The 51858-nt window shown below is 49.3% G+C and overlaps 1 protein-coding gene across 2 annotated transcripts; it reads left to right on the top strand.

Annotated features, from left to right (window-relative positions):
* The first annotated feature begins 434 nt into the window (after positions 1 to 434).
* LOC149332869 (membrane metallo-endopeptidase-like 1) lies at positions 435 to 36033 on the top strand. 2 transcript variants are annotated; one of them, XM_089558437.1, is made up of 4 exons: positions 435 to 1268; positions 28405 to 28519; positions 29508 to 29704; positions 32983 to 36033. In XM_089558437.1, exons 1-4 carry the CDS (start codon positions 906 to 908, stop codon positions 35071 to 35073), a joined length of 2766 nt encoding a protein of 921 aa, XP_089414563.1. In that variant the 5' UTR covers positions 435 to 905; the 3' UTR covers positions 35074 to 36033. The 2 variants fall into 2 exon arrangements, with proteins under 2 accessions (XP_089414563.1, XP_089414565.1); XM_089558439.1 differs by lacking the exon at positions 435 to 1268 and adding an exon at positions 26797 to 26905.
* The last annotated feature ends 15825 nt before the right edge of the window (positions 36034 to 51858 follow it).

Genomic DNA, 51858 nt, shown 5'->3' with positions numbered 1-51858 from the left:
GCTGCCCGCCTTCGTCTAACATTCTTTCAGAACATTGATCTGGACTCAAAACGATTACGGCAACAATTAATAACTATTGAGGATGCTTGTGTACGTGACTAACTACACCAGTAGCTGACATCTCAACTCCACAACAGCATTCTCATCAGTAAACAATGGAGAAAAAAGGCCTAAAACAATATTTTTGACAGCGATTTTAATGCGGGGGCTTGCTTGGGAAAATTGTCTAAGAGAAGGTTTTTGTCGTCGGTGTATACGGTTGCTTTGTGAACGCTTTTTGCCCAGGAAGCAAAAATGGAAGGAACGCCGCGCCAGAGCACGTTGGCGCACGCCGGGACGGCGGCCTGAAGAAAGAGAGAGACACGGACGCAGACGCCGACCGACGTTCAGAGAACCCCGTTTATTCATAGCGCGGCGACTGAGACTGAGTTCCGCTAATACAGCGCCCCCTGAGGTGAGTAATCTGTGATCTTGAAACCGAAACCACAATGCAACGGAAGGCTCCGCGTAGATAACGAGCACTGACAACGTGCAGTCCGCAGGGATCCTTGCGTTTCGAAGCGGAGAAAAAGATGCCGTATGATGGATAACGTTGTGGATATAAGACAGGCTGGAATACACAGAACCACGTCAGGACGCGTCCAATCGCAACCACGAGTCGAGACACGTGTTTCGCATAAAACGGATAGGCACCTACGTTGCCTGGAGAGCTTTCCAACTCCCAGGTCAAGCGCCCAGTGACACAGACGGAGAAGAAGTCGCGGTACCTTGCTCGTGCCACCCGTGGTCATCCCGTGCCCGCGTGTTTCAGAACGAAGAAGCATCGAAGAGGCTAGCACCGCCATTTTGTCTCTCCTGCCACGAGAAGACATTGGGCTGTGGCCTCTGAGGAGACACCTTCTCGGATGACGTCCCCGGGAAATCGTCCGCCTCCTGCTGCGCCTCCGGAAGAGCCCGAGGCTTCGACTGCGGAAGCTGCTCCTTCGGAGGCCCTCGTCTCGGATCGAGGGGTGGCACCCGGAGCGCCAAACACCCGTGCTGAGACCTCTGGCACGACGACCCGCCTCCGGCGTAGTCAGCGACGCAGACGCCCGTCAGGAGCGTCTTCCAACGCGTCTACCCGATCTAGCGACACGTCGCGGGAGTCGGCGCCAACGCCGGGAAAGACTACGGGCTCGCAGCTCAGCGACGCTGTAGGTCGAACTCCCCCGGCTACTCGGCGCAAGAGGGAAGCGAGCGTCGCCGTGCAGCCTCACCACACGCAGCAGGTGAGGAGGAAAACATTGGAATCCTTCACATCACACGAGTGTCGGTCGGAGTGAGGGGTCTCGAGCGTCATACTAATATTGATAATCAATGAGTCAGAGGAAAATGAGCCCTGTCAGCTCTTACGTGTGCAAAGCCTGCATTTTCAATGGTTATCAGATCATCTGCGTTGGAACGAAATCAGTCCGAGCGCCTCGTCCTCCATACATTCCGCGTGGCGGCGCACTTCAGCGTGACACTACTCTGTCTTAGACTTAATAGTAACATAGCTAGAAGACAGAAGAGGGCCGCAGAGAGGGATAGAAAATGGCACGATTCACGACTTTCATCCTATCTGCCAGGAATTGCTAATAGAGCACGCACTGTAGCGACAATGGCGCATATTGGCGGCTCGTGAGTCACGTGACCGATGGAGGGTCATTTTAACACCACCAATGATGTTGCAGTGACGCTCACCTGATGCTGACGTCATCTGCTACACTGTCAGCTGCGCATGCTCAAGCGCACCGATACGATGGCCAAGTGAGGTTGAGGGAGCAGGGAGGAGCGGCATCAAAAAATGTGACATAGCCACCTCTCCTGTGTTCTTTATTTCTTCCATGGCTCAACTTAAGAAAAACGAGTTCTGGAAGCTAATCACTCCTCTAGAAACGCACTAGTTCTCTGCGAGTATGGCTGAGCTGTTTTAATCACTCCACCTACCCCTGGCTGAGCGTCCAAGGGGCATATAGGGTCTGATCGCGGTTGGAACTGATAAATATTTCGAGTATATTTTATTTACGGAAATTTTCTACTGGTGCGTGTAGACGGGCGGACAGAAATGGTGGACAAAGTGCGGGAAAAAAATTCATGGGGCATTTTGACACACTGATTTGCGTAAAGCCGAAAGCGTGTTCCGCATCACTTTGACTGCCTCTGTGGCACTGGTGAGGTCACCACTGGATGACGTCACACATGATTAATGACTAATTTTTAAGTAATGACAAATTACTAATTTTGACTAATTACTGATTGATGACAATAGTAATCAACCGCTAATGACACCTAAGCTTGGAACACTAAGCTTGGAAGCTTAACTTTTACACCTAAGCTTGGAAGCTTAATGAGACCTTAGAGTGGAACACGGCAGCGTGTTCCAGCGCTTCCAGGGTGTCGACGGAACGCCACCACCCGTTCGGCGCGATGCCTTGCCCTTTGAACGCATCGTTTTTTGAGGAAAGAAAATGGCGCAGTAATTATCTATCAGCTCGTGGGCACTCGTACCGCACTGTACAGGAAGGGAGGAAGTAGGAGTGAAAGAAGAAAGGGAAAGGAGGGCCGTAATGAAGGAAATGAAAATGGTATTTGTGGAAAAGAAATTACGCAGTAACTGTCTCACATATCTCGGTGGACACCCGTCATCCGTTTGTAAAGGAAGGGAGGAAGTCGGAGTGAAAGAAGAATGAGAAAGAGAGGCTGTAATGAAGAAAATGAAAATTGTAATTGAGGAAAGGAAATTACGCAGTAACTGTCCCACATATCTCGGTGGACACCCGTCAAAAGCGTGACACCTCTGTTGACGACCTTCTGTCGACAACGATGAGGCATTAAAGGCTTTCGCCTTAATGCTAACGGTGTATGTATTTCGTGCTTTCAAAATTTCCGCTTTCTGCCTGAAAAGCGCCGCCTTCTATCGGCGCGTCCTGCAGCCTTCCAATGAGCAAGCGCTGGCAGCACGTTGTCTGCTTGCTGGCACCGAGACGTGGGCGCCAATCCCAGAATCGGCGACTAACGATCGTCCAAGTGCAGCGGAGACACTCCCGGGTGAGTACGGGCTGGCTACGACTTATGCTGCCTGGAAATCCAGAGACCCTACACTATGTCTGGCACCACGAGAAGGTTCACCTCTTCTTTTCGAAGAGATGAACCTTCTCGTTCCAGGAAGAGCGGAAGCCTGGTTAGCACATGTTTCAGTACCTTTCTTGGATGCCACAGCTGACAGATCAAGAAATAGATTGCTAAATCAGTGATGACAGACGTACGGTCATCGGTCAATGTAATGGGAGAGAGAGTAACGCCGGACAGGTTCACTTTATTCCGCGAAATCACAGCACTCAAAGATAAAGGTGACGTTCGCGCACAGTGCTTAGAGAATTCATGGCTTCTTCCCCAACCGACGAAACGGACATCCTTCAGGACATCCCAGAAGGCTCAGTCAACTGGGCAGGTGAAGCGTATTTGTGAAATCCTGAACACGCGACGGAAGCCAATCAATTTCTAGTCATGATCGCATCATTCCAACCCAGGTAAACTAGCAAATTGGTTTTTGAGGAAAGGAAATGGCGCAGTATCTGTCTCACATATATCGGCGCACACCTGAACCGCGCCGCAAGGGAGGAAGGTAGGATTGAAACGTGAAACCAAAAAAAGATATGATACTGAAAGATAACCAAGGTGCCCTGATCCCACTCAACGAATGTTGCACATTATTAAATCGTACTTTTTCTCTGTCTTTCGTAACCAGGCCAGTTACTCTTCCCGACATGCCTACCTTTGACTCCCAGTTGATGGATGCCATCACTATTGACTGGGAGGGAATTCATAAACTTATTGATAGTGCTAAAATATCATCCTCTGCAGGTGCTGATGGTATCAGCAACAAGATGTTGAAAAGCACTATTACTTTTTCTTCACTCATGTTGTCCGAAATTTTTACTCAGTCATTGCAGGCCGGCATGCTCCCTGACGACTGGAAGGTGGGCAAGGTGGTTCCAGTACACAAGTCTGGTGATGTTCACAGCCCTTTTAACTACAGACCAATAACATTAACTTCTATTCCATGCAAATTACTTGAACATGTCATCTATTCTGCCCTCATGAGTCACCTTGAGTCCAATTCTTTTTTCACACCCCATCAACATGGTTTTCGAAGAAATCATTCATGTGAAACACAGTTAATCGCATTTACTAACGACCTTTTTGCAGCTTTGGATCGTTCTTCGATTGTTGATTGCATATTCATTGACTTTGCTAAAGCCTTCGATACCGTGTCTCACCCTCTTCTACTTCTCAAACTCAGCAAACTAAACATAGATTGTGATGTATTAAAATGGATTGAATGTTTTTTGGCCGCTCGTACTCAGTATGTAACAGTTAATGACCATGATTCTAATCTTTCTTCAGTAACATCGGACGTTCCTCAAGGATCTGTTCTAGGACCTCTGCTTTTCCTAATCTATATTAATGACCTTCCTGATCTCATAACACCATCTATCAGGTTGTTCGCTGACGACTGTGTAATATACAGAGACATTTCCAGCCCATCCGATACCTTGGTTCTTCAGTCTGACATTAATAACATTTCTGCTTGGTGCGACACTTGGCTAATGAGGCTATATGTATCTAAATGTAAAGCAATGAAAGTAACACGAATGCCTTACAAAGCTAACCCGCATCCATATAATCTAAATGACTCCCCCTTAGCTTTTGTTTCTGCATATAAGTATCTAAGCGTATACATTACCAATGACCTCTAATGGAAAACGCATATCGAACACATAACTAACAATGCTAATCGCATGCTTGGTTTCCTTCGCCGTAACTTTTCACTTGCTCCGGTTAGTTTAAAACTACTACTGTACAAAACGGTCGTCCGATCTAAAATAGAATATGCGTCTTCTGTATGGGACCCTAACATTAAGACACTGATTAACACTTTAGAATCAATTCAGAATCGTTCAGCCCGTTTTATTTTGTCTAATTACTCGCGTTTCTCTAGCGTCACACTCATGAAGAGACCTCTAGACCTTCCAGATCTTTCACTGCGGCGTCATCTTTCTAGACTTTTCACTTTCCAAAAAATATATTACACAAATCAATCGCTAAAACAGTCTTTTCGCTGTTCCAAGTTATGTATCATCTCGCATTGATCACCGACTCAAAGTGAGTGTTCCAAGTTGCAGAACTAACCAGTATTTTTATTCTTTCCTGCCCAAGACCAGCTCAGACTGGAACCACCTGCCCGCCAGCATCGTCTCCATCTCTGAACCAGAAGTTTTTAGATCTGCTCTTCTTCATCACCTATGTTAACTACTCTCCTTATTGTATTTTATTTGTATAAGTATACTTACCACTCCTATCTGTAACGCTTCAACGGCCCTGATAGTAACAAAATAAATAAATAAATAAATAAATAAATAAATTAATAAATAGTGGAGGTCTCCGGAATAATTTCGACCACCTGGGGATATTCAACGTGCACTGACATCGCACAGAACACGGGCGCCTCTTGCGTTCCGCCTCCACGAAACGCGGCCGCCGCGGTCGGGTTCGAGCCCGGGTACTCAGGCTCGCTAGACGAGCGCCTTACCACTGAGCCACCGCGGCGGGTACTTAACGGTAACCAGAAATCAGCAACGCAGGAAAGGGCACGGATATTGACTATGGCCTCTGCACTCTGAGTTCTCAGCTAAGATTTAAAACAAACTTCTTCCTTAATAGAAAAGAGCGGCTGCCAGTTCCATTTTTATTCAGAGAGGGGCTTGCTTTCGTGGCACGCACGGGACGTTCTGGAATATTTCGAGCGAAAGATAGTGTTCGTAAATAGCTCTGGTGGGCGAGGTAGAGTGAGAAAATTCTATTAGTACTCAATAGTTAATGAAAGAGGGAAGCCCTGTAGGACGGAGTGGTCTGACGCGCTAAGTGTAATAAACGTGAGACATTACAGTCAACAAACTATAGGAGTGCAAAGACAATATACCACGAAACGGAAATGAGACCAAAGAACATAACCTTACTAGATTAGGAGGTTACGTTGGAAAGATGACTACATTCCATCGTCATTTCGAGGAGCATCTATTAGCGCGCTCTTTTCGTTCTACGTGCAGCACGACCGGACGACAGTCGACCGTCCTCCAAGGTCAACGCGACGACTTTGTCGAAGGCGGCGAAAATGGAGGCCTCTCGTGTGGCGGCTCTTTCGGGAACGTGGCCGTCCGCGGCCCAGGCCACGGGCGCCGGCAAAGCCAAGTCGGCCCAGAACACCTGGCACGGACTTCAGCGCTGGGCGCAGTTCCGACACCCGGTCAGTTCTTGACGGAGCACCGTGCAGTGAGCCGTCAACGTCGTCTTAAATCCCCTGTGGTCCTTTAGCATGTGGTCGAGTGCGGAGAGGAGGTCGTGGTGTCTTAGCGGTGGTGTCATGGTGCTGAAGAGGATTCTTGCACTGAAAGCGACATAAAATTAATGTCTGAATGTTTTGAAAAAGTGTTTGAATGTGGTCAAGACATGCAGGAAGGAAAAGGCAGTGGAGGCGGGCCATGTATGCCAGATGCGTTGCGAAAAGCTTAGCTGCTCTCACGTGTCATTCCTAAGCTTATTTTGTGGGCACACAGGAACGACGTGTACGGATTAGGAGATCCGTAGCCATACCAAGAGAGTAATACGAGCAGGAGAATAGAATGGGGCGGACAGTATTTATCATGTGCTCTCAGATAATGCACGGCAGTTTACCGGTTTTCCTCGAGAGAGAAGTGTGTTACGACTGAATCCTATCGGTACCCACTGGTGGGTTATAAACTTGGAGGCTAGCACAAAGGGTTAACTTCTTCCTTATTCGAAAGAACAAAGCAGCGAGCTACGAACACAAAAATTAACGTAGGGCTCTTAAGACTACTTACCTGATATTAATGTGAAAGCGTTGTTTTTATTTTCATATCCTTTTGATTTGTGTCTCACTACACTTTATATTTTCTCTCCCCAGTGATAGACTAAATTCTTTATTTATTTATTTACAAATACTGCCAATCCGAATTGGGATTGTGGCAGGAGGGCTTAGTAAGGCAAACAGAACGCGGTCAAGCATAATCGGAACATTCAACTGGTCGGCATGATGAGAAAAACAACAAACGGTAAAACGAAAATACAACCCAGCTGTGACGGAAACAATCAAATAACACGTAAAATAAGGCTAATGTCGGTAGTATTATGCCAAGAATAACAAAATGTTGAAACAATGCTAGTTGTTATAATACGCAGACAATAAGTAAACAGTAAATATTATAAGCGTACACTGCAAAGGAATTAACATAGTGTAGGTGTTTAGTTCATGTAACGCTGCATAGTTTGACAAAAAAGCTTACACATAAGAAAAAACTAATTAGCATGGTTTAAATAATAACAGAACTATACAGTGCAATAACTATACAGTTCTAAGGCGATGGATTTCACCTTTGTTCGCATGTAAGCAATAGCGTCTGTGACCTATAAGTTGAATGCTCAATTCGGAGCCAGGAAGTCCTGAGTTCAATTCTCCGCACTTTGGAGGAGGAAATTTTATTTTTCTTGGACGCCACGGTTACGTCATGGGGTATTTCTCGCGACCACATTTGCGGTCAACAACGGCGTGTTTCGTTGTCGATGAGCCACACACTGCTTTCGTATTAAAATGACTGGGGCAACGTCAAGAGACACGGAGAGAGCACAGTGCGTTAGGGAAGAAACACGAAGTAATGATACCTTAGTGGAAATCAAGAGGAAGAAGAGGGCGTGGTGTGGGCGTGTAATGCGTAGGTAAGATAGCCGATGGTCTTTAAGGGTAGAGGACTGGATTCGGAGAGAAGGCAACTGTTTCAGCGATAGCAGTTCGCGGGGTTAAGGGTGCGGAAGCTGGCACAGGAAAGGGTTAATTGGAGAGATATTGGAGAGGACCTTGTCCTGCCGTGGGCGTAGTTAAGCTGATGATGATGATGAGACACAACATCATTGGGGGCAGACCGGCCCACTCGGGAGAGCGTGTGCCCTGAGAAGAGGGAGCTGCATTGTGTTAATGGCGAGGCTGTGTCTTCCAGCCGTGGTGCCGCTTCATAATCATTAGGCACCTTTAGTCACAGACACTAGATACCTTTAGCATACCGTGCACCGTGTTACCGCTACCGTTACCGGAGTACCGGGAGTCCGCCCGCCGGCGGTGAGTACGCGTTCATTGGCTCCGACGCTGCCGGCGCGAGCAAAGCTACCGGGTATGTAGCGCCATCTGTCGCCAACAAGGCAATTTGCGCGTGCGCATTGGCTGCGCGCAGGCTCCCGGTAACCCGGTACCGGTAACGCTAACACGGTACACGGTATGCTAAAGGTGTCTACTATTGCATACCGTGTACCGTGTTACGTTTACCGGTTCTGGAGTAACGGGAGCCCGCGTGCATCCAATGCTCATGTGCGAATCACATTTACCGCACCAGATGGCGCCAGCTACCCGGCAGCTGCGCGCTCCAACAGCATCGGGACCAATCAGCGCGTGCTCAACGGTGGTGGGCGGATTCCCTCTACTCCGGTAACGGCAACACCGTATGCTAAAGGTGTCTAATGGCGTGTACCGTGTTACCGTACGCCACTGGCAGGCACACCTGGGATTCTATTAAAAGAACCATTTTTTTTTGTCACAAGATCGAATATGCCCGCTTTGTGGTGCAGGCGCGACAGTGACCTACACGGTGTCGCAATACTGTTTTGTCCCTACCAATAGTCTGTTAAGTACGAACCTTCTCAGCAAGAATACCCTCTCTGTGAGATGCAGGTGAACTCTGAATGCTTCATCACCCTAAAGCTTGAAGCGAACTCGCTATACTCTGGGCTACTTTAATTGTTTACGGCCACCTTCAGGGCCTCTTCATCCAGCATCTGTCCATGCCACAGCAAGGCTCATCACAGGAGGACAAATATTCTAACTGCGAATTCTCGAACCACTGTCAAGCAGTGTGATTACTAGCAGCTGTTTCAGAATGGATGTGTTCAGCTAATGTATTCGGCTGTTAAGGCCATCATAAGGTGATACCATAGACGGCGATCAGCGGAATTGCATCGCAACTGGTTTAGCGGTGACGGCTGTCAGACCACAATGGTTTTGTATTTGTGCATATTCCTAAACTGGCACCCGAAAATAGAGGCACTATGTTTTGTTTCACTGCAATATATTACGCCTCACAGTATAAAGAAGCACTGAAATGAAAAACTATCACTTATTAATTAAATGTGCCGTAATATATCGCCCGAAATCTTTTCGATACCTTGGAAGGAGATATTACCGTATCACCAATGTTGTAATTCTTCACCTAATTTTCCGAATGCATTTGTTGCAGCCTTCCATCGAAATGAAGGACAACCAGCCACCAGCCACAATGAGACAGCGCACTGGAGCCAAGACACCAGTCCTGGTTTGCGTCTTAGCAACACTTTCGATTGTGGTCGCTGCAGTGTTGACAGCCTTGTTGCAGCCCCACAATAACGGGACCTCGAGTGATATAAAGCCTGTCTGCTCGACGATCTCTTGCTTAAGCCACGCCCACATCTTAGGGATCAACCTTGGCCAGGGAAGAGCGCCTTGCGCCGACTTCGGACGCTTCGTTTGCTCTGGGTGGTCCAACAAGCACCCCGATTTAACGTCAAACGTCCGCGAAGAGGCCATTCTAAATTGGGTCATGAGAATACAAAAGTACAGCATTCAAGCCGGCGTAACGAGCAACCTATTAGAGAGGCCGCTCAATATGATTCGCAACTGTGTTGACAAGAAGAGCAACAGCGAGGGCAATGACCAAGTGCGAGAATTTGTGAACTTTCTGAAAGGTCGCATCTTCTCCTGGCCGACTCGGGACTGGGACGAAGATGAAGTGGTTCCGTCCTGGAAGCCTCTGCGAGCGCTAGTGGAGCTGGCCGTGCTGTGGGGGCTGCCCCTCTGGTTCCGCGTTGACTTCTTGCCGAAGCTCAATGGGCCACGACGAGTTCGGGTCGTTGTCAGTCCATCACCACTGGCGACTGCTTTTCAATTGTTTCGACGTGAGGTAGCGTTTTTTGAGGACGCCTATTGGTACATCTTGCAAATATCCATCGAGGACATATTCAGCAAACTGCCACCTGCTCCTGCATTTGAAGCTTTCCTGTTGAAGAGTGAAAGGATCCAAAATGACGTCTTTGGCAACTTAAGTGACGCCGCCGGTTTCAAGTACTCTTTACCCAAAGTTCTGGCTATTCGAGGGCTGACATCGATCGCAAACTTAAGCCCCGAGGATTGGGAAGTAGCGCTCCAGTGTGTTAACAGTACTCTGCTGGCGAGTGATAGCCTGCTGCTGGTAACAAACGGAATGATTTTGCAGGCAATGGACAACATCTTCACAGCTTACACTGCCAGGGAGATCTGGTTCCACACGTCTTGGTGGCTAGTACAAGTCACAGGCCCCCTGGTTAGTGACTCGGTGTATAACGCAATCAAGATTCATCCACTGGGGAGATCCATACAGACTGTACTTTGCCTATTTCACGTCGAAGCTTCGTACGGCGCCCTTCTAGCCGCTCTACTCAAGACCAGTCTCTCGGCTGCTGAGCGAGGCAACATCAGTCGCGTGCTGAAGAACATCGAAAACGTCACTTTGGCTAAGGTGAATGCATCGGCCAGGTTGAGCCCAGCAGGAAGATCTGCGCTTGCAGATATGATGAATAGCACAAGAACAGTCTTCTGGCCAGATGGACGCCTCGAAAGCATGGAGGACCTTGAGATGTTCTACGACCCAGCTTACAACAGCTCGGGCAGCTTCCGTGAATTGGTGTGGAGACGAGAGCAGGTACAGGGCTCCATCGGCACAAGTCAGTACGCAGAGGCGAGTAGCACGCACAGGATGGACGCAAATCGCCTAGCACAGTACAACGCTGGTCTGGGTGTGATTTCTTTGTCCGTGGCACTTCTTGCACCTCCGTTCTACTACTCCGGGGGTACGAGCGCGATGCTCTACGGCGGTTTGGGTTTTATGTACGCCGAGGAATTACTGTACGCTCTCAACTCTATGGTATGCCTTCTGAAAGACGGCAAAGCCTCATTTCTCCCTGAAGCCGAAAGCCGGCTTGCCCTACAGAGCCTACCATGCCCGCTTTGGTGCCCCGTTGCCAACGGCAGCTCCAGGCTGTTTCCCGTACTCGAAGCAGTTGACATTGCCTACACGGCGTACGTTCGCTTTCGGGACGAGGCCTCCGATCTGCCTCTCAAAGGTCTCGAGATCTACAGCGCGGAGCAGCTGTTCTTTATTACCGCATGCCACACAGGCTGTTACGTGGAGCGCCGAGGCGTCCCCTCCAATCATCCCTGTATGGCAGCATTGAAGAAGTTTGCCCCTTTTCTCAGAGCGCTCTCCTGTCCCCGCGGCTACGATGTGGACACAAAGGACATGTGCGACTACATCTGATCAAGAGCTCTGGTTGGAAAATCCGGAAGTGGCTTCTTTTGCTTCATGCGTCGCATCAGGAGCTGCTGTTCTGTCTTTTGGTTCAAGTGCAAGACATATAGAACGTTTAAGCAAACTGCTGTCCATTCATAATCGAGGAACTTCTAAAACCTTTTTATATGCGAAACCTATGTTCACGGTACATTACACAAAACTACTTTGTGAGCTTCGAGATTCGGCACGCAGCTTCCGATATGTCCCTGCGTATATTCTCGCCGCGTGATAATGCTGCAGCCCCTGCCGTGGCGTATTTCTGTTAGTACTTGCGAAAATGTGTATGAGAAGCCACAGGGTAGGATCTCATTTCTGTCGTGTGAAAATTTCGCTAACCATTTTGTGCTGTGGATGCTTCGCATCTGATTGAATTGGTCAATCGCATTACACCACGAGAACTGTAGTACGGTGTTCGGTGTCCCAATACGTTCCCGCCATTTAAATGTAGCTGGGAAGTCCAGAATGATCTTGTTTTTCACTGTCGCATTGCATAAAGGAAATGTCCGCAATTTTCTCTATCGCGGCATATCTCAAGCAAAAATTCCTGCATTTTACGTGCTTTACTTCTGATTACCGTCGCTATGTGATTGGCCCTAACAACGCGTGTCCGCAATTTCTCGACGATGTCAAAAAAAGATTGTGCGGTGGGTGGAATTGCATATCGGTTCAGTGTCAACGTGCATATTGGTGTGTCTGACGAAGGCAGTGCCCGTTTGCCTCCCAGCTGTCGCGTTGGAAATACTAGAGTTTTTCGGAGCCGAGCGTGTACCTAACTTATCCGTGTCCATACGGACAACCAAAACGGTCCAGGCGTTACAGGCTTGGGATGCGTCGTTGTGCTATGTCTTTTGTCTGCTTCTGCGCGGGTCCGACAGCGCGGCACGCACGTGAGGCGCGTTTAAAGGAACACCTGCCATCATGCACGGCTTGTTACGGCAATGACAAGCGGTACATGTTTCACCCCAGCCTACGTCACCGGGGGAGCGACCATTGGCACAGCACCAAATGAAACCGAGAACAAAATGAAACATCCTAAAATACGACCCCACACCTTGTGTGTGAATTCTTTGGGACTCCAGTGTGGAGCAGTTGAGGAGGGCAGTCTCCCATGCCTCTCGGGTGGGGGTGGGGGAGGGGGGAAGGTGAGGATTCTGAGTACATGCCCACACCATGTGAAAGATATCGCAGATCTCTCCACAGTGCGGACAGCGCCCATCTGTGTTCGGATCGAAGTGTTTTGCTATTGCAGGACAGAGAAGGGTTCCTGTCTGCAGGCGCCGCAGAGTTCGCTCCTCCGCCTTACTCAGCCCCTTGGCGGGTGCCGGGTAGAGACGGTGGCTGTCGCAATAATAAATTAGGATTTCGCGGAACCGCAGAAGCGGTTTATGAGCTTCTGAGCCATGAGAGCTAGGATGAGGAGCCCGGTGTGTGAGCGCTCGGGCGGCCGCATCAGCGGCCTCATTGCCTCGTAGACCCTGGTGGCCAGGAGCCCGGATCACTTTTGTGCGAGTTGGATCGGCGAGAGCGCGTCTTAGAATTTGCGAGGCAAGAGGTGATATTTCACCTGCAAGATAATGTTCACAGGCCCGGCGAGAGTCTGTGATAACCGTTTTCGATTTTGGATCGGCGGCAGCGAGAGCTATTGCGACTTCCTCCGCTCGTGTTGAATTTGGGGTCCGAAAAGATAGCCCATCGACATTCATTCCCCGGTGGACTACGGCAGCCGTAAAGAATCCCGCGGGCAACGGCCCTGTGATGTCCACGTAATAGACGCCCTCTTTATAGCCATATTGCCTCGCAAGCGTGCGAACCGGCGCTTGTCGTCTGCCTTCATGTGAAGCCATGTCCATGTTACGCGGGAGCGGAGCGAACAAGAGCATGTGGCGCCACAGCACCGGAATGTTCTCCGTCCCCTCTAGTATGCATGTGTCTTGGATGTGTAAGCGGTTTAGCAGCCGGCGCCCTGGCACCGTCTGCGATAGCCGCGTATATTGGTTCACGAGGTGGGCCTCCCGCAACTCCTTATAGGAGTTTACCACTCCCAACGCCTTCAGTTTGGCGTTAGAGGTAGCCACCGGGAGGTCCAGTGCTCGCTTTGTTGCCTTCCTGATGATGGCGTCAATGCGCTCGTCTTGTTGTTTGGTGGTGCATAGGTATGGCACGGCGTAGAGGATCCGGCTGGTCACGAAGGCATAGGCGAGCCGTAGCGCGTCCCTGCCCCGCAGACCACCCCGCTTGTTGGAAACACGGCGGATCATGCGCCTTACCTGTTCACCTATGCTCTTGAGTTTCGCTATAGTAGAGTCCGGCCTAAGTTTGTTATTGATGAACCGACCCAGGATCCGGAGCTCCGCCACTTCTCTGATGGGACCGCCCGACAGAGATATGTGTAGAGACGTGTTGTCCTTGTGGTTTGTCCTGACGTGTAGAAGCTCTGATTTGGCGGGAGCACATTGGAGACCACAGTCGGCTGCATATGATTCGACTATGGAGGCGGCCTGCTGAAGGCGGTCCTCCATCTCCCCAAGGCTCCCCTCGGTGGTCCTGATTGTAATGTCGTCTGCGTAGAGTGCGTGTTTTATGCCATCCACCTGAGCCAGTCGGCTGGGCAGGTGCATCATGGCGATGTTGAAAAGGAACGGTGATAACACCGCCCCCTGTGGTGTACCTCGTGTACCCATAGAGTACGGGCCGTATTCCTCATCCTCGATCCGGAGGAGTGCCTGACGCGCAGAGAGGAAGTCTCTGACATAGGCGAAGACCTTCGCCCCGCCGTTAGTGCTGTTCAAGTTAGAGAGTATGGTGCCATGTTTAACATTGTCAAACGCCCCCTTAAGATCGAGGGCGAGAATGGCCTTGTCGTTTTGTTGCATGGCTGTGGGTCGTATTATGTCCCTGTGTAGTTGGAGTAGGACATCCTGTGCAGACATGTGCGGGCGGAACCCGAACATAGTGTCTGCAAAGAGGCGCTTACCCTCCATGTATGGGGAGAGGCGATCCCGAACCATCGTCTCCATGAGCTTTCCCACACACGAGGTTAATGAGATGGGTCTCAAGTTTTCCGTAGTCACGGCTTTACCTGCTTTGGGGTTGGTTTGGTTGGCTCTGTGGTTACGGTGCTCGGCTGCTGACCCGAAAGACGTGGGTTCAATCCCGGATGAGGTGGTTGAATTTCTATGGAGGAGAATTTCTAGAGGCCCGTGTATTGTGCGATTTCAGTGCACGTTAAAGAACCCCAGGTGGTCGAAATTTCAGGAGCCCTTCACAACGGCGTCTCTCATAGCCTGAGTCGCTTTGAGACGTTAAACCCCATAAACCAAACCAAACCGAATGAAGGTTGATGATGGCATAATACAATGAGTTTCATGGGTGATGTCCACACACAGAGACTGGCTGGCACTCTCATCGCGGTGAGTAGACGCCCGTGAAACTCATGTCTTGAACACACACACTGACACATGTCATTAACACATTTTGAAGTAGGGGCTCCATGAAAACACAAATGTAAACAGAGTAAACTGTGTCAATCATAGGTAGTGCACAGGCAGTCACAGACAGGTATCCAGGCCTGTTTCACACAAATATTTGAACACGGCCTTCGTCACACACCACGAATCACAACGTTTCGTCCTGGCTCCTAGAAGAGTTTCTTCAGAGAGACAGAGTCCAGTTGTCTCACGGTCACTTCCAATGTTCTCCTCTCATCAGTATATTTCGGGCATTCGCAAAGAAGGTGTCCAATAGTCTCTGGAGTGTGGCACTGTACAGAATTTGGGTTAGTTTCTATTCCGATCTTGTGTACGAGTTTGAGAAGTAGGCGCACCTTTTGAACCTGTCAAAGTCACGCGCGATCCATGAGAATGCCCCGTAAATAAAACGCATGAGCACACCCAACGCTTAATTCGATCAGGCCGCGCCGTCCACGTGACTTGGCCCGCTAAGACGGGCAGAGCACCGGTAACCATGGCAACTAGTCGCATGACTACCAGAACTGCACTGTTATCGAACTGCTGCTGGTTTTGTGTGCTGTCCAGGTTGTTGATTAATTTCCTTGACCAAATCTGATCTAAGCAAGCCGCTTATCGCCGGCTCTTCCCGTTTCCTAACATGTGCTACACGAATATAATTGTCGCATTCGCGACAAGTTGAGGCTTCCGTGACTGCGTTTGCCCCGCTCTCTTTTTACGCGAGTTCGGGTCTCGGCAGGGTACGGGTATTTTTTTGGCGGTAGTGTGGCATTCCAGTGCAAAGACCGGAGCGCGCGCTGATGGGTCTCGGATTCAGAAACCCGCATACAGGTCAGGCCATATTTGGTAACAAATCTGCCTAAGGCAAACTGTCGGTAACCGGGGGGGTTCGGGATTTCATTATGAGGATTCTAATTCAAAATGCAGCCGAAATGAGAAACGCCTAACCAAACGTCTCCAGTAGCTTAAATGTGAAGCAAGTGGGCGCTTTTGTAGATACCACCGTTGCACAATCTGAGTTTTCGAAAGATGCGCGCAGCTTTAGGAAGCGAAAAGAGCTGCTTCATTAAGAGTGCTGGCATGCGAAGATTCTCCATGCTCTCTCCTGGCTAATTCCTTTTTCCCTAAAACCCAGACTGCTGGAACACAGCTGTCAGCAGTTTCCATAGTCAACATACGACCCACAGCGTAGAACCCACGACACTGCGCAAAGACGGACCGCGCTGCGGTGGCTTCACCCTAGTGACCCTGTAGAGCGCCACTGGCGGCCGCACTTCCAAGCCCACCATTTCCCTACACACTTTTCTCACCTCAATGGCAGGAATTATTAAGGTGAGAGCCATTATTGCCTCATCGTTGTCGACAGAAGGTTATCAGCAGAGGCGTCACGCTTTTCGGTTGATCGAAATGGTTATGACGTCAGAGTGCGCGGATTCGAAGTAATGAGGTCACCCACGGATGCCTGACGCCCCCTTTTGGAACAGACTATAACTAATAAAAACAGTTTGTCGTCCACTCCGAGAGGTGGCGTAAGGTGTGCGCGGGTGACCACATGTAATGTGTAGTAAAATGTATAGTAAAATAAAGCGCTAGTACAGCAAAGCAGACTCGCAGTCAGTGCCAAACAGTGCGCCAAGAAAGGCTTTCGCCTTGCAGCACTTCAGAGAGCCAAAGTGCCCCCTGAATTTTTCTACGCTTCTCTATAGCCTACAGCTCTTAAGCTGAACACGTGTAGGACATAAATGCTCTGGCGGCAACGGTATGTTCAGAACACGTTATTTTTACCAGTCCCGTAATGCCCGTTACCACCATGAGACAAGTTTAGGGACATCATTAACTCTCTTAAAGCAATGAAGGAAGAAACATCAAACGTTAATGTCATGACGTCAGATTCTTGAGCAGTCTCGAAACCGGAAAATGCGGTTCCGCCATTGGGATGATCAAGCGTCCTATACTCTCCCAGCCCACCGGCCGCTACATTGCCCCTTAGCGCCAATGGCGCCATTGCTTCTTTGCCCAGAAATGACACGTGACTTCCTCCGAGCTTTTCGCAATGCATCTGTACCTCTGCAAAATCTCGAGAGCACGTTAAGGCTCGCTGACAAAAGTTTGATCAACCTGTGGGCTCCCTCAAACTCACACAGTCACGGGCTCACTCAACTTCATGAACTCAGGCTCATTTAGGCTCACAGCTCATGTGGACCCACTCTGACTAACGGCTCATCAGGGTCAACCACTTGATACGACTTACTTGGACTCACAATTGATTTGGGCTTGCTCTATCATCCCGACTCACGACTCATCGGTACTCATTCACCCATTTCGACTCACGACTCGTTTGGGCTCACGCGCTCATTTAGACTCACGATTAATTTGGGCTCACTCACCCATTTCAACTCACGACTCATTTGGGTTCACTTACTCATGCCAACTCACGACTCATTTGGGCTCATTCAGTCGTTTCGACTCAAGACGCACTTTAGCTTGACACCGGAGACATCAGCTTGACATCATCAACTTCTCGCTCTCCTGGCCCATCGCTCCTAGCCGCAAACCTCACTCCCATCGCTACGTACGGCGAACACGCTCTTACACTCAATTTGGGCCTCCGACGTGTTTTCCGATGGGTTTTCCTCGTCGCAGACGTAGGCTACCCAATCCTCGGAGCTGATTTCTTGCGCCACTACAATCTGCTGGTCAACATGCACAGCAAGTGTCTCGTGGATCCCATGACGAACCTTTCTGTTCAGGGCCTCCGTCTTCGAGAACCGCTTGCCAGTATACCCAGCCCGCACCAGTCTGCCTACGAGGTCCTCCTAGATGAATACCCTTCTCTGCTCCGACCTTCCAACTTCTTACTACCCGTCAAACACCAGGTCATGCATCACATTGTGACCACTGGCCCGCCCACACACGCTCGAGCCCGTCGCCTTGCTCCAGGCCGTTTACAGATCGCCCGCAACGAGTTCGAACACATACTGGAGCTCGGCATTATCCGACTTTCATCTAGCCCTTGGGCGTCCCCTCTACACATGGTACCGAAGAAATCCCCAGGGGACTGGCGGCCCTGTGGCGATTACCGCGCCCTCAACAACGCTACCGTTCCAGACCGTTATCCTTTATCTCGCATCGCGGATTTCACCGCCGCGTTGCATGGCGCCACAACTTTCTCTAAAATATATCTCGTCAAGGCGTACCATCAAATCCCTGTAGCCCATCCGATGTACCCATAACAGCAATCATTACACTATTCGACCTTTTCGAATACCTCCGCATGCCATTTGGCCTCCGTAACTTTGGCCAGACGTTTCAACGCTTCGTTGGCACATTTACACAGGGTCTACCTTTCTCCATGGCCTACATCGATGACATCCTCGTATTCAGCCGCGACACAGAGCTTCACTTGCAACACCTCTGGCAGCTGTTTCAACGGCTCTCTGATTACGACCTGATCATCAACAGAGCAAAATGTGAATTCGGCAAGTCGGAGCTTGACTTCCTTGGTCAACATGTCAACCGCTCCGGCATCCGGCCTCTCCCATCAAAAGTCCAGGCCATTCAAGACTTTCCGCAGCCTGCCTCAACCCGCAAGCTCCGTGAATTTCTCGGCCTTATCAATTTTTATCGCCGTTTCATCCCTCACTGTGCTGCACTCCTCAAAGCATTGATAGACATGATTCAAGGCAAGAAAACAAACTCCGCACAACTCACATGCTCTTCAGATGCTCTGGATTCTTTCCGAGCCGCCAAAGCGAAACTCTCCGACCTCGCCTTCCTTGCCCATCCGCGCCCTGATGCACCCCTACGCTTCCGACTCCGGCGTTGGAGCCGTGCTACACCAGCTCATGGATGGTGCTTGAAGCCCTCTATCTTTTTTCTCACACAAGTTTTCCGCTGCCGAAAGCCGCTACAGTACTTTCGGCTGTGAACTTCTTGCCATGTACTACATGTCCGTGCGGCATTCCAAGCACCTCCTACAAGCTCGGCAGTTCCACAAGTCCCGACCCTACCGATTGCGTGACGCAGCTCCGCCATTTTTGCCGCGATATCCGAGCGCCACATCTCCGACGCCAGTCTCCGCCATCTTGACACGTTCCATCCGAACTAGCGACTTTCACACACGTCTTTGTTCGCCGAGACTCCGGCCGCACGCCGCCGCTTCAGCGCCCCTACGACGGCCCATTCCGCGTATTCGAAAGAACACCGAAGTTCTTCATCGTGGACAGCCATGGGCGCACTGACACCATTTCAACCGACCCCTTGAAGCCAGCCTTCACTGAAGACGCCCCAACCACTGGCTCTACATGCGTGATTTCCCTGCTCCAACGGGCCGGCTGCCCTCCTCCACCATTTTTCCCCGCTACCCCTCAGCAGCGGAAGGTATCGTTCGGCTCCCAGATTCACCGGACTCCTTCACTAGCGGGGGGGCCTACTGTAGCAGAAGCGGCGGCCTTACGCAGAAGGAGGAGCACCAGCCGCCGAAGACGATGACGCCGAAGTTCCTCCGAATGGAGCTCGACTCTCGTGCCGGCGAGATGCACCTTTCGGCTGCACGCCATCTTACATCCTAGCACTCCAGCCAGTAAATCAATCATTTCCTTCATCGTGCCGGCCTCGTACTTTTCGGGCGCAACAAGCTCACTTAAGTGCCCAAGTGGCAAGCCCCAAGCTGGCCGAGACACGCAACAAGGAGCCCCCGCCACCGCGCAGCGACATGGTGAAACTGTGACAAAGCTTCCGAGACATGCGGCTCATTACAGAACCTGCATAAAATGACAGTGGGCAAAGGACAAAACGCAGTCTTCCTCGCTTCAGCGGAATCCTCCAGTCCTCCGGCCCATCCAACCTCCCCCCCCCCCCCCCCCTCCAGACGTCGCCAGGTTGCTTAGCCCCTTAAGCGTGCTTGATCACGGCAGCAAATCGTTCCTCCCCTCCCTCGATCCCATGCCGATCGATCCGCATGGCTTTGACCCGTCGACAGTTCTTATTATTTTACCGACACTCTCAGCTCCCATGCTTCCTCCGAAAGTCTGGAATCCCCTACAGCCACTGTCCCCGTGGTATAGGGACGTCTTTCTTGACCGTCAGCAACCATCAGCGCGACCCTCCCATTTTCGCGGGCCTGAGCGCAGATGACATGAAAGCTTGGCTCCAGCAATACGACCAAGTAAGCGCATCCCATCGCTCGAGCGCTTCTATCAAGCTCTTCAACGTTTCCTTCTATCTAACTGGTGTGACCGTCACGTGGTTCACGAATCTGTTCATGGCCGTCGCTGTCGCGGCACGGAGATAGCGCATGTCTCGCTCTTGAAGCCTTTTCCTCGCTGCCCGTCATCCATATAACCTGCGACCATTCTTCGCTGCTCTTGCGATCAATTTCTTGATTCGACAGCTGTCCGACCAAACTCACAAGAAAGGCTAGTGTGTTAGCCTGACATCCATGTTTTCTGGCAAATACCTTTGTGGAGAGCGGAGCCTTTACGTGACATCGGTTGCTGGAAAGATTCTTTAGATTGCCTAGTATCAGGTGTCGTCGCCGGGCGATACACCTCCAGAAGAGTCTCCGCCGCACTTGGACGGTCACAAGCCGCCGATTCTGGGGCTGGCGTCAGGGTGTCGGTCGTAGCAGGCACAGAAGGTGGCGCCAGAACTTGCTCATTCCAAGCCTTCGGCACGTACCAAAAGAATGGGGTGGTTTTCACACAGAACACGGGAATGTTCATCAACTTCATTCACAAATGCATCCACTTTCCGTCCATCCGCAGGACTGGAAAACTCCAGGAAATACAATACACCCGAAATAAGTGCCACTCCCAACAGCGATCCCTATGTTGTCACGAAGTGGTGACTGCAGTCCGGGGAGCAGGCAGACAGCGAAAATGACTTCTAAACAAAATCTTTACTCGTGCTGACTTGCGCCCACAATGGACTCAATGGCTTGGCGGCGGTGCAGCAACAAGGGTGCTCGGCGGTCGTCGAACAAAAAGGCCGCCGCACTCGGCCGTGCTCAATCAGAAGCGGATAGCGAACTTTCGAGATACGGCGTGCAAAGTTACCACAACATTCTGGAACGGCGTAGAATCAGCTCCGCCAAGATGCGGTCAACTGAGATAAATCTCGTTGCGTCTCGCATCGCAAAGTGACAAAGATACGTGTCGGCAGCATTGAAGAATGAACATATGTACAGTACGCAGATTCGCTGTAATATGCCCTTTCGGTGCGCAGCCGCAGGCGTGTCGGGCGCATTAAACGACGCACCTATCATAGCAGCGCACAAGTGCATTTTTCTAGGAGTCACGTTCAGTTTGAAAACTCATTTGTCTGACAATGAGCCTAGATAAGCGATGGTTTCATAGGAGATGGGTTGTTCTCGAAAGTGCCCGTGCACGGCGCCTCAACAGCCTTAATGGCTGAGGCCCGCCTGCATAGCAATATTCCGTTTGGCCAGCCGCATGAGGGCGCTGCATTCGGCGGTGCCACGCTACGCAAGCGTAGATAGCTGGGAAACTCGCCGGTTTTTAGTGCCATGGTTCATCTTCATCCTAGACAAATCCCCTCGTAACGACACTGTTGTGAAACACTTTTGTCTTCACTTTGCACTGAGGTACCGGTCGTCGAAATTAGCCCGGAGCCCTTCAGTGCACGAGATTTTATGCAGACAGCTCATTGGTTCCCAACGTCACCTATCAAAGGCTTGTTCTGCGTAGAGGACATAGTTCGCACTAATTCTACGCATGAGGTGAACACCACAGGTGGCGTGATTAGTAAAGGCTGCCATGACCACCCTCAGTCACGTCCCCCACGGGTCGCCGATGTGACACGTAGTCATATAGATCCCTCCTGCATTGTCAATTCCGGCCAGATACTACGAAATAGTGAATCAAATTCTTAACTATCCCTCTTTCTTGCTCGGATTTGCGTTCTATTTTTTTTTTTACTATTAAAGCAAAAGTAGATTCAGCAGGATCCCCCTGAAGTGCGCCGCATTTGTGGCTACTTTGCCACATGTGCTTGCTGTTTTGCTGCACGTGTTACGAGGCGCGTGTTTTCCGCAGCGTATATATTGAACATTTATTCCTAGAGGGAGGTGATATGTGGCTCCCTCTAGGGCTGACACACCAATTCAGGAGAGCTTTTAGGACCTCACTGCGCCACTTGGCAAATTCTAATGTGGTCCAATAACCATGATGTTTTGAGCGTAGAGCCTTGTGACTGGTTAATGGTGTTCGCTGTCTCAGAAAAAACAGTATGAAACGGGCGCGAGCCCGAATTTTTCTTCTTGAGAACTCTGGAGTGGCGTTCTTCAGTGGTCCTGCCCGGTGCCCGGACGCCGGGCCTCGCCTGGCCTACTGGGAAGATGTAAGCACACCACAACACATTTGTCACTTGACGATGGGCCAGAGAGAGAGATTGGGGGGAAAAAAAATTTAGTGTGAGCAAAGGCTGGAGGGAGACCACCCAGAGGGTAGAGCCCGGCCACGTATGGCGCAGGTATCTCAGTAGGCCGGGCGATCAGGTCACACTGGTCGTCTAGGGCTGTGCTAGACAGGACGGCTACCCGCTGCGACGGAGAGGGGTGGGGTATGGGAGGTACTGAGGGGTATTCTGGCATTCTGATGTGGAATGGTGGAGGGTTCGATGTGCCGCGCACAAAGGGTAATTAGCGGGTAGCGTGTGGTGTTAATTACATCCTAGTCGAAATCAAGAGGAAGAAATGGGCTTGGGCAGGGCATGTAATGTGAAGAAAAGATAACCGCTTGTCCTTAAAGGTGCACTGAAGAGGATTCTGAACTTGTCTTTTTGCCGCGGGAACTCGATCTACACGTTCCTAGCATTCTTAGAAAATGCAACTTATTGCCCTGTATGGCCGATTTCCCTAATTAAATCGAATTAACGTCCGGTTCTCGCCCTTATTTTTTAATTCTCCCTCGTACGATGGGCGGAGTCGACCAACGCGTGAAGTTCCTTTCAGCCAGCTCCGTGGAGGCTTTGCTTTCGCTTTATTTTGTTTTTTAGGTTTCCATGAATAAATAGTTTCATTCGCAGATAATATAGCCGCAAAATAAGCCCGCAGAAATGAAAATACGCGCGGGCTATTTGCTACTACGGACTACTACGTATTACTCCGCCGATGGCAGAGCGGCAAGCCACCACGGGACTGGGTGAAAGGCACTCCAAGCGTTGGTCCACTCCGCCCACCGTACGAAGGAGAATTAAAAAAAAAGGGCGGGAGCCGGACGTTAATTCGATTTATTTTGGGAAATCGGCCATACAGGGCACTAAGTCGCAGTTTCTAAGAATGCTAGGAACGTGTAGATCGAGTTCCCGCGGCAAAAAGACAAGTTCAGATTCCTCTTCAGTGCACCTTTAAGGGTAACGGAATGGATTCCAAGAGAAGGCAAGCGTAGCAAGGGCGCCAGAAAGTTAGGTGGACGGATGAGACTAAGAAGTTTGCGGGGATACGGTAGCCGCAGCTGGCAAAGAACAGGGTTAATTGGAGACACATGGGAGAGGCCTTCACCCAGCAGTGAGCGTAGTTGGGCTGATGATGATGAAGCTTAAGATGGGGGAAAGTGTTAGTTTCGATTTGGCGCCAGGAGGCCACCTTCTGTCATCGGAGTTTTTTTGAGAGGTGGTGAATATGTTCTTCGGAAGAGTCCGCAACGTTGGGGTATCGGCCAATAGGTGAGTGGGATGCACTCCACCTCCTGTGCGGTGGCCTACCATTGGCGCCCGGAGCTTGACTTCTCGGAGTGTCATGAACACGCACATCGCCACGAAGAAACGGATGCTCAGGAGTCCAGATAAGGAGGGTTTTCAGGATTTGATGCATGCGATGTAGAATGCTATCCGCGATAAGGGAGATGCGTTCCTGTGGATAGTTGCAACAGACAGTTTTAGAGTCATTCATCGACACATTCTTGGCTTTGGTGACTGTGTCTTCCTCCCAGTCAGCCACTGCCGCCGTCTCCATCATTGCCGTACGGTGGGTGTCGGCGTCCGTGTATAGAGTTTCTTCATTTTTACCGTATATACGATCGAGGGATTTTGCCCTTGCCTCTTCTTCCTCGTGGAAGACAAGGCAAAGTCATCGATTGTATTGCGAATGCCTAAATGTTGCAGTCTGTTGGTTGTAGAGTATGCAGGTATGCTGGCGGTCACTGGGACGGCTGTGGGGGGGTGAATATAAACTTTTTTGACTGGAGAGTCGCATAGTTGTGTACAGAATCTTGGTGTTTCTCAGTTTCTATCTTCAACTGCGGCTTACACACTACAGTGTATCCAGAACAGCATATATCGGCTCTATATTCCCCTCTGAAGTGTTAATTATAGCAAGGTTTATTTATAACCAATTTTTTAAGCCGTTACAGTCTCCGGGGATTTTAGTTAACCTAGACACCAGTTTGCATTATGCCCTGCGAGACGCTTAAGCACCACTGCTATATGCATACGGAAAATTCCATTAAAATTTCCTGTGAATCCCCATAAAAAAAAATAAATGTTTTGACAGTTGATCGTAGTTAAAATCCAAAAACAATGCTCACTGAAAACTCAAGCATGCATTGTATGCAGTTTTTCCTCTTATCTGCTGCCCAGATTACAATCGGAGAGGTTTGTAAGAGGGCAGGAGTGCCACACGGTTCACTTGAGGTCGTCATTTTCCCCGCGCGAAAATATGCCGTATAGGAATGAGGCTGCCCGCCTTCGTCTAAAATTCTTTTAGAACATTGGTCTGGACTCAAAATGATTACGGCAGCAACTGATAACTATTGCTGATGTTTGTGTACGTGACTAACTACACCAGTAGCTAACAACTCAACTCCAGAACAGCATTCTCATCAGTAAACAATGTAGAAAAAAGGCTTAAAACAATATTTTTGAGAGCGATTTGAATACGGGGGCGTGCTTGGCAAACTTGTCTAAAAGAACGTGGATGTCGTCTGCGTATACAGTTGTTTCTGAACGCTTTTTGCTCGGGAAGCAAAAATGGAACGAACGCCACGCCGGATCTTGTTGGCGCATGCCGGGACGGCGTCCTGAAAACAGAGAGAGACACGGACGGAGACGCTGACCGAAGTTGAGAATGCTCGGTTTGTTCAGAGGGTGGCTCTTGAAGAGATCACACCGTAAAACAGCGCGCTTACACGGGACGAAGAAAGAAGACACGCACACACACAGCGCTGATGTGTGTGATCATGTACCAACTGGCCCGGCAACTATCCTTAATGCTCTTGAAGAGACCCCGCACTGTTGTGATTGTACTCCTGGCCACGTGAGCCCGATCAAGCAACAACAGTGAACAGTCAACAAGGCCGACAACCTCGCGACGGCGGCGGTGCAGTGTAGTGCTTGTGACGCCCCCCTCCTAGCCTAAGTGGATTAGGGCAGCGGACTTCCTTGAGCGGAGGTGACCACGGAAGCAGTGGCGAAGGCCGAAGATGGGAAGGGGGCTGACGAGGGCATTGACAGCGGCAAACAGCAGCGGAAGCAGCTGCGACGTGGCGGCGCCAGTCAGGCTAAGTCTACCCTCGGGTCGCCGGACGACGGAGTGGTGCTACGCACAATCAAGCTGTTGCTGTTAATTGAAGACGGCTGTGTCCTCGACAGAGGTCTCGTATTCTGGACATCCGGCGGGGAAGCACATTCGTTCACCTGCAGGTATACTCCGGAAGATTCACTTCCAGCCGTGTTTGATTACTCAGCCTTTACCCCTTCCTATCGACCGAGCTGCGAGAGAGCGGAACCGCCCCGCACCGCCCCTGCCGTGGGTGGTAACACCAGCGTCCACTTCTGTCCATCCGATTGGACAGTGCTCTTCGAACTTTATTTCCGAGTCAGGGATCTGGGGAATCCGAACCCTATTTAACTCGGCTGTGAGTGTGGCCGAGAGAAGCCTGTTAACTCCCGCCGACTCCGGTTGACAGTCACTCTCAGTCACTGAGAGTCACTCTCAGTCCCTCTTTTGTAAATAATGTAAATAACTATAAAATTTTCTTTGCCTTCCTCCTATCCCAGTCTCCCATCCTCCTCGTCCCATCCCCGGTCAGGCCATGCTACCCGGGTCGCAACAACGCCGCTGATAGAGCGCCCCTTTAGGGGAGTAATCTTTGGTCTCGAAACTGAAACCACGATGCAACAGAAGGCTCCGCGTAGATTTTAAGTATGTATAGGATGCTTTAACGAGCACTGCCATCGTGAAGTACACAGGGATCCTTGCGTTTCGAAGCGGAGAAAAAAAAAAGCCGTATCATGCATGACGTTGTGGATACGAGAGGTCGGAATACACAGAACAACATCAGGATGTGTCCGATCACAACGAGGAGACGACACGTGTGTCTCACTTGAAACGGAGAAGCACCTGGGTTGCCTGGAAAGCTTTCCAACACCCTGGCCAAGCGCCCAGCGACACTGACGTAGAAGAAGTCGCGGTACCTTGCTCGTGCCAGCCGGGATCATCCCGTGCCCGCGTGCTTCAGAACGAAGAAGCATCGAATAGACTAGCACCGCCATTTTGTCCCTCCTGCCACCAGAAGAGATTCTGCTGTGCCCTCTGACCAGACGCCTTCTCGGATGACGTCACCGGGAAATCGTCCGCCTCCTGCTGCGCCTCCGGAAGAGCCCGAGGCTTCGGCAGCGGAAGCTGCTCCTTCAGAGGCGCTCGTCTCGGATCGAGGGGTGTCACCCGGAGCGCAAAACGCCCCTGCTGAGACGTCTGGCACGACGACCCGCCTCCGCCGTAGTCAGCGACGCCGACGCCCGTCAGGAGCGTCTTCCAACGCGTATACCCGATCTAGCGACACGTCGCGGGATTCGCGGGCAATGCCGGGAAAAACTCCGGCAGCGCAGCTCAGCGACGCGGTAGGCCGAACTTCCCCGTCGACTCGGCGCAAGAGCAAAGCGAGCGCCGCCATGCAGCCTCACCACACACAGCAGGTGAGGAGGGAAACATTGGAATCCTTCACATCAGACCAGTGTCAGTTGGAGTGAGGGGTCTGGAGCGTCATAATAATGATAATCTATGAGTCACAGGAAAATGAGTCGTATCAGCTGTTATGTCTGCAACGCCTGCATTTTCAATGGTTATCAGATCATCTGCTTTCCAACGAAATCAGTCCGAGCGCCTCGTCCGCCAGACATTCAGTGAGGCGGCGCACTTAGCGTGACAATACTGTGCCTGTCTTAGACTTAATAGTAAAAAAGCTAGAAGACAGAAGAGGGCCGGAGAGAGGGATAGAAACTGGCACGATTCACGACTTTCCTCCTATCTGCCAGGAATTGCAAATACAGCACGCATTGTAGCCACAATGGCGCATATCGGCGGCTCGTGAGTCACGTGACCGATGAAGGGTCATTTTGATACCACCAATGATGTTGCAGCGACGCGCACCTGTTGCTGATGTCGTCTGCTACACTGTCAGCTGCGCATGCGCCAGCGCACCGACGAGGGCCAAGTGAGGTTGAGGGAGCACGGAGGAGCGGCATCAAAAAATGTGACGTAGCCGCCTCTCCTGAGTTCTTCCTTTCCTCCATGGCTCATCTTAAGAAAAACGAGTTCTGGAAGCGAATCACTCCTGTAGAAACGCACTAGTTCTCTGCGGGTATGGCTGAGCTGTTTAAATCACTCCACCTACCCCTGGCTGAGCGTCCAAGGAGCATAGGGTCTGATCGCGGTTGGAACTGATAAATATTTCGGGTATATTTTATTTTCGGAAATCTTCTACTGGTGCGCGTAGACGGACGGACAGAAATGTGGACAAAGTGAGGCAAAAAAATTCAGGGGGCACTTTGACTGACTAAAGTGCGTAGATGCGAAAGCGTGTTCCGCACAACTTTGACTGCCTCTGTGACACTGGTGAGGTCACCACTGTATGACGTCACACATGATTAATGACTAATTAAGTAATGCCAAATTACTAATTTTGACTAATTACTGATTGATGACAATATTAATCAACTGCTAATGGCACTTAAGCTTCGCCTTCAGGAGTGGAACGCGGCGGCGTGTTTCAGCGCTGCCAGGGTGTCCACGGAACGCCACCACCCGTTCGGCGCGATGCCTTGCCCTTGAACGCAGCGTTTTTTGAGGAGAGAAAATGGCACAGTAAATCTCTCTCACCTCGATGGACACTCGTACCGCACCGTACAGGAAGGGAGGAAGTGGGAGTGAAAGAAGAAAGAGAAAGAAGGGCCGTAATGAAGGAAATGAAAATTGTATTTGAGGGAAGGAAATTACGCAGTAACTGTCTCACATATCTCGGTGGACACCCGTCAAAAGCGTGACACCTGTGTTGACAAGCTTCTGCTGATAACCTTCTGTCGACAACGATGGGGCATTAGTCTTTCGCCTTAATACTAACGGTGCATGCATTCGTGCTTTCAAAATTTCCGCTTTCGGTCTGAAAAGCACCGCCTTCTATCGGCGCGTCCTGCAGCCTTCCGACGAGCAGGCACTGGCAGCACGTTCTCAGCCTGCTGGCACCGATACGTGGACGCCAGGCCCAGAATCGGCAGCTAACGATCGTCCAAGTGCAGCGGAGACGCTCCCGGGTGAGTACGGACTGGCTACCACTTATGCTGCCTGGAAATACAGAGACATTTCACTATGTCTCGCCCCAACTCTTCGCTATGTCTTCTTCACTATGTCTTGTTCGCCTCTTAAAGGAAACAGGCCAGGAAGCACGGAAGCCTGGTTAGCACATGTTTCAGTACCTTTCTTGGATGGCACAGCTGACAGATCAAGAAATAGATTACTAAATCAGTGATGCCAGACGTACGGTCATCGGTCTATGTATTGGGAAACAGGGTAGCGCCGGACAGGATCACTTTATTCCGCGAAATCGCAGCACTCAAAGATAAAGGTGACGTTTGCGCAGTGCTTAGAGAATTAAGGGCTTCTTCCCCAACAAACGAAACGGACATCCTTCAAGACATCCCAAAAGGCTCAGTCAACTGGGCAGTCGAAGCGTATTTGTGCACTCCTGAACAGGCGACGGAAGCCAATCAATTTTCAGCCATGATCCCATCATTCCAACGCTAGGTCCTTAAAGGTAACCAGAAATCAGCAGTGCAGGAAAGGGCACGGCAATTTACTCTGGCCTCTGCACTTCTGAGTTCTCAGCTAAGATTTAAAAAAAACTTCTCCTTAATAGAAAGGAGCGGCTGCCAGTTCCATTTTTATTCAGAGACGGGCTTGCCTTCGTGGCACGCACGGGACATTGTGGAACATTTCGAACGAAAGATAGCGTTCGTAAATAGCTCTGGTGGGCGAGGTAGAATGAGAAAATTATATTAGTATTGAATAATTAATCAAAGAGGGAAGCTCTATAGGACGGAGTGGCCTGACGCGCTAAATGTATTAAACGTGAGACATTATGGTCAACAATCTAAAGCAGTTCAAAGACAATATACCACGTAACGGCAATGAAACCAATGAACATACCCTTAGTAGATTAGGAGGTTACGTTGGAAAGATGACTACATTCCATCTTCGTTTAGAGGAGCATCTATTAGGGCGCTCTTTTCGTTCTACGTGCAGCACGACCGGACGACAGTCGACCGTCCTCCAAGGTCAACGCGACGGCTGTGTCGAAGGCGGCGAAAAGGGATGCCTCTCGTGAGGCGGCTCTTTCGGGAACGTGGCTGCCCGCGGCCCAGGCCACCGGCGCCGGCGCAGCTCAGTCGGCCCACGACACCTGGCACGGACTTCAGCGCTGGGCGCAGTTCCGACACCCGGTCAGTCCTTGACGGAGCACCGTTCAGTGAGCCGTCAACGTCGTCTTAAATCCCCTGTGGTCCTGTAGCATGTGGTCGAGTGCGGAGAGGAGGTCGTGGTGGCTTAGCGGCGCTGTCATGGAGCTGAAGAGGATTCCTGCGCTAAAAGCGACATAAAATTAATGTCCGAATGTTTTGAAAAAGTGTTTGTATGTGGTCAAGACATGCAGGAAGGAAAAGGCAGTGGAAGCGCGCTATGTGTGCCGGATGCGTTGCCAAAAACTTAGCTGCTCTCACGTGTTATGCCTAAGCTTATTTTATGGGCACACAGGAACGACGTGTACGGATTAGGCGATCCGTAGCCATACCAAGAGAGTAATACGAGCAGGAGAATCCGAATGGGGCGGAGAGTATTTAGCATGTGCTTTCAGATGATGGACGGCAGTTTACCGGTGTCCCTCAAGAGAACAGTGTATTATTACAGTATCGTATCGGTAGCCACCTGTGGGTTAGATATTTGGAGGTTAGCGCAAAGGGTTAACTTCTTCTGTAGTCGAAAGAAGAAAGCACCGATCTACGGAAACGAAAATTAACGTGGGGCTCTTAAAACTACTTACGTGATATGAATGTGAAAGCATTGTTTTTATTTTGGAAATTCCTTCGGAGGAAGGAATTTTATATTTCTTTGATGCCACACGGTTACGTCATGGGGTATTTATCGTGACCACATTTGCGGTCAACAACGGTGGGTTTCGTTGTCGATGAGCCATACAATGCTTTCCGATTTAAATGACTTGTGCAACGTTAAGAGACAGGAAGAGAGCACAGTGCGTTAGGGAAGAAAGACGAAGTAATGATAGCTCAGTGGAAATCAAGAGGAAGAAGCGGGCGTGGTATGGGCATGTAATGTGTAGGTAAGATATATCCGATGGTCCTTAAGGGTAGTGGACTGGATTCGGAGAGAAGGCAACTTTTTCAATCACGACAGCAGTTTGCAGGGTTAAGTGTGCGGGAGCTGGCACAGGAAAGGGTTAATTGGAGAGGTATTGAAGAGGACCTTCTCCTGCAGTGGGCGTAGTTAAGCTAATGATGATGATGAAACGCAGCATCATTGGGGGCAGACCGGCCCACTCGGGAAACCTTGTGCCCGGAGAGGAGGGAGCTACATTGTGTTAATGGCGAGGCTGTATTTTCCAGCCGCGGTGCCGCTAGATAATCATTAGGCACCTTCAGTCACAGACTCTTTGGCATACAGTGCACCGTCTTACGTTTACCGGTTCCGGAATACCGGAAGCCCGCGCGCATCCAATGCGCATGCGCGAACCATTTTGACGGCGCCAGATGGCGCCAGCTATCCGGCAGCTGCACGTGCGCCTCCAGCATCGGGACCAATCAGCGCGTGCTCAGCGGCTGTGGGCAGGTTCCCGGTACTCCACTAACAGTAAAACCGTATGGTAAAGGTGTCTAACGGCGTGTACCATGCTACCGTACAGCCTAGCGTACACCACTGTCAGCCACATTTGTGTTTCTATTTAAAGCACCATCTCTTTTATCACAAGATCGAATATGCACGCTTTGTGTTGCAGGCGCGACAATGACTTAAAGGGCGTCGCAATTCTGTTTTATGGCTACCAAAAGCCTTTTAAGTACCAACCTCCTCAGCAAGAATATCCTCTCTCTGAGATGCAGGGGAACTCTGAATGGTTCATTAGACACCTTGAAGCTTGAAGCGACCTCGCTACACTCTGTGCTACTTTAATTGTTTACGGCCACCTCTAGGGCCTCTTCATCCAGCATCTGTCCCTGTCACAGCAATGCTCATCACAGGAGGACAGATATTCTAATTGCCAATTGTCGATACAGTGTGAGCCAGCGTGGTTTCTACCAGCTGTATCAGAATGGACGTGTTTGGTTATTGCATTCGGCTGTTAAGGCCATCCAAAGGTGATACAAGAGGTCACGGCCAGCGGAATTCCATCGCAAATGGTTTAGCTGTGACGGCTGCCAGAGCACGATGGCTCTATTAAGGCGGAAGCCTTTAATGCCTCATCGTTGTAAGCAGGAGTTGTCGACAGAAAATGTCACGCTTTTCAATTGGTCGAAATGGCCGTGACGTCACAGGGCGCGAATTTCAAATGGGGCCAATTGTACTTTGGCTAGTAACCATGCAACCAATTAAAGGGATCGTATAGTGATGCTCTAACTTAGAGGGACTGAGTTTAGTTAATTACTTAATTAAATCAATTAGCCTACTAAGATAGAGAAGAATAAAGAGGTCAGAAGAAAGAGGAAAAGAAAAGAATATAAAGAGCCGCGTAGCAGTAACAACCGCGTCCGCAAAAACAGACCCTGCCGAAAGAAAAAAAAACAGATAACCGGCCTTAGCCTCGTTCGCTCCACCACCACCTACTTCTCCACCCAGTTTCTCGTTTCATATACATTGTGTCGAACATCCCAGACAGTTCCGACATTTCAGAGGTGAAGGACAGAACGCGATGGATAGAATTGCAATAGTACAAATATCAAATAGCCTAATTAACCTTTCCAGTCAGACCACATAAATCAATAAAACCGAATACGGAATTGATAGACTTGGGGAATCGAACCAGGGTCTCCGCAGTGCGACACGAGCACTCTAGCCACTCCGCCATGCCAGCTGAACGGTTTGGAATGAACAAAGGCGCGTCTAGCTAACAGCGTCTTCGTTCACTCCCATCTTCCCCCCTTCCCTTACGGCGAGGTTCAGGTGTCCACCCAGATATGCGAGAGAGAGAGAGAGAGAGAGAGATACATTTCCTTTCCTCAAAAATAAATTTACCCTCCAGCAAGGCGTAGAACCGAATGGGCGATGGCGTTCTGTGGACTCCCTGGCAGCGTTGCAAGACGCTGTCGCCTTCCACTCTTAGAGGCGAAGCTCAACATCTTAACCACACATCAGTGACACAAGCAGACAGCCAATGGACGCGTCATTCGCTGGCAGCACTTGAATCATCATTCACAACCACATTCGTGGCAGAATGCTGTACTCAGGCTTTCGCCTTGCACCACTTTAGTCGCCAAAGTGGCTCCTAATTTTTTGTGCATATTCCTTCACTGGCCCCCGAAAATTGAGGTACTATTTTTCTTTTCACTGCGATATATTACACCTCATTGTATAGATAAGCACTGAAAAGAAATAATGCTTATTCAATGTGCCGCAATATATGGCACGAAATCTTTTTCGATACCTTGGACTGGGTTATTACCGTATGTCGAAGGCTGCAATTCTTCGCCTAATTTTCCGAATCCATTTCTTACAGCCTTCTGTCGAAGCGAAGGACAACCTGCCACCGCCCGCAATGAGACAACAGACTGGAGCCAAGACACCAGTCCTTGTTTGCGTCTTAGCAACACTTTCGATTGTGGTCGCTGCAGTGTTGACAGCCTTGTTGCAGCCCTACAATAACGGGACCTCGAGTGATATAAAGCCTGTCTGCTCGACGATCTCTTGCGTAAGCCACGCCCACATCTTAGGGATCAACCTCATCCAGGGAAGAGCGCCTTGCGCTGACTTCGACCGCTTTGTTTGCTCTGGGTGGTCCAACAAGTATACCGACCTTACGTTCAACGTCCGTGGAGAGGCTATTATAAATTCGATGTTGGGAATACGAAAGTACAGCATTCAAGCCGGCGTAACGAGCAACATATTAGAGAGGCCGCTCAATATGATTCGCAACTGTGTTGACAAGAAGAGCAACAGCGAGGGCAATGACCAAGTGCGAGAATTTGTGAACTTTGTGAAAGGTCGCATCTTCTCCTGGCCGACTCGGGACTGGGACGAAGAAGAAGTGGTTCCGTCCTGGAAGCCTCTGCGAGCGCTAGTGGAGCTGGCCGTGCTGTGGGGGCTGCCCCTCTGGTTCCGCGTTGACATCTTGCCCAAGTTCAATGGGCCTCGACGAGTTCGGGTCGTCGTCAGTCCATCACCACTGGCGACTGTTTTTCATTTGATTCAACGTGAGGTTGCGCTCTACCAGGACGCCTATTTGTACATCTTGCAAATATACATCGAGGACATATTCAGCAAACTGCCACCTGCTCCTGCATTCGAAGCTTTCCTGCGGGAGAGTGAAAAGATCCAAAATGACGTCTTCGGCAACTTAAGTGACGCCGCCGGTTTCAAGTACTCTTTACCCAAAGTTCTGGCTATTCGAGGGCTGACATCGATCGCTAACTTAAGCTCCGAGGATTGGGAGGTAGCGCTCCAGTGTGTTAACAGTACTCTGCTGGCGAGTGATAGCCTGCTGCTGGTAACAAACGGAATGATTTTGCAGGCAATGGACAGCATCTTCACAGCGTACACTGCCAGGGAGATCTGGTTCCACACATCTTGGTGGCTAGTACAAGTCACAGGCCCCCTGGTTAGTGACTCGGTGTATAACGCAATCAAGATTCATCCACTGGGGAGATCCATACAGACTGTGCTTTGTCTATTTTACGTCGAAGCTTCGTACGGCGCCCTTCTAGCCGCTCTACGCAAGACCAGTCTCTCGGCTGCTGAGCGAGGCAACATCAGTCGCGTGCTGAAGAACATCGAAAACGTCACTTTGGCTAAGGTGAATGCATCGGCCAGGTTGAGCCCAGCAGGAAGATCTGCGCTTGCAGATATGATGAATAGCACAAGAACAGTCTTCTGGCCAGATGGACGCCTCGAAAGCATGGAGGACCTTGAGATGTTCTACGACCCAGCTTACAACAGCTCGGGCAGCTTCCGTGAATTGGTGTGGAGACGAGAGCAGGTACAGGGCTCCATCGGCACAAGTCAGTACGCAGAGGCGAGTAGCACGCACAGGATGGACGCAAATCGCCTAGCACAGTACAACGCTGGTCTGGGTGTGATTTCTTTGTCCGTGGCGCTTCTTGCACCTCCGTTCTACTACTCCGGGGGTACGAGCGCGATGCTCTACGGCGGTTTGGGTTTTATGTACGCCGAGGAATTACTGTACGCTCTCAACTCTATGGTATGCCTTCTGAAAGACGGCAAAGCCTCATTTCTCCCTGAAGCCGAAAGCCGGCTTGCCCTACAGAGCCTACCATGCCCGCTTTGGTGCCCCGTTGCCAACGGCAGCTCCAGGCTGTTTCCCGAACTCGAAGCAATTGACATTGCCTATTCGGCGTACGTTCGCTTTCGGGATGAAGCCTCTGACCTCCCTCTCAAAAGTCTCGAGATCTACAGCGCTGAGCAGCTGTTCTTCATTACCGCATGCCACACAGGCTGTTACGTGGAACGCCGAGGCGTCCCCTTCAATCATCCCTTTATGGCAGCATTGAAAAAATTTGCCCCTTTTATTGGGGCGTTCTCCTGCCCCAGCGGCTACGATGTGGACACTAAGGACATGTGCGACTACATCTGATCAAGAGCTCTGGTTAGAAGATCCGGAAGTGGCTTCTTTTGTTTCATGCGTCGCATCAGGAGCTGCTGTTCTGTCTTTTGGTTCAAGTGCTAAACAAGACGCATAGAAGATTATGCAAACTACGGTCCATTCATAATCGAGGAACATTGAAAGAACTTTATCTAAAACCTTTTTATATGCGCGAAACCTATGTTCACGGTACATTACACAAAACTACTTTGTGAGCTTTGTTCGTCACGCAGCTTCCGATATGTTCATGGATATATTCTCGCCGCGTGGTAATGCTGCAGCCCGCTGCTCTGACGTATTATTTCTGTTAGTACTTGAGAAAATGTATTTGAGAAGCCGCAGGTTAGGATCTCATTTCTGTCGTGTGAAAATTTCGCTAACCATTTAGTGCCGTGGATGCTTTGCATCTGATTTAACTGGTCAATCGCATTACACCACGAGAACTGCAGTACGTTGTTCAGTGGCCTAATATGTTCCCGTCATTTAAATGTAGCCTAGAAGTCCAGAGGAATCTTGTTTCTCACTGTCGCAATGCATAAAGTAAGTGTCCGCAATTTTCTCTATCGCTGCATATCTCAACCAAAAATTCCTGCATTTTAGGTGCTTTACTTATATTTACCGTCGCTATGTCATTGGCCCTAACAACGTGTGTGCTTAATTTCGCAAGGATGTCAAGAAATGTGAAGATTGTGCGGATGGGTGGGATTGCATATCGGTTCAGTGTCAACGTGCATTGATGCCTCTGACGAAGGCAGTGCCTCTTTGCCTCCCAGCTGTAGCATTGGAAGTACGAAAGTTTTTCGGAGCCGAGCGTGTTAAAGGAGTATAGACACCTAACTTTTGGGTACGTGTTTTCTTCTTTGTGATGATGCGTAAGGCATTATCATGAAAATCTGCCATTGTCTTGAGCTGCGTAGATGACCACTACAAGGGAATGCTAGATGCTGGAAATCCGCTATAGCAAGGAGGGGCTCAAGGCTCAAGGAGTTGTTGTGCTGGAAATGCTGAAAACTTGAGATTGTCAAGAGCGCGAGTGTTAACTTGTAACGCAAGCAACCGCGTTAGATGGAAAGCCACAATGCCGAGGTACCGACAGAAGTCCCACCCATTCACGACCGAACCTTAGGCCGTGCCTCTCTACTGGGGATAGGTGTTGGACTATACTTTCCACCAGCGAAAAAAATATCTGTCGTTTCATCACCGTCATCATCACCTTGACTACGCCCACTGCAGGACAAAAGCCTCTCCCATATCTCTCAAACTGACCAGGCTTGAACAGCTGCGGCCCCCTTATCCCCGAAAATTTTCCGATCTGATCTGCCCATCTAACTTTCTCTCGCACCCTGCTGCGCTGGCCCTCTCTTGGAATCCAATACGCTACACATACCGACCATAAGTTTCTTGCTTTGTATCACATGCCCTGCCCATTTCTTTTTGATTTCGACTAAGATGCCATTCACCCGCGTTTGTAAGATAAACCTACTATTTCGTTTTTCGAAGCTCAATGCGGTCGTAGCATTGCGGTCGTAGCAATGCGGTCGTAGCAGATGCCGTAGCATTGTACAAGGCCGGCCGACAACGCGAGAAGGAAGCGAGGAAGGCCAAGCGTGCGCTGAGACGCCCGAAAAACGGGAAGAACGGCTCGCTAAACGGCGACGAAAAGAAGCGGAGAAGAGACAACAACGAGCCGCGAACGAAGCCGCCGCATCGACGTCTGCTCAACAACAGCCGATGGGACAGCCGACGTCTGCTCAACAACACAGTGAATTTGGGACCGCACCGACGCAGGTTTCCCAAAAATTCACGGACAACCCGCTCGGCGCCGTGTGAGAAGCTTTCGCGTACACACTAGGTTTAAGCAAACTAAACCACCGGCAATTTTTTCCTTCCATAACTTGCCGTGTTGTCCTTAACTTAAACTGGACCCTTTTCGTTGGCCTCCAAGTTTCTGCCCCATAGGTGAGTACCGGTAAGTTACAGCTTTTGTATACTGCATTGCCACTTGTCGAATAAAAGTGAACCTAGTGTTTCCGCTCCCTTACAGCTGCAAGATATTGAGCAGCTCTGTCATTAGAAATGAAAAATTATTGCTTCCGCCTTCAAGGCGCGTAGTAGCCTCATGTACCCTGCGTAATTTTTCTTTCATATGTACAAAGCTATGTACGAAGTGTCTCATTCTTACTCGGCAACCACAATTAGTTTTCTAGATGTGACAGTTTCAATAAGGAATGGCAAACTTAGCACAGATTTATACCGGAAACCCAGTGCCACAATACTTACATTTCGAAAGCACCTTAAACACGAAGACTAGCATCCCATATGTACTATCAGCAAGAAATGAAACGCGAACAAGACAATTGAACCACGCACTGTAAAATGCGCAGCTCTTAGCCAGGGGAAGCTGTATACTACCTCCTGCTATTTCAATTTCGAAGGCATGAAGACTGTTCTTTAGAAGTGTTATTCAACCGTGCTTCTATTTCCAATACAGGATCTAATACGTTGGTGCTTTTGTGTTCCCACCTCAGTTTTCTTGTTCGCGTTTCATTCGTTGCTGATAGTACAAGCCGTCCGCTTTAAACGGATATGTTCTGACGAGCGCGACTTCGAAAGAAACTGTACTAACCTCCGAAACGCCCTGACTAAACGGAAATATCCTGCGCGATTAATAAACGACGCTGTAGAACGCGCAGGCCTTCTTGACCGTGAGGCACTCCTCAAAGCAAAACAGCAACCATCCCATCAATCGCACATCAACCATGGTACTAACCCACTCAGCATCGGTTCCAAACGTCGCAGGCATTTTGAAAAAACACCATGTCATTCTCATGCAAAGTGATCGACTCAAACACATTTTTCAACAAGCTCCCCGGGTCGTCTATCGCCGTGGCAAAAACCTCAGTGACACTCTCACTTCTTCTAAAACAAGCACAAGTGTGGCAATGGACCGTCATCCATGTAATAAATCACGTTACAAAGTCTGCGCACAGATGATATCAGTAACGGCTTCCAGCACTGCATCGAACTTTAAAGTGTAAATTCGGGGAAACTACTGATGTGATACCAGCAACGTAATCTACATGTTTGAATGCTCAGTCTGCAAAATTCAGTACATTGGCCAAACAGAAACACCATTCATATAGCGTGTTAATAATCACAAAGCTCATTGCAAGACAGTGCCTAGCCTTCCTATCTCTAAACATGTGAATAACACTAAGCACCCTTTCGAAAAAATTCAAGTAACTTTACTGGAATCAGGCTTCAAGACCCATCATGAACGCGAAGTTCGTGAATCATTTTTATACACAAATTTAATACTGTTTCTTGCGGTCTCAATGAAAATATTGGGAAGCTGACTTGTCTATCGTCATAACCGCAACACTTTATAGTATGATGCCGTGTTTCATCTACACTGATCATTTTCGTCCTCTTTTTACTGTTAGCGCCGCTTTTTTTTTTTCTTAGTAAATGGCTTATCTCTGAAACAGCACCACATCTTAGTACCACACCCTTTCACAAGAGGCGTTGTTTAATCAAAAGTGGTATTCACCTGTGTTCTCGTGTCTGATGATTTTATTATTCTTTTTTATTTTTTATTGTTGTTCGTCTTTTCTTGTGCATTTGAGCTACAACCAAAACATTTTTGTACTATTTAGATTTTTTTCACATGTGATTGCAGTTATCCTTCACGATGATTTAGTAATTTTTGCCTGTGATTTGTTGACTACATTTATCATACACTGGCGACTCATACTGAGGTGTTTGCCGCTGCGATGCGCCAATCAGAATGTTCCCTCCCCGCGTACATTCCGTTATATACTGTCTTTTGCCTGTACCCCATCACTCTGACGAAGGCCAGACCCTGGTCGAAACGTTAGAATAAAGTTGTTGTTTTTCTACCGTGTGTCAACCAAATTACGTTTATATTGCCACGCGCCTAACGCGCCGCGCGGCCTCCGCGCTGAGTCGAAGACGACGACGAAGCGGCGGTGGGCTCTCGAGGCGCGCTGTTCTGTTCTGTGTCCTGGAACCTGGCTCTGTAATTAAAAGAAGACTCCCAGTCTTGGGTTCTTCCCGACGCCTACCTTCACGGCTTCTCAGGTCGTGACAATATATATATATATATACACACACACACACACACACACCAGGAGTTTCAAAGAGGGTGATCACTAATTTTTAAAGATGGGTTTTTGAGGTAAACGGAAGATTTTTGCGGCATAGTAATAGCAGTGTTGGCGGACGTCATAAAACAGGCGAATATCATGTTAACTACTACCGTGATTAACTAAAAATGCAGTTTGCTTGTTTGCTCACGCGCCTAGCCTGGCTACACAGCTCCGCCCTATGAGACCCAACGAGGCGCAGGGCGCCGCCAAGTATGGTCTTTCTTTACGCTCGGACAGAACTTTCTTTGAAGGGCGAATGCGATCTAAATTGCTGAGATCACATTGATGGTCCTCAAACCAAGAGGAAGCACCTAAATCGCAGCATCTTATTCGCTCCCACAGTCAAAGACATCTCTGTGCAAACAGAAGCCTTCAATGGAGGTGCACTTTTTGATGTACACTGGAATGGTTTCTCTACGCTTATGCCTTGCAGGTCATTCTAGATGACAGCGATGCGGTATTCAGTGGCACACACTCAGCGCGCAAGCACACAAAAGCAAAACGTCCACGCACACGAGCCCACATTCAAGGGCACCCACTGGACGCATATGAGTCGTAGTTGGGCTCCGCAGAAATGACAGAACTGCCTTCGTCATGAGCAACACAAAAAAAACGCAGCGTTTCCGTATAAGCCTCTTTAAGTTAAGACTGCCATAGAAAACCAATAGGGAACATTCATGATGGATTTCAAAGCGCGACAAGACGGAGACGAAAGGAAAAGAACACACACGACAAGCGCTTACTAGCAACTAAAAACGTTTATTGCAAAGCTGGTAATAAATAGGGGTCACAGAAAACATAAAGAACCATAAAATAACCAGACAGAAAAAGAGATTAGCCGTTACTATCTAAAAACGCTCGTTCCTTCTCCGACAGCAAAATTAAAGGCTCACTGACACAGCCCTTTGTCTTAGCAATATGTTTTCTGTGACCCCTATTTATTCCCAGCGTTGCAATAAACGTTTTTTGTTGCTAGTAAGCGCTTGTCGTGTGTGTTTTTTTCCTTTCGTCTCCGTCTTGTCGCGCTTTGAAACCCATCATGAATGTTTACCAACTTGCCCAACTTTTTGCCCTCCTTCAATAGGGAACGCTTTTGATGATAGCAAAAACGTTAATGAAAAAAATACAACACTGCCGTCGGGTGATCTGCCGATATATTGATTGTTATAGCGAAATCCCACACTATATGAGAAAATTACATTCATAAATGGTTTCTCGCTCGAAAATGCTTTTGTCCAGAATTGTTGGTATGTTTCTCCTCGGTAACGTCTTGTGCCGTAGCCGCTCTTGGGTGTTTCCCGTTCTCCAACCAGTTGAGACTGCCTATTCACCGTAGATTCGCTTTCGGTATGAAGCCTCAGATCTTCCTCTCAGAGGTCTCGAGATCTACAGCGCTGACCAGCTATTAATTATTACCACATGCAGCATAGGCTGTTACGTGGACCGCCGGGGCGTCTCCTCCAATCTAGCTATAACTTTGAATGGCACGAAAGACACGATCACAGGAAATATGAGGACAGAAAGAGCGCCTATTTCTTGTGATCGTCTCCTTCGCGCCGCTCAAACTTGTAGCATGAACAAGCTAGCCCTACAGTAAGTAGTACTTCTCTAAGCATCCCTGTGCGGAAGCATTGAAGAAGTTTGCCCCTTTTCTGAGAGCGTTATTTCCTCACTGCTTAGATGTGGACACCACGGGCATGTGCGACAGCATCTAATGGAGGAGAATGCGAGTTGGAGAAAGCGCCTGTGCGGAAAGATTTTTAAGGCGGAAGCCTTTAATGCCTCATCGTTGTAAGGAGGAGGGGTTGTCGACAGAAATGTCACGCTTTTCAATTGGTCGGAACGGCCGTGACGTCACAGTGCGCGAATTTCAAACTTTGTACTTTGGCTAGTAACCATGCAGACAAGGGGTGAGGGAAAGAGATTTATGCCGCCTAGTGCAGGCCTTTGCGCTAAGCAGGATACTCTATGCCACCCCTTATCTCAAATTTTCGAAAGCAGAAAAGGACAAATTGGATAGCATGATACGGCAGGCCTATAAGGCTGCGTTAGGACTCCCGCTAAATGCCTCAACCGAAAGGCTTATGAGGTTAGGAATACATAACACCTACAATTAACTGAAAGAAGCCCATTTAATGGCTCAAACAGTGCGATTAGCCAATTCCAGAACTGGCAGGAGTATTCTTACCAGGCTCGGAATTAACTTTCAACCTACGAATAATGATGCTAAAGTAGACTTACCCCGCGACTATAGGACGGCCCTACTAATCAAACCACTCCCCAAAAACATGCACCCCTTACACCATGAGGGCAGAAGACAAGCACGAGCCAAAGCCTTACATAAGAAATACAGACAGTGCGCTGCAACACTTTATGTAGATGCGGCAGAATACAAAAATACCAATGCCTTTGCAATTGTGGTTGTGAACGAGAATGGTGACCACATCGTCTCGGCGACAATCAAAACGAAATCCTCTGAAACGGCAGAAGAGGCGGCTATAGCCCTCGCCCTAGCACATACCCAAGGGAGCATCATCCTCAGCGATTCCAAAATGGGTATCAATAATTTCGCTAAAGGGCGAATTACAAACACCTCCCTTAGAATCCTTAACGCAACCAAATTCTCACCAAATTATTCCGAATTGATATGGGTCCCAGCCCATTCGGGGAATCCGGGGAACGAGGCAGCCCACAATAAAGCCCGAGGTTTCGTCGACCGGGCAGTGGATGAGTCTGGCTCCCTGAATTTCACGAAGGACTCAATGATCACATATCATGATCTCACCAATCATTTTAAATTAGAGAGGAGAATTTTCCCCCCTCCAGACAAAAGACTTACTAAAGAACAAGAGGTTACGTGGCGTCGTCTACAGACGAGATCGATACGCACCCCATCACTCCTCGCGCGCATTTATCCAGATCTTTACAACCCAAACTGCAAACACTGTGGCCAACGTGCTACCTACGATCACATCCTGTGGGACTGCAAAATAGAGCCACCTCCGGGTGATCTAGTTACAGCTCCTTCTCTCGAGCGGTGGGAGACCGTGCTGGCTAGCTCTGACCCCAGAACGCAAGTGGTTGGCGGTGGAGTGGGCTGACAAAGTCGTCGAGGGCTATGTACTCTCGACCACTTAACGCGACCTCTTGCCAAGCTCTTCCCGGCGAATAAAATGTTTTACAATCAATCAACCATGCAACCAATTAATTAAAGGGATTGTATAGTGATGCTCCAAGTAAGTGGGACTGAATTTAGTTAATTGCTTACTTAACCAATTAGCCTAATTAACCTTTCTAGTCAGACCAGAGAAATAAAGGAAGAAACAGCGCGACGAAACACGGACACACGAAGAAATGACACACACACCAGCGCTGACTCAACTGAAAGTTTATTCTGGTGGAAAGACCCTTAAATAGAAGGGTCTTAAATAGACCCTTCTATTTCTTCGTGTGTCCGTGTTTCGTCGCGCTGTTTCTTCCTTTAAATGCATTACCAACTAGCCCGGAACCTCGCTCTTCCAGAGAAATAAGTAAAACCGAGTACGTGGTGGTGAAAACATTTATTCAGGACGGACAGGAGGTGTTTGGATCAGCCCGTAAGGGACCGATCCTTACAAACACTAGGTGGAGGTCCCTAGTTCGGGACCCCAGTGGCGGTAGCCGCCGCCCGGGCGCGCCCGACTAATGCTTGTTGGGCCTGTAAGTCGTGGCAGCCGAGCAGGGTCGCCTCCCAGTCCTCCCGGTTTGGGTTGGGGATAGGTAGAATGGCCGGGTTGGAGGGGCAGGCCCACACCATGTGATGGGTGTCCGAAGACACCGCACTACAGTGCGGGCAATTGCCGCTAAAGGAGGAGTCGAAATGTTTTAGGGCTGCCGGGCACAGCAATGTATTGGTGAAGAGGCGGAGAAGGAGCCGCTCATCCGCCTTCTTGAGGCCTTTACAGGGGCTAGGGTAAAGGCGATGGCTATCTTGATAGTAGGTTGCGATATTTTTGAACGTATAGACCGGATTAAAATCGGGTTCCTGATCAGGTGGGGAGGAGAAAACAGCCCGGTGAGAGATTGGCCGAGCTCGGGAATCGAACACCGGTCTCCGGAGTGCGAGACGAGCACGCTACCACTCCGCCATGCCAGCTCGGTGGTTTGGAATGAGCAAAGGCGCGTCTAGTGAATACGGTGTCTGCGTTCACTCCCATCTTCCTCCCTTCCCGTTACGACGAGGTTTAGGTGTCCACCCAGATATAAGAGACAGATACATTTCCTTTCCTCAAAAACTAATTTACCGACGAGCAAGGCATAGAGCCGAACGGGCGATGGCGTTCAATGGAGTCCCTGGCAGCGTTGCAAGACGCTGTCGCGTTCCGCTCTTAGAGGCGAAGCTTAACACCTTAACCACGCATCAGTGACACAAGCAGCAACACCACGCTTAAGGCTTTCGCCTCACCGCACGTTAGGTCAACAAAGTGCCCCCTGATTTTTTCTGCTTCTTGCATCAGATTAAGAGCAACTGTTCTGTCGTTTCAAGCAACGGGTCGGCCCGAAATTGAAAACATCGAGTTTATGCTGCTGATAAGAAATCGCGAAACTTTCAAGAGACTTTCCCTATATATCCTCTTGTCTATGCAAAACCTGCGTTCACAGTTAGTTATTCAAAACTGTACATTGCGAGCTCATACTGGACATGTGGCTTTCATTTCGATTGTACAAATGTTCGCACTTTTTGGTATTGATACAGCGTGCTATCCTGTTATGTACCTGCTGTTAGTCACTGTGAAGTTGTCTCTATCGGATCGAGAAATCGGTCGATAGGCGGGGGAAACTCGTTTGTAATTTTGTTTCATTACTGCATGTCACTGAATTTTCCGCACTGCATCACGAGTAGTATTGTACCTTGTTCAGTGCCCCACTCAAGTTCATCCAATAAGTTCAGCAGAAGCTTCTTGCAGACTTTAGCTTTAGTGTATGCACACTCACCACGATTCCCTCTCAACGCCAAATCTCTAAAAGAGAGGAAGTGGAAAATTTTGCGTGTTTTACAGTAGTATACTGTGTGTATGTTCTTCACGTTGGCAAGGCGTGATGAGTACAGTCGTGCAAGTAACAAGAGTGTTAAAGTGTGTACAGATGATGTAGAAACACAACCATGGTGTCAGAGACCGCAAATAAAAGTGGTGCCAATTACTTGCCTGTTTTTGCGTTCTTCAGTGGCAGCGTATGCATATTTGCCAACTGGCTGCAAGCTTCGAAGCACTAGCGTTACTCTAAGCAAATGTGTTACGGTCCGTGTGGTCGCTGCGCAAACGACTGTTCAGCACCCGCTTCCTGCCAACAAAGGGGTCTCATTGTCCTCATAAGAGCAGGTATATGTGTACCAGACAGCCATTGATTGCCTTCCGTGGTAGCAAAGCCGGATTTCTGAATTGTGCCTAAAGTCTGCGCCTGTCCTCATACCTGGCGCGTGCATGTTGCGCAGTTTTAACAGCGGTAGCCTGTGGGTGTCTGGTGTGCTGCCCAAGCTTTACTGCCAAGTTTCCCCGTCGTCTTAACTTCCCGTAACATTAAACGTTAAATAACGCTCACTAACATGCCTATTACCAACAAGTAAAACGCCCACAAAATGAAGCACGAACAAAAAACACTGTAGCACCAAAGCGCCGGCGACACGAAGCGAGAACATCAAGCATCAACACGACGCGGTGAGTTCCAAGAAGTAAGAAACTGGCCAACAACATCCAATGCAGTGGTTGTGCGGCAAAAGAGCTAAACTGACTTTAGAGGGCTCGTATGATATAACAAATAATCAATGGTCACACTCAGCCAACATTAGTTGTGTTAGGCTAGAACCTACTGATGTACAGACCTGCACAGATGGCACTACTTCAGCGCGCACGTCCTAGTTCATGCATTTTGTCGCTAGGGTAGAAACATTACCGGCGGTGTGGCGCTAATGTATACCTGTTGGAAAAAGGCCTCGTACATTATTTTATTTCAAAGAAGTCATTTTTATCATTTGTCAATATGATCATCATCATCAATTTATTCTAGGTGCCATGGTGTCGACGAAATGAAACGGTGCAGAAGGGGAGACGCTTTTCTTTTTCTGCTGTGCATGAGCAGAAACAGTTGTCATTAAGCCTGTTTTCATTCCTGATATTGAGAGAGCAGAGAAATACAAAGTAAATGTGCTTAACTATCACGCGTTAAATCGCAAACGATCATGATGATAGTAGCAGACAAGCAGAGCAATTGAGCGCCCTCAACGGCCTAAATACAAACGAAAGTTTGAGCACGCTGCTCCATAGGGCCCCGCCGTATGTGCAGGTCTGTAGTTAAGTAGGTCTTGCGCTAAGCATGGCTCCAATTTATCCCAATTATTTTACAGCTAGACGGTACCCTTGTTTTTAAGTACCTACGGGTAGCGTGGCTATCACGGTCAGAACAGCCACTTCCTCCCAATGGACTGCTTGAACAGTGCGTGCTGAATAAGGCATTGAAAATGTAAGAGTAAAGCGCTTTGAACCAAAAATCATTTCGCTTAGCTTTAACAAACTTTGCTATTGATTGCACCTTAGTATTGCTGGCATAGTTTATGGTTAAATACCCCTAACTGATGTCATGTAGTAAGTCAATACTCGATGGCATGACTTGTTAGGTTTAGACGGTACGTTCACGAAGTTTAGTATTTTATCTAATTCGAACCACTCAGCCAACACCTGCTGAGACTTTTGACGAGATCACCTTAGGACGTTAATTATCAGATTATCACCGCAAAGTTTCCGCCTAATGAATGACTGAGGGAAGTCCGTGCTTCCGGGCGACCTCACTGTCCATCGTGAGGGCCCAAGCAAGATATTTCAAGATGAACCCTAAACCATCACCCTCCATGTCTTTGTGACAACCATTAAATGACTGGGTTTTTTTAGCCTTATCTGCGCTGTGATCTCAAGCATAAGCGTTGTGAAGAATATGTGTGCTAGCTTTACCCTTTGAACTCCCGCAGGAGCCTGTCGAACTTTTTATCTGGTCATTTCCAGTTAGTAAAGATCAAATTCGCAAAAGCACGCGTGAAAACTGTGCTGTTGAGCTGGTATAAACATCAAGTACTGAGCAGTTTCGACGTTCAAGTAATGAGGCTTGGCAGAGCTTCCCGGCGAGGAAGCTGAATGTAGTGGAATCACTTGTGTTGAACATAGGATTATAGGAACATGCGCGAGAGCTCTGACCAGCCGCTTAAGCCAAAAAGTGTCTGCATCCCGTCTGTGCACAAAAATATTACACTATGTGATGGAAATCGTCGGCAAAGCATGTGTGAACTCATTTCCTGCCATATAAAGGCAGTGGAGCATCGCTCGACCGCTGTACAATGCGCCAGAAGTGGTATGAAGTCTCCCACGGATCTATGAATCGATAGAAGGAACAATTCCGCATATGTCTACATTAAGCCATTATCGTTGTCCGAACCACTCTCACTGAACAGTGGAACGGAAATGAAAGCAGAACAGTTACCCCACCTAATTCCCATCTGGTCTAACTACACAAATCGACCACCATTTTTCTTTTTCTCCTCTTTTTTTCGCTCTTATCTAGCTAATAAGACCTCCGTTTTTTACGAAGGTTGCCTCTTCGTCGTTCGAAAGCGGTGATCCGCCAATCAAGACCAACTTCAATTCGGCCTCCTTGCCTCTTGTATATAGCAGCGACAAAATGCAAGATGCGCGCGCAGCGCTCAGTGCTGCTACCATCATTAATATTTAAAGGCAGGTTATGTAAATTAGGCTGAAACTCGAAGCCTCTAAACTAGCCTGTACTCCTATGCAAATTACGTGCGCCTTCTGCCTCTCGTCTGCCGCTAGAAAAAAAAGAAAAAACTTAAATGAGAAAGATGATTTGCTCCTCTTGCCTCGTGCCGGGCACTGAGAAAAATACTTAAATCAGCGAAACATTCTCATTCGAATACTAATTAGGCTTCAGCTCGTAACAAGCTCTCCACAGCACGGCGGAATGTCCTCTTTAGAGATAAGTGAACGGAAGACACTAATTTTTTTGCATACCAACGGCACTCGTTATAAAAGCGGACGCGCCCAGAGCTGTATCCAAGAGAAACGACACACTGAGATGTGAAGTGGCTTCGCTGTAGAGAAATTTTAATGGACTTCCTTCCTTTTTTTTTTATTACATGCGTCTACTGCAGAAAGGTCCTAAGTTGCGGCGAGAGGCTACAGTTACGTCAAATGACTTCGCGTTAAGCGCCATACAAAAATATAAAAGTGGTTCTGGTGTGAGGGGAAGCTTAACGGACCACGGAAAAGGGAACATGCAGGAAACAAGAATGTGCTCACCGGAAGAGATATCGATTCTGAGCTTCGGAGACGACCTTGAGGAGCAAGAAAAAGGAAGAAGACGGACGACTTGTTTTCGGCGTTTACGTTGTCATCGATTTTTCCCGGAATGCAATCTACCGCTCCTCTCCCTCTAGCCTATTTTTTATAAATCACTGCAAATCCAATACTTCATTTCATTGCACTTTGCATTAGCGCCGACCTGCGACGTCAGATGCTATTGCATTGCACATAAATATATCCTGAAGAAGTGCATTCTTTCAATGGTGTTGGTGGTGAAAAACATTTATAGTGCAATAAATTGTTACAGTGGGGTAGGCCCTATTGGCCCTTTCCCCTAACAATACTAGGTGGAGCCCCTATTCCGGGGCCCCATTGGCAAGCAACGCCGCCCGCGTCCGGTGAACTAAGGCCTTTTGGGTTTTTAGGTCTTGACAGCCGAGCAGGGCCACCTCCCGGTCCTCTCTGGGGGGGGGGGGGGGGGGGGGGGGATAGATGGGTTTGATTGACACGCCCAAACCATGTGGAAGGTGTCAGCCACCTCCCCACAGAACTGGCACGTGCCATCAAAGGATGCGTTGAAATGTTTAAGTACCGCTGGGCACAGTACAGTGTTAGTAAGAATTTTGATGAGGAGGCGCTCGTCAGCGCGATCCAGTCCCTTACAAGGGGCCGGGTGGCGCCGGTGCTCCTCCTTGTAGTAATCGGTGATGTGTTTGAATGTAAGGGCCAGATTGTCTGATTGGGAGCAGGCTTCCAAGGACAGGGAGATAGCCCGGGGAGAGAGTGCGCGGACGGCCTGATCGTCCTGTTCGTTTCCCTGGAGGCCCTGGTGACCGGGGGCCCAGATCAGGTTGCGTGGAGTTCGATCTTCGCATCGACAGCTATATTCCAATATGCGCCAGGCAAGCGGGGAAGCCCAGCCCAACTTCAACGGGAAGTTGTTTATGAAAATAGTTATTTTTTGCATATCGTAAGATTGCACCATAACAGTCAATATATCCACAGATCCCCCCAGGAACGCTTATAGTATTCTGCTATTTGTTGTCAAAAACGCAGCCCGTTGATTTTCTATGGCCGTCACAACTCCTTGGTGCGAGCCAGGCACCAACTTCAAGGGCATGATTTTAAAATGCAGCGAAACGTTAGACCAGTCCCGTCAATATGTTCATAACAGCATCGTATAAAAATTCAAGGGCACTTTGACTGTCTAAAGTGCGTAGAGGCGAAAGCGTTTTCCGAACCACTTTGACTGCCTCTGTGGCACTGGTGGCGTCACATGTAATTGAGTACTAATTACTAAGTGATGACAAATCACTGATTAATTGGTAATTACTGATTAATGCCTGAATACTAATTAACTGCTAATTAATGACGCTTAAGCTTCGCCTTTAGGAGTGGAACGCGACAGCGTGTTGTAGCGCTGCCACGGAACGCCACTACCCGTTCGGCGCGATGCCTTGCCGTTTGAACGCAACGCTTTTTGAGGAAAGGAAATGGCGCAGTAATTCTCTGTCATCTCGGGGGACACCTGAACCGCACCGTAGAGGAAGGGAGGAAGTGGGAGTGGAAGAAGAAAGACAAAGATGACCCGTAATGAAGAAAATGAAAATTGTATTTGAGGAAAGGAAATTCCGCAGTAACTGTCTCACATATCTCGGTAGGCACCCGTCAAAATTCAGGGGGGGGGTGCACTTTTTTGACCTAAAGTGCGGTCACTGATGTGTGGTTAAGATGTTAAGCTTCGCCTCTAAGAGTGGAACGCGACAGCGTCTTGCAACGCTGCCAGGGAGTCCATAGAACGCCATCGCCCATTCGGTTCTACGCCTCGCTCGTCGGTAAATTGGTTTCTGAGGAAAGGAAATCTATCTGTCTCTCATATCTCGGTAGACACCTAAACCTCGCCGGAAGGGAAGGGAGGAGGATGGCAGTGAGCGAAGACACCGTACTCACTATAGACGCGCCTTTGTTCATTCCAAACCATCGAGCTGGCATGGCGGAGTGGATAGCATGCTCGTCTCGCACTGCGAAGACCGGGGTTCGATTCCCGAGCTAGACCAATTTCCTACTCGGTTTTATTTATTTATATGACCTGACTAGAAAATTTAATTACGCTAATTGGTTAATTAAGCAATTAACTCAGCTCAGTCCCACTTTCTTGGAGCATCACTATAGGATCCCTTCAATTGGTTGCATGGTTACTAGCCTATATAAGTACAATTGGCCCCGTTTGAAATTGGCGCACTGTGACGTCACGACCGTTTCGACCAACTGAAAAGCGTGACATTTCTGTCGACAACTGCTGCTTACAACGATGAGACATTAAAGGCTTTCGCCTTAATATTAAGGCGAAAGCCTTTAATGCCTCATCGTTGTAAGCAGTAGTTGTCGACAGAAAATGTCACGCTTTTCAATTGGTCGAAACGGCCGTGACGTCACAGAGCGCGAATTTCAAACGGGGCCAATGGTGCTTTGCCTAGTAACCATGGGCAGAACCAGGCGCAGGCGCAGAACCGAACAACGTTCCTAGACAGTTGGAACCGAATGGGCAATGGCGTTCTATGGACTCCCTGACAGCGTTGCAAGATGCTGTCGCGTTCCGCTCTTAGAGGCGAAGCTTAACATCTTAACCACACATCAGTGACCACACTTTAGGTAAAAAAAGTGTCCCCTATCCAAACATGACATAAACGCTTTGGATGCTTTGATTCGCAAGGCATTCAAGGTAGCACTTCATCTTCCCCTCAACACACCCACAGACAGATTACTAGGCCTGGGCCTCCACAACACGATCGGGGAACTGGTGGAGGCCCACCGACAGGCCCAATACATCAGGCTCACAAAAACTTCCACAGGTCGGTATATCCTGGACTCCCTGGGAATCAAAATACCGGCCAACGACCCAACCCTTCTCGCCATCCCACGATCCCTTCACCGAGAGCTTCTCATCAGGCCGCTCCCGAGGAATATGCACCCGTCCCACCATGAGCAGCGCCGCAGAGCCCGTGCGAAGGCACTCCATCGAGCGTACGGCCCCCAGCCGGACGCCGTATGGGTGGACGCTGCCTGCACGGGTGATGAAGCGACAGCAGCTGCGGTGGACTCCTCTTCATCCACCCTCCTTACACTACCTCTCCCTCCAGATACGTCCCCAGAGTACAGTGCTCTAGAACCTTGGCCAAGGTTCTAGAGCACTGTACCCAGAGGCTGCAGAGGAAGCCGCCATTGCACTTGCTATAACCCGCACGGAAGCCCGGTATATTTTAACTGACTCTAAAACTGCGATTCTAAATTTTGCTCGAGGCCGAGTTCATGTCCCTGCTTTTGGCATACTGGACTCGCCCGATGCACCCCCGCCCCGCCAAGTGGAGCTGATATGGGTGCCTGCGCACTCCGGGAATCCCGGAAACGAGGCCGCCAACCTTTTAGCCCGAGGTTCTTTAAACCGGGCTCAGGTGGCCTCGGATCGGGGATTCACGAAGGATCGCATGCACTCATTCAGTGAGCTGACCCAGGCATACAGAGCCTCTCGCCAGCTCTACCCCCCGCCCCACCCCTCCCTAGATAACAGACACGCAACACTCTGGCGCAGATTACAAACACATACTCTCCCCTCGCCCCTTACCCTAACCCACTATCATCCCTCCTTCCCCACTCCTGCTTGCGCCCTATGCCCAGAACCCTTCGCTTCTTCCCTCCACATCCTTTCCCTCTGCCCGGCGGACCCTCCCCCGCGGGACCTAGAGAACCTCAAGACCTGGGAGGACTGGGAGACCCTGCTGCACTCGGAGGACCCGGCCGTGCAGACCATCGCCACCGGCCGTGCTGCCAGTGTTATGGACCTCAGGAACATAAACACTTGAGTGCAGTGGGGTCGTGCGGGGACCCTGGGGCGTGCCCCGAATTCCTTTGTAAATAAAGTTTTCTCTCTCTCTCTCTGTCCCCTGAATTCTGACGGGTGTTCACCGAGATATGTGAGACAGTTACTGCGTAATTTCCTTTCCTCAAATACAATTTTCATTTCCTTCATTACGGGCCCTCTTTGTCTTCTTTCACTCCCACTTCCTCCCTTCCTCTACGGTGCGGTTCAGGTGTCCACCGAGATGACAGAGAATTACTGCGCCATTTCCTTTGAGTTCAAAGGGCAAGGCATCGCGCCGAACGGGTGGTGGCGTTCCGTGGACTCCCTGGCAGCGCTACAACACGCTGTCGCGTTCCACTCCTAAAGGCGAAGCTTAAGCGTCATTAATTAGCAGTTAATTAGTATT

Source organism: Amblyomma mixtum, chromosome 8, assembly GCF_055824585.1.
Source record: "Amblyomma mixtum isolate Tamu chromosome 8, ASM5582458v1, whole genome shotgun sequence".
In the NCBI taxonomy this organism is placed as follows: domain Eukaryota; kingdom Metazoa; phylum Arthropoda; class Arachnida; order Ixodida; family Ixodidae; genus Amblyomma; species Amblyomma mixtum.
Note: the sequence above shows the minus strand (reverse complement) of the source record. Positions and strands in the feature narration are given on the sequence as shown.

Bases quoted from the DNA above. Each gene is read 5' to 3' on its own strand.
- LOC149332869 (XM_089558437.1), top strand. From the start codon at position 906: ATGACGTCCCCGGGAAATCGTCCGCCTCCTGCTGCGCCTCCGGAAGAG. The intron at 1,269-28,404 runs GTGAGGAGGAAA...CGCGTCCTGCAG, and splicing joins AGCCTCACCACACGCAGCAG to CCTTCCGACGAGCAGGCACT. The intron at 29,705-32,982 runs GTCAGTCCTTGA...CATTTCTTACAG, and splicing joins GGGCGCAGTTCCGACACCCG to CCTTCTGTCGAAGCGAAGGA.